Source organism: Athene cunicularia, assembly GCF_003259725.1.
Source record: "Athene cunicularia isolate RWA chromosome 3 unlocalized genomic scaffold, athCun1 chr3_part1, whole genome shotgun sequence".
In the NCBI taxonomy this organism is placed as follows: domain Eukaryota; kingdom Metazoa; phylum Chordata; class Aves; order Strigiformes; family Strigidae; genus Athene; species Athene cunicularia.
The window spans coordinates 39163153-39235026 of record NW_020799097.1 but is presented as its reverse complement, the minus strand read 5'-3'; the positions used below and the strand labels follow the sequence as shown (position 1 = coordinate 39235026).

Genomic DNA, 71874 nt, shown 5'->3' with positions numbered 1-71874 from the left:
TCTACACATCAATTCTCATGTCTCAAATAAACCTGTCATTAAGAGGAGGCATATCCTATGGCTCTTCAGATACTCTGGTTGTATGTTTTGGGATGCTGGGCCAGTCTAGAGATGGTAAGAGAAAAAGGAATCTTCGTGATCTAAGCTCCCCTGTCTGTGAGTTATTTGCCTATCAGTGGTTTGAAATAGCTTTAAAAAAAGAAACAAGTTATGTGATGTCCCACTATTGGTTTGAAGATGCTGTAAGATGAAAATCAAGCTAGTAGCAACAGGAATACAAGAGGTTAGGACAATGGACAGCAAGGAGAAAAGGTTAGAATAGTGATGAGAGTGTTGCTTAGACTGGATGTAGCTGATCATTGGAAGGAGGACTGTTAACTCTACCAGGGAGAATGTTGTATTAACGAGAAACAGCTGTGTTGCTTGTATGTCATTGGAGCTCAGACAACAAAACTAGATCCTTTAGGGATAATAGAAGATATGACTATAGAAATTAGGACAGGAACACATGAATATTAAAACACTCATGCTGTTTGGGAGGCAAAGGGGATTGATGGAGGATTAGAATTTGCAGTGTGATATTAAAAAAAAGAAACAGCGAAAAAAAGTAGAACTTGTTTGAGTCAGTATTGGGGAAATGTGGCAAAGAGCTTATGTAAGAGAGTATGAAGATGTGCTAGAGATGTTTGGGTTCAAGTCTGGAGATAAACAGTTTTTGTAAGATTATTAGGAAGAATACCACTTGGAGCAAAAGTAGGTTGATAACTAGGGTTCTTAATTTCAAAAGTCAAGCTTCGAGAAATAAGGGAATTAGTGATGACGGCTGTGTCTAGGTGGCCGAGGACTTGCATGTGGAGAAGGCTTGGCATCTGTCAAGTCTCTCTGCAAAACGTATCTGAAATTCATATCTCAAACAAGAGGGACAGTCAGTCCCAGCTGGATAAATAGCCACTTCAGAAGGGTTATTGGGAACAATCAAAAGCTTGAAAGGAATGGAACAAAATGATTGCTTGAAAAATATTAAGAATGGTAAGAATAAAGTGAGAATTGTCAGAAGCCCAGCTGAGTTTCCTTACAAAGGAAATTAAAGCAGGGGCTAATGAGAAAGAAGATATGAAAATGAATGTTTCCACATTTGAGATGAAAGCAAAAAAACCTATCGCGTACCCATCTGAAACATCAGAAGATCTTTATTCAGCCAGAAATTTCCATTAATGATGTAGGTAAAAAAATATGAGCTGTAATAATGAAATGTGCTGATGACACAAAATAGTGAGACACTTTCAATATGAGTGGGATCAAGACTGGATGACCTTGAGAATCTAAATAATAGAATGGATTAATTTTAATAACACGATGAGCACGGAGAATGATATCTGTACTTTCTTCTTAGGGGGGGAGCCTCATTAGTTGGAAGTGCCAGTAGGAAGAAAGTGCTCGTATTAGTTGATGATGACCAAACCAAGATATGGTCCAGCTGCAAAAAAGTTACTAAAATCACACGACAGGACAGGTCAGGTATTTCCATTAGATACCGCAGATAAAAACATTGGTCTCATCTCATCTGAAACAATTTGTGCACTTCTGGTCACTATTATTCAGAAAAAAATAGATTGCACTGCAGGAGGTACAGAGAAGGACTCAAAGCATGATCAGTAAAATGGAGAATCTATTTTATGAGAGGAGAATAAAAATAGTTTGTTTAGCTTAGTGAAACAAAAGGTGAAAAGAAGTATGATTTCAGTCTAGAAACACTAAGCATCAGTTAGGACAAAAGCTTTTCAAGTTAAAAGGCGGTACTGTGTGAAGAAAAATATGTGTTAACTGATTGCTGATTATGTCGAAACAGATATAGCTATTATGTTAGAAAATAAATAGTGCTACTTTTAAGGCATTACGTGTTCCTCCACAACATTACAAAAGAAACTTTATGGAAACAGTAAAATGGTAGATTTGTGCAAGGTAATCTGATCATGAAAATTGATTGCAAATGAAACATGGACTCCAAAAGGGGGAAGAAAATTAATCCCATGTAGTCACATCTTTCTTAATGATACTGCTGGCTTTTGTCAAGGCTGGGGCCATTTTCAGCAATATTCAAAATCACTGATGTAGGTCTGTATATTGCTCTGTCCTGGTTTGAGTGAGTGGTGGGTGTGTTTTGGTAGCAGGGGAGGGATCAACAATGGTGGCCTCCTGTGAGAAGCTTCTTGAAGCTCCCCAGGCTCCAAGTCGGACCCGCCTTTGCACCAAGGCCAAGCCAATTAGCCGTGCCTCTGCGATAATTTATTTAAGAAGGGGAAGCTGGGAGGAGCAGTGGGAGTTGTTAAGAGAAGTTGTGAGGAGAACATCTATGTGAACACTGAGGTCAGTGGAAGGAAGGAGGAGAAGGGGAGTGAGGTGCACCAGAGCAGAGACTCCTCTGTCCCGTGGTGAGACGGCAGGGCCGCCCCCCTGCCACCCATGGGGGTCTGTGGTGGAGCAGAGATCCACCTGCGGCCTGTGGGGTGCCCTACGCCCACCCAGGTGTCTGTGCCTGAAGAAGGCCGTGACCCCATGGGAAGAAGGCCTCGCTGTTGTAGTTTGGCACTGGGAGGACCCAGGGGGGGTGACCCACACACCTGTGGGGGTGGCTGATGTCAGAGCTGATTTGTGGAGGACTGTCTGCTGTGAGAGGGGGACCGCGCTGGATCAGGGGAGGAATGCTGGAGGTTCCCCTGCTCTGAGGTGGAAGAAGGGGCAGGACTGACTCCACCTCCCATTCCCTGCCCCCTGTGCTGCTGGGGGAAAGGAAATAGAGATACTAGGAGCAAAGCCGAGCCTGGGAAGAAGGGAGGGATGGGGGGAGGTGTTTTCAAGATATGGTATTGCTTCTCACAGTCCTACTCTGTCTGTTAGGTAGTGGTGGTGTTAGTGTCTGTATTAAATTTTATGAGTTTTCTTTCTTTCTTTCCCTAATGAGTCTGTTTTTTCCCTGTGCCTTAAAAGATAACTCCATCCTTCTGTGTCCTTATCTCAATTTGCTGGGTCTTTTGCTTTCCTCCTTTCCAGCGCTGGGGGGGAAGAGGGGAGTGAGCAGCTGTGTGGTGCTCAGTTGCCTTCTGAGCTTAAACCATGACATGCTCAATAATTGAAATAGTCTAAATTTCACTTAGCAAGGAAAAAAACCCAAATGTGCAGAGTGTGGTCTGTAGGCTGTCTTCTGCATGAGCTGCGAGGAGGAAAAGAGAAAGTTTTTGCAACATCCACTTTCAGATTGTGTGAAGAATCTTTCTATTCCAGAGGGAGCAAATTAATGATGAGGAAGGGCGGCACATTTGAAAATACAGACTGGGTCATGACTGGAGCTGTTTTCTCAAAAGGAAATCTTACAAAATAGTTTCAGAGCTATCTTAAAAGCAAGAAGTGATTGTGTTCTCATTTTACATAATCTAATACAAACCACAATACTATTACCTGTAATTAACGGTGCCTTTCTACATTTCCAATTGTCTTTTCTGATTATAATTTTCCTTTGTTCACTTCCCAGTGCACACTGCCTTAATCCTCAATAGTTTTATTCTTGTTGAGATGGATGTGGAGATGGATATGTTTTCCCATCATTGCACCCTTTTCTTCATTCTCTTCCCCATTTGACAAGATAGGTATTTAAATTAGTAGGATTCCACAGAAACAATTTTGGGTTTTAATTTTGTTTCATGAGCACAATAAAAAAGGATTGGGCATCAGGATAGGACAGTTGTTGTGAACAACTTGGGAAGGGTGGGGAGAGAGTTTATTTAAACTAACAGTTGAGAATATCTTTCTAAGAGGTAAAGGAAGAATTTGCTTATAGGTATGACGTCAATTAAAAGAAGATTTCATTTCATGTTGATCTGCATTCTGTATTCCTGACTGTGATTTCGCTATTTTATAATCAGTTTATTACCTAGTAGAGACACACAGCTCTTTGCTGTGATAAAGCATGAAAATGCTTCTTGAGAGTATGTTTTACAGCAACCTATTTATTTTTAAAAAGAGTATTTCATTGAATTTTTAATCAAATTAATACTGAAGACCTTTGGTGTAATACAGATCCCAGTGTCAACAGAAGGAAAAAAAAAGGTACAGCCTGCAAAGGGCAGGAGAAGGAGGTAGAAGGATGGATTTTAAGCATGGATAGTATAAATGCTCTTAATCCCTTACCATTCTCTGACTGATGATGAACTACATGTACTGCCTGTTACAGCAATATTGATTGCAATCAGATGATAAAATCATTGCACAGAGAAAGAAACCACTGCACTGAAAATGAAAAGATGGAAATGTAATGAATTCTTGATTCAAAAATGATTTCTTGGAATAAAATGAAAAACTCATAGCTGAGAGTTAGTCATGGGAATAACAAAATGATGAAAAAATATAACCATTTAAAATAAAATTCATTTCAAATTATGTATTTATCTTCAACAGCCATCCCACACTTTTCATCAACATTCCTTATGCTGCAAATTTTCCTCACTCATAGCTTTAGCTTTACTTACAATTAATCCACTGGTATTATAGTGATGGAGATTCTTGCTGGAATGCATTAACTTCCTCCGTTAAATCCCCCCTGAGGCAAACCACTTGAAAAATATTTCCTTTGTCTAGGACACACAGTTTAGTAGCTCTCTTCTTAGACTGAGATAGCAGTTCTTTTTGCATGATTTATATATACTATTCAAATACAAAAACTGCATTAGATTATGTTAAAAGATCTGAGACGCACATTCCATTACTTAGGCACCATTGTGTAAGGAAAAATATAGGTCTGATCCTGTTGCCTTTCAAACCCATGTTTACAGAAACATTGAATCGTTGCAATGCGGAGTTGCAATGATATTAGGAATTGAGTAAGTTTTGGTTTACAGAGACAAAACAGACCTTTCAAACTCACTGATGACCATGTACACCTTTAGTATTTTTATTATTCATACAAGCAAATTTGCTATGTTCTATTTCAAAAGAAGTAGGGTCAAGACTACTGGAGGGAAGATTTCACAGCCTCTAAAATAGCCGGTTTCTGTGCTTCACAATCCTAACTGTCTGAACGGATTCGTAATACCCAACTTAAATCTCTGCTGCAAATTCGTCTGATCTTTGTCCTTCCTCTAGTTGTCATGGTGGAACAATGGCCACCAAATCTTTTATGTTAGCCTTCTATATTTTGGAGTGCTGCTATAATGCTCCACCTTGATCTCTTCATTTCTCAATTTACTGCTCTATTTTTAAGCCAGATAAACTCCATTCCTTTAGCTTTCCTAAACTATCCTTGGTGTCATACTTCCCCTGCAGTGGATTGCCATTATCTTGGGAGTACAGTGACCAATGCCTAACCCAGTACTACACTTGCTGGGATTTTGCCAGGGCTGAGTTAAGAGGAATAATTATTCTTTGTGTCATCTATTAGATTGTTGACTCTTTAGTTTGTGTTCTCCCACATTGTTTTCTGCCTACAGAGTTGTTTTCTATTCTATATTTAACTTTCTTCTTTCATTAGCTTTCTCTTTCCAGAGTGTTATCTGGTTTGTATTTTGGCTGGTTGATTTTAGGCTGCTTCTTGAATTTTTGAGGCCTGTTTTTAGTGTTATTTCTATCCTTCAGAGAACTTTGCCGCTTTCCCCAACCTGATGTCACTGCCGAACTGTGGCAGTGTGCCCATGTGCAATCGTCCAGGCTGTTAATAAAGTGGGGAATAAAAGTGGCTTTAGGACAAAGTCCTGTGGCTTTCCTCCAAAGAAACCTTCCCAGATCATCATCAAACCATCAATTACTGCACTTTGAGAACAGTTTTTAAAATGTTGTGCACCTACCGGCTTGCTAATTACCTCTGGAACACACTGTCATGGCTTACTTAGAAGAATGCTGTGTGGGACAGTGTCAAAAGCTTGTCATTGTCAAGATGCATCATATCTGCCACTTGCACTTATTTGCTAGAGCAATTATCCTGTCAGAGAAGGAGATTAGCATCAATTGATACAATTCTTTTCATGACAAACCCATTTTGTCTGTTTTTTAATAATTATTATAATCTTCTAGGTATTTACAAATTATCCATTTAATAATTTGTTCCATTTCAAGGGATAAAAGTTAGGTTGACAGGTATAAAATGCTAAGTCCTCTATCCTCTCTTTAAAAAATAAGTATTGCATTTATACTTTTCTAGGCTTTGAACCTTCCTTGCTTGTTGTTATTTCTTGATCATCAATGATTTAAACATTACTTCAGCTAATTCTATGAATTCATGGTGAAGTTTGTCACAGCTCACTAACTTAAATACCTCTGACTTTTTTCTTTTTTCCTAAGTATCATGGGAACATGGGATGGGCTCTCTAAACTTGTAATCGACAATCCCAATACCATTCTGCAGTGTGTGTGCTTAGTATCAAAAAAATTGTTGTAATCAGCAAAGCATGTGTGCTTATGTACACCCCTGCTCAGCCAACATGTAAGTACATGATTAAATGCTGCTGAAATCACTGGGACTTGCTACATTACCAAAGTTAATGAGACTTCACACCAGTGGCTGCTCTGCAAACAACTGCAGACTGCTCAGTTGGGAACCTGGTGTGATCCTCTGCCCTAAATCATATTTGAATGTCTACTCGCTGTTGGAAATTATCTCTCTGCATACTGGGATAGAAGGAGAGTGTGTTGGTGGGAAAAGAGAGCAGAGGTGAGCGTAGTCACCGCTGGATGTGAGTGGGTTGCTGTGCCAAGGTGTTAAACTAGGGTGTGTGCCAGCCTACCTTCAAGCACTGAGCCTTGTCTTTGGCCTCAGACAGATTGATCAGGTGAGCTCCACACCAAGCAGGGAAGCTTATGCAGAGGTGTCTAAGCTGTGCTGGTCCCTGGTACAGGAGCAATACCCTTGCATTAGGATATCTCTGTGACCCTGGTGACAAGCCTTGCTTCTCCGCTGAACTTAGTAACTCAGATGTGGCAGCATGCTTCTCTGTCTCTGCTTCTTTTAGGACTGACCTGGTGTGTTCATATGGGGCCATACCGTGCAGGTGGAGGTCGTGGTGCCATTCAGTGCCTGCACAATTGCTCTGGATCCTGCATTGATACCCTTCTTGGCCTTGGCCTTGTTTAACCTGCTTTCAGAACCTCAGTATCTGTAGTGATGCTCTGAGAAAAGCTGTAGTGGTTGAAACAGGGAATACATATGGTAAATTTAGGCAGCCTGCTAAAAGGAGGGGTTTTTGTCTTTTAATGCTTGCTGTGAGCTCTATCTAGCCAAATGTAAGAATCTGAGGTGCAGCTGTAGATGCCTACATCCGAGATAGTTGTCTAGGTTCCCCTTAAAACCAAGAAGAGTGGTCAGTTTATCCTGTCCTGAGGTAGTTGTCAAAAAAAGGTCTAAAAATGCCTTTTTCTCTTTTGATTCTGAGGGAATCTAGTCAGTCAGCTCAAGTGTCTGTATGGCATTGCAGTTGCCTGCATTTGATCAGACGAATCTCAGGCTTATTCAAGTAAATCTTGCAGAATATGTGTAGCCATAACCTCAAAGACACATACCAAATACGGTAAATAATGAAAGTATCAGTTCATATCCATGCCTGCTTTTTTTCTCATTTCTCTTACCCACTCTTTCATCTGCATTCAATTTTATTTTGTTATACTTTAATTTGCTAGACTGATGAATCACTTTCTCCGTGGTTAGTGCTTGCTCATTCCTCATTTGTAGCTGGTACTGATTGCAACTTTATATGTAGGATTTGGCTGAGTGGGAGGGGAAGCATGTGCATAGGATTTAAACTTTTTCTTGCAAACATTTGCTAGACCACCACCAAGGTATCTTGTGACCCAGCAGTAGTTCTCAGACAGCAGGATGTGTAACTCTTAACGTAAATTGAAGGTAGGCACAGAGGACCCTTTCATACACCCCAAGAGAGCCCATCAATCACTATATTCTGTGTCCTGTCTGTTTGCACAGAGCAATTCTGTAAGTTGTGCTCTGAGGACTGCTGATCATATGTCTGTGAGTCCTAATTCATGATTTTCTTAATACAACTTTTTAAAGTACACTACTATGGGTATATCATATCACTGAAGAAGTTCCCAAGGACATTGCTTCCTCTGTTTCACTGCACATTAAAGCAGCATTGGTGGAGGAGCTAAAGTGGAGAGCCAGAAAACTGTTAAAACACAAAGACATTGGCACTGAGCTTTACTTTTCCCTGTCAGAGTGAGCTGATTTCACACATGCAACCCTTTAAACCAATAAATCAATGGCAAACTCATGACCTTATTTGCTGTAATGAATCAGTTGTATTGCCATGTTCTGCAGCATATGATACAGCAGCAAATCTGGTTTCACTGGCCAGTGCTCTCTGCCTGCTTCAGTGCTGCTGTGAAGCTCTGTTTAAAATTAAAAAATGCATGTTTCAGCTGGATAAGGCATATCAAATATTAACATTTTTTACCTAGTCATACTTCACTTGGTAGTATTTGGTACTAGCCAATAGAAGTAGCAAAGTTGTGCTATCTCTGAATTTCCCTTCTAACATTTAGATATGGCATTTAAAACGTTTAAAAAATACCAGAACAACTCTAAAGGATATGTCCAGGAAAAAATATAGTCAGTTAATGAATGGTGGCATTGAAATGTTTTTATTATCTTGCTAGCCAAAGGCTCTGACTTCCCTCTTAGAATAGTGTGTAGTGCACTTCTGAAAAAGACATCAACATCCCAAAGCTGGAGCTGAGGGTTTGCTTGCAGGTTCTTGTGTGGCACTTACTGGCATAGTTTTTCACCAGTCTGTGAGTACCTGCCTGCACCAAAGACTAGAAGCTGAAGGACCTCAATACATATTTTTGTGAAATCAAACCAAGTACTGTTAAATGCATTTTATGCTAGTCTGTGGGCTTTTCTATGCCTATCAGGCTCTAGGTCTCTGTGAGGTTATCCCTACCTGGGAATAGCGCTGGGAAGGTGATTATTTTTCTGAAAGTCCACTTACTGTCCTCACAGGAGCTGCACTTGCAGCACCATCCTTGAAAAGGATGCGGTGCATTTTCTTCTTAGTATCAAGCAAGCAAAGTGTTGATCAGTAATAGTTACACTGTCTAGGAGCCCTGGTCATGCATAAAAAAAGTTTGAATAAAAGGATAGCCTTTGCTTCAGAGAATTTTCAAGCTAAATACCAAATAAGACAAGAGATGACAAATGACCACAAAGGGAAAGAATCTAGGGGGCAATTAACAGATAAGATCAATTCTCCCCTTCTTCCCCTTCCTAACCTCCTGAATGGGCTGTAGGAAGTTACAGAGAACTTGGGAAGCAGTGTGAACCTCAAAAAAAAAAAAAAAAAAAAAAAGACAGCATGATTGTGTCTATTCGTGGCACATTAACCATAAAATGAAAGATGCTTTGGGCTGGATTCATCTCGTCAAATGCAGGTATCTTAAAAAATGGATGAGACTATCTAAGCCAGTTTTCTTGACCTATCTATAATCAGTGGAGAGAAACAAGCAGTTGTAGGTCATCACCCACTGCATTATAAGGCGAGTGCTAAAATAGATTAGATGAACTGTACTCTGAAAATGCCTGTGCCTTCCCATTGACTGTAGAGGTAGCCAGAGCAACCAGCTTGGACATTGGCTATCTGAACCACAGATGTCTAAAGCTAGGGGGAATTGAATCCCAGTGTGGTATCTTTTCTCCTTCTGTGCACTTGTACAAGGGAAAATATCAATAACCTGTACTTCTTGACAGCTTGTTATTGAAATGCACACAGAAGTTTGCATGAACAAAATAATTCCTGAGTGTTGAAGCAAGGAATAATTCCCTTAAGCATTTCCCACTGTTTCTCATGTCTGGGAAGAGGACACATGCACCATCTAGACCATTTGAACTAGGAGATTTTATTTAGTCTTTTCTCAGCTCTTTCATTTTATAATTGAAGCTTAGTTTAAGAAATAGCCTGGACCACAAACTAATATAAAATAGCATCTTTTGAATTTTCACTGGTTTTCATTTCACCTTTCCTGCCCTCTCCCTCACCCCAAATTTACAGCTTAGACCTTTATAGTCTACTTAGATAGACATTTAACTTGAATTTGAGACATAACTATGATTCATTGCTGTCCCTCTGAGGACAGCTGTGTAATGTTGCTGGCAGCAAATGGCTACCGTTCTGCCTCTTGAGAGTGGCTAAATTTCAACAACGTGGGAAATCAGCTCTCAATATCCAGCTTTCAAAGCACTGGAAGATCTATACTGAAGTGTTATTATGTATTTGTAAGCCCTTTTATATCTGGAAGGCAACTGTATGGAGGTGGGCAACGTTGGCCTGCTTTACTTTCCAATATGGCATTAATTATAGCGCACTAGCCCATTTTCCATGCACTGAGTCACACCGATAACCAAATACCATGTATAATTCCCTTCATTCATTGCTCTGAAAGTCTCTGGCAAATATGAAACATATGCTACACACAGTTCCTCTGGAGGGGCAGGTGACTGCGTGATGGGGTTGCTTAGATGTTTGATCAGAAGAGACCACTTTGAGTGTGGGAACGGACCTCCTGCACTATGTAGACCTAGAACCTCATCTGGCAATTTTGGTGAAGCCCAGAACATCAGTTTGAGATCTGATGTCTTCAGAAAAACGCCCAGGTGGGTGGAACAGGAGTTTGGGGGAATGACTTTACTCCTCCAAATGCAGTACGAGATGGTGAGTACTCCAGGGTAGGGGACAATCTTGGTGTGGGTTTCTTAGGTGCTGCTGTAATATGGATGGTAAGTACTGTGAATTTTTTATTCAGCTGAATGACCTGACAGCCAGGTTACTCTGTGCAATGACAGCAGAGAGGGTAACAGCAACCTGGTAACGAGCCTCTTGGTAATGTGATAGAAATAAGCTGTTTTCTTCAGAATCACTTTTTCAACTACATTTCTATGCCAGTGCATTTTTTTATTTTCACCAATGTAGGCTACTTCTTGCTTGACACAATTTGATTGGAATTTGATGAACTTAAGCATTTTTTCTGCTTTCATTTGTAAAAAGCAAGAAATAGAGTTTTATGAAATGTGAAAGCAATTCCTAACAGAAATCTCTACAAATAGGTGATACAGCGAGCATATGAAAGTGTTCAGATTTGTAGCTAGAGAAAGATAATAGCTAATTGTCTGAACAATTATTTCTGTATTAGATAATGAGAGTTGCTGAAATTGCTGGTTGTATAAGACATCTTGCATTATTGATCAGGCTTCTTTGTTTTAGCTTCACTGGAAGTATACATTTCACTTTTACATGGCTATTTATCAGTTCTAAACCTGACATGCAATTCATATGGTAATTTTTTTTTTTCCATGAAAAAAGCTAAATACTGAAATATGTTTAAACTAAGTCTGCATTATCTCTCTCTCCTGGGCTACCCGTTTGGTGCAGGAACATGTTAACACAATCAGTTTGATCGGTAGTCTGTCATCTAGTCCAGTGTTTTACCTCTGTCTGATAATAAGCACTTAATGTTTTAGGAGTCTAACAAACCTGGTTACTTCAGATGAGCAATGTTATATGTAACTTCTGGCCTTGTGAGCTGGTTCAGTCATTATATGAGGTGTAGTTACTTTTATTAATTAAAAGTAGAGAAAAAGAATATTGAAATACACTCTCTAAAGCCCTTGAGGTCAAACCTACACACTAATGACATTTTGTTTGCTGTTCCACAATGCTGTGGCAGTTGTAATATTATCCATTCCTTACTTTTCTCAAAGGAATTGGATCTCAAATAAACCTATTCCAAAAAGAAGCATCCAAAAAGAACTTATTCCAAACAGAAGCCATCGTCCTGTTAGTAACATAAGTTGCCTAACAACATGCTGTGATTAAACATTTTGACCTTAACAAGTTAGAATAAAAAAGGGGAAAATAATATATGTATTCCTTATAATCTTACATTTTTTCTTGAGAGGCACAATTTTTATTTAGCTTTGGTGAAATAATGACTATTGCACATATTTCTGAAGTGCCATCATCTGTAATATTAATTTCTTTAAAAACAAAAAGAAATGTATTAGTGAACCCTCTTTACACTATGGTTTTAGAATAGGAGAGGCTTTACAGTCAATTATTTATGTGCAATGAGTACTGAAAGCCTTATTATCTCAGAATAATCAATGTTTGGCTGAAGCTTGAGAACACTAAGAGCTAATCTTAAAAGTCCTGATCCAGTGTCATTTGAAATGGCAGAACTCCCATTGATTTTAAGCGCAGGAGGATGAGGCCAAAAAGTATTGCTTTGAGAGATAATTTTAGATAATCAGTTGAAAACATCTGTAAAAGAACAGAAAACTCAGCTTTCACTATCTGCATAATATGGTATGAAGTATTTTGGCAGACAGGATCTCTTGACTTCAGAATGGTATGTATCTGTATTTTATGTTTCCTTGGGGAGCCTTGTTTAAATGTGTATCTACTGAGCCGGTGTTACTGCCTCTGGGAATAGACAGGTGGCAACTGGAAAAGTTATGAGCAAACTGGGAAGGAGTAGGGAGACTTAGTGAAATACTGAAATAATTGCATATCTTCTTGTTTAACACTCAAGTTACTTCTTTTTTCCTTAAATCCCCAGAAAATTTTCCTGTCCAGGTTATGCTTTCACTCATTCTGGTGAGGCCATTCACTGTTATCTCTCTTCAGCAACTCTGATAATTTGCCTGAGTCAGTGCAGAGAGGCCTGTGGTATGTGGGAGCCTCTCTCCTCCTGGAATGCCTGGAAGATAACAAGAAAAATGAAGGAAGTGACACCCAAAATGCAAAGATAGTACCAGCGCTTCAGGATGCCTTCTGGTTCAGGCTTGGACTTGTGGGTCTGTGTCAGCTTGTAGGGCAGGGCTGGACAAAGAAGCCAAGGAACTATTCAAAGATAGCAAGGGAGTAGGAAAGAGGAGTTTCTGGCATTTGGTGAGCCATTCCATTCTCAGACAGGGGTCTGCTGTTTTCTGAGTTTGCATGAATGACAAAGGGTGAATTTTGGCTAATTTGGAGGAAGTTCTGAAATGTGATTTAATTATTATTAAAAAAAAAAAAATCCTCCAGAACTCAACCTGGTTGTCCATCGAAGCCAAAAATACTACCAGAACTTAATTTTAAAGGTTCTTTCTTCTCATTTGCTTATTTACAAAGGAAGGAAAACCAAGAAAGAAAGCAGGAATGGAAAAAAAAAAAAAAAAAAAAAAAGTAGGTGTGGTCTGTACTGTCTTTTCTGCTGGGGTAAGGTATAGGAAACCTTGTATTGCACTTATTAAAAGTAGGTAGATTCTGTTTAATAGTGGTAATCTGTGACTACACTTAGGGAGTTTGTGTCTGTGTATTGATTGAAGGAGTTATTTTTTGAATAAAAGAGTTTATTTTCTGAAGCAAGGAAGATCTTTCCGATCCTTTTACTGAGTGCTGGGAGATGCCCAGCACTGTCAGTGCTGAGCGGCAAAGTCGAAAAGCTTTCCTCTAGCGAGGAAGAGACAGCATCAGGAAGCAGCCTGTAGATAAGCAGATATTGCTAAGTAGGGAAGTAGGACAGATACCCTGAGACAGCATCTGGCAGAGCAAGGGAAGAGACATGAACTCTCCTTTTCAGAGAAAGCCAGAGAAAGAGCTACAGGGACCCAGCTCCTAGAAAAGAGCCAAAAGTTCTGAAATTCCATAATATTTAGGTGCTGAGCTCACACTGATTTCAGTCTTAAAAAGTGCTATATTTAGTTTCATTTATGTTCCGTAATAGAGTCCCAGTCCAATTTAAGAACATAGTAACCTCAAAAAAACTTGGAAATTTTAGCAGTTTGTTGCCCTTTTCCACCTCAGGATGGCTTTTTCTGCTCCTACAAATAGGAAATAAAATACTGATCTTGGCAAAGTATATTCAATGGTCCAGTTTGACATATATATTTACCCATCATTTCATCCATATATTTGTATAGACCATAAAATCGTATCAGTGAAGCAAAAAAGTGATTTAAGAATACCCTGTTTAATAAACTAGAAGGATTTTTTCTGCCTGCTAAAACAGTGAGCCACATTCTCTCATTTCTCATTCAGTCACACATTAGGACAGATTTGACCAAGTATTTTTAGTTGGAGATTTGGAGCGGCTAAAGTAAGAAATCCTCTTAATAAAAATAGGAGCTTTTTTTAAACTATCTTTTATACCAGTGTAATTCCATTGACTTCATAAGATTTATTCCTAATACATTCTGATAGGAAAAAAGTAGCAGGTTGTGGGCACTTTTATTTTTCATTTACGCGGTGGGGGTAATGTTGCCACTGTGCTTGTGCCCTTCTAATGAAGGAACTATCTTGTATAGCATTTCCTTTTTACCAGTTATGACATGCTACAATACATAGATAAATGCGTGCTAGATATGAACACACAACACAATCATTACTTATTTTCCTTGTGATTAAGACAGTTTTCTAGTTTTTCTGAAGCATCACAAGTCATCCTGAGTTTCCTGTAGGAAGCAAACTGGGGTGAGTATGAAATGAGCAGGACAAAGCTGAGTCAGAAGCACTCTATAAACTTCCACAATTTTAATCAATTTTGTTTTGAATGACAAGAAATATTAAGCTTCTGTCTTCCAGGGGAATATTTCTCAGTAACGTTTACCAATAGCTTTCGAATTTCAACCTTATGCTTTTGTTATTAAATGAAGCAAGAATGTAGGGAGAGAGACTTTTTTTTTTCTTTTTAATCTATCTATCTATCTATCTATCTATCTATCTATCTATCTATCTATCTATCTATCTTTTATTAGGCCAGTTTATATTGTTGAATAAAACCCAGACAAGCTTCCAGGTGTAGAAATCCATCTTCAGTTTTGAAAAAGAAGCCAATTTCAAGCCAAGTGTAGGCTGGGGGACAATTGTTTTGAGTTTAACTTTGTTATGGTGATCAGTTGAACAAATAGAAAAGAAAAAGGTGTCCGACACCTTGGAGCAGATGAGGATGTTAGTGAAGGCAGAGGTGATAAGGTTGTGGTAAATGTGTCTGAAATAGCTAACAGAGTCTGTGGGTGCTGCTGTTATTAAAAAGACAGTTGAGGCAAGGGACAGCAAAACCGAACGTCAGAAATCTGGTCAGGTGTGATTCACCAAATCCAGCTATACAATAAAGATTTTGCAAGAGATTGAGTGAATCATGAATCAAAGCCTCACTTTCATAGGAACATAAGGAATGACAGGGATCTCTTTCAATATTGCATCTACAACAGTGACTGACAAAAAGGAGGTAGGTGCTTGAAAATAAATTTAAGACTTTGAATGTTTGGGAGTTTCTTAAAGTTGTAAAATATTTGTAAATCTCTAAGGGTAGGACAGTGAGCAGTCTGAGTTAGTTACCCTGGGCTCTCAATCGTGAAAAATAGGCACACAGAAAAAGCAACTTAATCTTGTATGTAAATAGATGTTTAGGGCTATTTCTCTTCATTGACTATAAATGCAACCTAGAATGTGTAACTCAGGTTTAGGCAGTTAACTTCTGAAGTGAACTTCTGACATCTGAAGTGTCTCTTCCTGTGAAAACACAGTAGAGTTGCAAGAATGGCCTTGAGTACCGACCCAGAACTGTCTGCATTGCCAGGGGCTGTTCCCAGTAGGTGTTTGGATGTGTGCTTTCTGTTTGGGAAGGGAAAGGGAAGAGTTGGATGCATACAAACCCTGCTGTGCTGCTTGGCCTCGGGAAATGTCTCATTTAGCCGGCATCAGCACAGACTCTCACTTGAAATGAGGACTTACAAGCCCCTAAGCCTTAAAAACCTACACCCTGGTGCAGTTTTCGGAAGTGGCTCCATTGCATTAGCTTTACTCTAAAACCAAGACGAGATCTTGCCAGAAACCTTATCTTTATAAAGGCAATCCTTTTATAGTTATCCATGCATTCATTCTCTGGGCATTAAATTCAAATGGAGATTATTCTTTTAAGTGTTTGTATAGATCTCTGCTGCTCTTTATTTTGTTACTCTTTGCTGAAACAATGCCATTGCTATAGAAGTGGTTTATGGTTTTGGGGTTTTTTGTTGTTGTTTTTTGTTTTGTTTTGTTTGTTTGTTTGTTTTTTTTAAATATTGTTCTCCCGTTTAATAAGAAGTGTTAGGAAACCTTAGTAACTCTTTCTTTTTAAAAATGAGATTCTGTTCACTGAAAACTGCAGCAGGATGCTTGATATTCCAGTTCCCCGGGAAATTCATACAGCACTGAGTTTGTGCTCTCAAGCTGACCTTTCTTTCATTATATAAGAAAAAAAATAATCTCTATGAAAGTCAAGTTGAAGATAAGATCAGCATGGTGGGCTGGTAATTACATAAAGTAATGTTCAGTCATTAGGTAAAATGTACAGTTGATCCTATGGATTAGATGTGGGCGAGGAATATGATCTAGCTTTACTGGTATAAAAGAAAGATGCAACTTTTTCGTACATCAGTTTCGGGAACGTACATCCAAGCTTCAAGGACAGCTCACCTTCAAACACCATCCTGCAGTTTTTCAGCTGTCTGATTTATTCCTGTTGAACAAGGGAGGTAATGTATTTTTAATTTTTTGTTACTGTTAAAGATGAACAATTACATATCTCTGGCATTCTTTTTCCCTTCTCTCCAAAAGTTTTCATCTCCTTCCATTTTATCAAAGGTTTTACGTTGAAAATTAACCTAAAGGTTGCTTTGGGACTAAAACATCAGTGCCTGGGGTTAAACTAACTTTGTAAGTAAGAGAAAAAGAGGTTCTAGAATTGTATGGCAGCTAAATGTTGATATTTTGTGATTTTTGATTGGGAATTTTAACTCTTTAACAGTAACTTTGTGGTTTTTTCCTGGTCAATGGTGTTGCTGTCAAATGTCCAACATTATGCAACCGGTGGTACTAACACATCTTCTAGAGTCTTTAAATTCTCAGTCACGATTAAATATGTTAAAGAAAGGAAAAAAAAATAGTGAAGATTTCTCAGTCTTCAGCAGTTTGCTAGCAAGTTACTGTGTACAAGACACTGGTCTGCAAGTGAAGCACTGGCAGTTGTAGTTCATTGTTGCTGTGCTGCAGCAGTACTTACTGGCCAAGCATCCCAAAAAGAAATGAACATAATGTGCAAAGTGTTCAACTGCTGTTGGGTATGATAGCTCCACCATCACCCTATGGAAGAGTATAGAGAGATGTCCCAAGTTTATGCTGAAAACATAAGGTTATTTTGTACGACCAGTACAAAGGATGCCCGTTGAACAGAGCTTGCTGGCATGTCTGTGCCAGGACATGGACCACAGAGTTAGACAAGAGATCCAGTGAATGTGAAGGCATCCCCAGTCCCATGCGTACCTGAACAGAAGACCCATTGGCAAATACAGATGATTGATTGCCTGTCTTTGTGAGGGTAACTGTTAACATGATAACTTATTTACAGGAAAAGACAAGATATTGTAAATAATGGGGTGAGACTTTAACTGCTGGGGAAGACTTAAAATTAACATCTTTCCAAAGAGCTGGTGAAACTCATGCATTATATAACACTCCAAATTTTAAGAAAGTTAATATTTAATAGAGCAAAGTAAAAGCTTCCTTTGATTTGATGATGAGATGAATGAGTGGTGTAGGCACTAACTGGGTTAGGAGCATGGGCACAGTCAGAAAACCAAGATCATCAGGCAAAATGGCTGTTTCATTGGAAAAACAGAGAAGATCACATGTGGGTTTTATTGACAGGTATCTTTGGTGATTTCGGTATGAGCCTGGCACTCTGTCTCAATAGAGGAAGTGCAAAACTGCAATTTCAATTCCCCTTTTGGTTAATGTAATTTAAACAACTTCCCTCTGGGATTGCCTCAAACCCTTACAACATACCAAATCGTAGCATTCTCTATTCTTAAAAAAATTAGGATGGAGAATGCCACTGTGCCTTCAGCAAAGAGCATGAAATCACAGAATAATCAGTCAAGGGTTGTGGTGTTATTTCTGTGGCTGGCATCTTATTGGAGCCATTGGAGCATCCAGGCTACCAAAGGATTTACGATGATGTGGAAAACAGGTTGTTTGGAAAAGGCTGTCTGTCTTCTCCTGTTGGTGCATTAGCCCCTCCAGCTGACTCCTCACAGTCTGGGGAGTGTCCCCTTTGGCAGAACATGGCTTAACATTAAACTGTGAAATTGTGTTCCAGTGCAGGCAAGTCTGCCAGCAGTCATATCCCCTCTATGAGTCTGGAAAGAATATATACAGTACATAACCTTAAAAAAAGTGCCTTATTTGCTGGAGGGAGGGATCCAGCCAATTTATTTAGCACGACTCCACAGATGTGTCTGAGCTCAGTTCAGCTCCCAAAATGTTTGGCAGGACCATAGGAGGCTGTGGATCTAAATGGTGTGAGGGACCACCTTTCTTCAGTGGACACAGGTTACTCTTATTGAGGAACAGGGTGCAGAGAGCTGTCAGCTGCTTATTAGAAACCTGAGAGCCATGTTCAATGCTCTGTGGGGCTACCATGTGACAGGCACCGGTTACAACCACTGCACTGGAGTTGGACCCAGGTTGATGTTTATCAGTGGCAGTTTATTAAATAGGCCAAAGCCCATACACAATCTTATTGTAACTATTTTGTGAAATACAATCGCATAGATAATAGCTAATGCATGCATAGGGAAGGCGATATGACCTGTCAACGTTTCTTTTCTGCGGGTTCATGTCATGACCCATTGGAGAAGATGTCCAGTTTAGTGGGAGGGTAGGGAGGGTTGGCATCAACTGGTCTCAAGCCAATAAGCATGACTTAAAAAAAAGGGAAGCAAGACTGTCTTTGTCCCTCCACAGATTTTTCACCTGTACATAGTGGGGCCCTTTCTGGTACCTTGTTTGTATATCTTACCCACTGGTGTTGGTTTTACTTCATTCTCTGGTTGTTTTAACTTTCCCTTTATGGGTACTTCCAGTGGCTGCTCAGGCTCTTGACATGAGTGCTAGGCTGTGAGTGCTTTCTGGTGGATAAAGCGAGTGGAGTGACAGAGGCATTTCTTCTGCACTGCTGGGGCCTTATCACTATCAACCATAGACTGACCATCGGGCCTCTGCCCGGCTCTGTCCTACAGTGTAGGGAAAAAATATTTGCCCATCTTCAGTGGCTGTGGTCTGGGGTTGTCTCCCACACCGTGTTAATGGCACCCCCCATTCCCTTTGCCACCTGTTGGCTAACATCAGAAGAGTATTTCTTGTACTCAGATGGGGTTTTGGTAGCCCAAGCAGAGATGAGTAACTGCAGGTCACATTCAGCCTGCATCCATACGTACATACATACATTGAACTGGATTTTTCATACCTCTTCCAAATGCTTCTTTCCGATGTTTCCGAAATTGCTGCCAATGGTTTTTCTTCCTGTTCATTATCAGCTGCTTTTAATTCATTTATTTTCTGCCAGCATGAACTGACTCACTGGGCAGGTGGGAGGGAGGAGGCAAAGTTACTTGTACCCAGCACCCAACACTTGCCATCCATTAATTGTAACCTCATTGGCCTCTTAGCCATTCAGTTTAGCTGGGCTTCAGATCAGTCTCTTACCTCTAGTTTTTGCTGTTTAATTAGAAAGAGGCATGCTTCCACTTTTGTGTCTTCATTCATTGCATGGGACAGTATTGCACATTCATCTTGCTCATAAACTGTTTCTTTCCACTTTGCTAACCCCAGCCAGGCAAGGGCCATGTTCTTGTCATCCTGCCTTTGGTCTCAGCCTCCTCTGCCTGGGCATGATCTTTTTCTGATTGCTGCAAGGATGGAGCTCTCTTTGATTTTGTTTCCCGGTTTCAAAGCTACCTTGCAGGACCTGTGCTCTGCTGTGTTGTATGTCTGTTTAATCAATGAACCAAGACCTGCTGACACGTGCATAGCAGCCTCACATCCCCATATATCTCTGCGAATTTGTGCAGTGATGGAACATCCCTCTGCTGATCAATACTCTTTTTGCACACATCCCAGTGCTCCAGGTTCACTCTCAGATAATGATACCAGGCAAGTGGCTTCACTCCTTGGACCATCTCAGATTTGCCTCTCCTTCCAGCTGTGAGCAGGCATTATTTGAACGTTTGCATCACTGTGGCAGTCCTTGCAGGGATTCTGCTGGGTAGGTGCAAATCTGCAAAAAAGTACATTTCCATTATGTGAAAGCTGTCTTTCTTTAAGTATACTTAATTTTCTACCATCTTTCCTCGTTAGGGCTGACAGTGCCTTCTCTTATCAGTATAGAATGCTTAACTAACCTCTACATCAAATCTCAAGGTCAATTTATTTCTTGCTTGACATTATTGTCCTTCTCATTCCCATATTTTTAGAGATATTTGGGACCACAATTTGATCTGTGCCTGGAGAATATTTATCATGGACTAACAGCCCTGATTGGTTTATTTGGAAGAAGAGAAGCTCTTAAGTAGTTAAGGAATTTTTTTTCTTTTCTTGATATGCACAGTAGCTTTCAGTATCTAAAATGCATATATCAGTGTTGTCAGCTTGCGGCCTTATCCTGCACATCAGTCATTAGTACATCATGCTCTTGTGTGACAGTTTCAGTCTTTTAAAGTCAAAGGGTCAGGTGGTCTATGCAGGCACGGAAGAAACTGTTCAAAAGATCCAGTTGCAAACAGTTGCAAGAATCTGGAGATGCAGTCAGCAGATCAAACACAGCCCGAACAAGCTGTCTGTTAGCTCCAGGCATGGCTTGGGGGGGTGACTGCAGAGGTGGAGAGATCTGCATGATCAGATAATGTTTCTGAGAAGGCAGGTAAATGTAAAGTTTGGTGATTAGGTGCTGCAGCCTTGGGATGCTGCCAGGGGTGCTTGGCCAGTCAGGAATAACCTGGGCCAATGAACCAGGTGCTGCTGCACATCCAGAGCCAAACACCCTCTCTTCAGGGTGAAGGTAGCAGTGCTCAGCCCAGAATCCCTCACAGCATAATCTGCAAGGTCAGGGAAAGTCCCCCTGTTAAAATGCACACTGTGTGTCTGTGTTAAAAGGCCTTGAGACTCAGTCCTTCAAGACAAGGCTGTCCCTGGCCAGCCTAGTTGGGTGAAGGAGTGCTGCTGTCTCTGCCACCTGCACAGGCTGACCTGGATGGGGAATTTAATCCTTCAGCATCCTTTATACATTCTTTTCTCCACGGACCCAGTTACTTCACCAGGGGATATAAGTCATCCCTGTTCATGTCTAAAGGAAGGGCTCAGGCCTATGCTTTAGAAGAAAATAACTTTAAGGGGGAAATTCTATTTTCTGAGTGAGAGACTGGGCCAAAACTGTCAGTGATTGGGCACAATGCAATTGTCAGTACAGTATGGAGGCTTAGTGCTTGAGAAGGAAGTTACAAACATCATGCCTAAAATACTATATTTTAACACTGAAAAGAGCAGAAGGGAGATGCAGTATTTTGTTTTATGTGTGCATAGCTCAGCTGAATCCCAAGATTTTTAAAAGTAGCATTAGTTGACCAGATGTTTAATACATGAATATCTGAAAACATGTGTAGCATCTTTAGCCTAACTCAGATCCTGTCTGACTTCCCAGTGAGGGAGGTCCTCCTGGGATATGCCACAGGCATATAGCAGTTATCTGGCTCAAAAGAAACATCAGTTTCTTATGACCAGTTTATGAGCAATTTTCATCTCTGACCAGGCAGGTACATAATGCTCCAGAAGAATTTTAAAGGTCCTGTGGTAGTTACCAAACAGCATCCTGCCCATCTGCATATAGCCCTTATTTAGCACATCTGATGTTTGGATATGGAGAGAGCTGAGGTTTCATTCCCCCCCTACCCTGTGAAATATTATTGTGACTAATAATGAAAAAAAGTAAATACATCTTTAAAAATTGATCAGAGAATTTGAGATTATATTCTTAGAGTTACAACTTACATATTCTGCATCTTTAATATTGTAGTCCCCCCAGTTATTCATATCAGAGATATGCATTACCCTGTGGTATAGATTTGATCTGGATCAAATATAGCCACACAACTGCATTTCTGTTGAATTACCCAGAGAACAAGTGATACGCTATTTATGGCCACTTCATCTCATGTGCTAGCTGTGGAAGGACAGATGTGTGGTGCTGCATGTAGCCTTCTTGCACAAAATTAATATATTGAAAAGATTTTTGAAAGTTTGAGCTGACCAGGGTGTGTTTATGCTGAACCTGCTTTCTATTACTCAGATCCCAAAAGCCAAGTTGCTGCATCAGTAAAATGAAGCCTAAAGAAATCTCAGTCCAGAAGGTTGCAGCGATGCTGAACTCCCTGGGACTCTCTAGACCCTGGGTGATGCAGGTGGCCCTGGGGCTGTTCAAGCCCTCCTTAGCACCACATCTCCTTGGGTGCTCTGGCTCACAGCATGTAGTGCCTCTCTAATTACATAGATTGCAGGAGCTTTCTCCCACCAAACAACAGGACTGTGAAAATCTTTTTGACACTAAAGTAATCATAGAATCAAAGAACTACGGAATCATTTACGTTGGAAAAGAACTAAGATCATTGAGTCCAACCATAAACCTAACACTACCAAGTCCACCACTAAACCATGTACCTAAGTGCCACATGTACACATCTTTTAAATACCTCCAGGGATGGTGATTCCACCGCTTCCCTGGGAAGCCTCTTTCAATGCTTGACAACCCTTTTGGTGAAGAAATTTTTCCTAATATCCAATCTAAACCTCCCCTGGCGCAACTTGAGGCCGTTTCACTGTATGAATGAATAATCTGACTCTTGGTTCAGGAAATTATGTCCTGATGTGAAATTATTTTCCCTGAAATTAGTCTTTCTGTGTCCCAGATTCTGCAGATTCTTTTGTCTTCTACATAAGCTTTTGCTAGCTTTATCCATTCTACCATAAATATTAGAGAGTTACAACATTTGAAGTTTATGTGCTGTGGCTTATGTTAATATTCAGAAAAAAAAATTGTTAAGGCACAAAAGAAAGGCACATTTTTGTTATTGTGATGTAGACAATTTTCTGAGCCTATAAAATGCACATCAGTACACTGCATTTTCAGTTTCCGATCCCATTTCTAAATTGTCTCTGTTACTTGCACTGAATGCTGTATCAGTGTGTAGCCTAGATACCGGTACTGTACCCAGTGCAAAACAGTCCTTTAAAAATGTGTGTATTTGTATTTCCAGACACATCATGGATTGCTACGGGAAGTATGCAGCTGTCACTTTGACCATTTTGTCTGTATTTCTGCATCTTCTTTATGCCTTCCCAGATGGAGACTTTCTTATGCAGGGTAAGCTGCCTTCAGCACTCAGAAATAGGGTGATTATTTGTAAAGAGTATTAATTAAACTTCCACATGTTTTATAAATGTGCTCACAAATCTTATTGTTCAGTTGCATTTATTGACACTGAGATATGAAGGTATAATAAATCAAGATAAGTCTGCTATGGGTATGCTTCCTATTTATTCTCTAAACTTGATTTGTGCAGGTCAGGAGTCTCCCAAATGACCATGTCCTCATGTTGACATGGGCAATCTTAATTCTTGAAACGTTATCAAATAGAAATGTTCTGGTTCCTTGTACTCCTGAGATCTAAATGACAAAATAACATCAGGAACATCAGAACCATAGCTTCTCCTCATAATATGCAAAAGATTTTCCCTCTGGAGATCTCAGAATATGGGATGTTGGTAGTGTAGCATTCTATGGAAGAGGCATATTAGGAAGATTTTAGGTGTGTTTTGGAAGTTGTGGATTTTATTATTCAGTCTCGAGCCAAATATAGAAAAATGCGAGCTACAAAAATCTTGGGATCACTAGGCACTTTTAAAATTCTTCATAGCAGAGACTTGCCTGAAAACAGGCAATGTCTAAGGAGCACTACAAATCCTGCAGGTGCTATTTAACTATCTATAGCTAGTAGGAAGTTTTCTAGGGACACCTAGTGCAGTAGGCAGACAAAAACCCTTCCACAACTGTCAAGAAAATTGTAAAGAAAACCCGAAAAGATACAACAATGCTTGTGCTCCACTTAGAAAGCCACAGTCTAGTTTTACAGCTGGTGCATGTTGCAGAGTTGAAGGACCCTAAAGAGGGGAGCTTTGGTGTCTGTGCTCTTCTGTTCTGCAGATGTCAAGCAGCAGAATGTGGCTGGTGCTTCCTGTTAGCGCCCGCACTTTCCCTTTCTTTTTGAAAATGAAAATACAACTGGAGACCAAGTAAAACTCTCTTCTTTATATTTTTATGGCAGGTTGTCCAGAGTGCAAGCTAGGGGAGAACAGATTCTTTTCCAAGCCAGGAGCACCCATTTACCAGTGCACTGGGTGCTGTTTCTCCCGGGCCTATCCCACTCCAATGAGGTCCAAGAAGACCATGCTTGTTCCAAAGAACATTACATCAGAAGCAACGTGCTGTGTAGCAAAGGCTTTTACCAAGGTGAGGGCGTGAATGGGTCGTGTTTAAGCTTCTTTTAGGATGCAATGTTTAGCTGGAGCAGTGAATAGAAAAGAATATATTTTTGCTGGAGGACATTAGAGAACTGTTTGAGGGAAGTATCCCTGGCATTTATGTCCTTTGCGCTTGGGTTCTTTCTTTTTTCTAAAGAGGAAATTAAAGTGTCAACCAGTCCCGAATCTAATATTCAGATGGGATGTGGAAATTGCTGCCGTGCCACTTATTTCAGTGAAACTGCTTTGGTTCATGATGCCTGCATTCCCGGTGGTGGACTTCTTGTCCTCTCATTTTCAACTCTTCTGGATGTGAACCCTCCCCTTAAATGCTCTACAGTGTGTATTTGATTTTAATAAGTAATTTTCCTTGCTTTTTTCCTGCATGAGCAGGAGTTCTCTGGGAAGGTGGCTGGTCAATACTATCAATTACATATATGGAAATGAGGGACCAGAACCATCTGTACTCATTAGATTAATCGAGATTGTGCTTTACTTTTAATAGTATAACCAAGAGGGAACTGTAAATGTGTGCAACTACTTTGAGCATTGAACATTCTCATCTGGAAAGTTCTTTTAAAGAGAGATTCTGCTAAAGCTGATTATTTTGGGAGTAACTCAGCTCCAGGTGAAGAAACCTTAAATTTGATGTAATAAATGGTGAATTAGTTGAAACAAGCTAAGGTGTCTATCGTATGGTGATCTGAATTATGCTAGGAGCTCGGTTCAGTTACCCACTCAGATTTTGTGCCATTCGAGATACCTGTTAGTACTGAAGACATCTGTGTATGACTGGCAGACACAGGACCCATAAAAGACCCTCTAGAGTGGCAGCTGGAGGCTTGGTGATAGCCCCTCTGACATCTCAAATGGCAATTGACAGCTCTGTGTGCGCAGCTGAACAGAGTGCTGGATCTCCACTGGCTGTGATGAAAGCCCAGATACCTGACCTACCTATAGACACCTACAGCTGAACCCATCCTGGCTCTTCATCCGAGTATAGATCTTTTCCTAGACTGCCAAAATTATACTTGCCCTAAGGCAGCAACTAGAATTTGGTTGAGATTAAAAATAAAGATGACTCATCGTGTTTGTGGTCTCCATTTTTATAATCCCCATATGAAATATTTTAAGGACACTTCCTGTTTTTTCATAGATTGGTTACTTGACACTTCTTGAAAATGAGACACTTATGCCAAATTAAGGACACCAAACTATGTCACTATGCATGTCACTATTGAAAACCTTCTCTTTACAGCTCCGAAAGCCACCGATGATGCAACTTCACAGATTGGTGTCCTGAGGCTGTTATAGTAAATGTACCCCAAAAGCCTCTGTACTTTGTGGTTAAGAAAAAGACTTCAGGCATATTTTACTTAAGAATGCTGTTTTCACTTGTAGCTAATCCTAATTATTTGTTACATGTGTGTGTTTTCTTTTTTAAGATTACCCTTAAGGACAATGTGAAGATAGAGAACCATACAGATTGTCACTGCAGTACCTGCTACTATCATAAATCCTAAAGCCCGTTTCTTTGTTAATGTTCAAGGACAACGGTGAATGGAATATTTGTTTTTCAGCATTTATAGCACCACTGTGTAAAATCTTATGTTTTCTGGTCAAGACATTGGGTAGACCTTTGAATAAGATGGATGGCTATTTTATTTCCTCTTTGCTTCTTCATGCATTTAAGTAAGTTTAATTATTTCCATTAGGGATAAAATACAGCACTTGCATGACAACTGAACGCTTGATCTATTTTTAAAATAAACTGTCAGTTAAATCATCAACGTTTCTTGAGGAAAAATGATGATTTAATAGCTTAAAACAGAAAAAGATTCTGCTGCAGTTAATTTCTAGGTTTGTTGTTTGGGTTTTTTTTTGTTTTTTATTTTATGGGAGAGGGAGGGAAGGAGGAAGGGAGGGATGGGAAAGTGGACAGAAAAAGAAGTCATAATTTCCCCTTATTCATTTACTGATTAGATTTTTTGAAGATTCAACGTTTTGTTTCTCCTGTTTCCCATATTTTCTTTACCTTGTGGGCAGAAATTCTAACAGTATATTATCTATGCACGGTGCTCTGTCTTTCTGTGCTATCGCTTGTTTTTCTTTGAACTTAATCTCCTCCCATATAGACAGGTAAATGGACACAGAATCAGATATAAAAAATTGTACAGTTTCACGTAGCAGTGGTGGAATAGAGGAGTTGCACAACAATATTAATTGTTTAAAGTATGCCAGAGCAGCATGGTATAGGGCTTTAGTAATTCCCAAATGCAATGTGCTGGATCCAGACATACAAAACGGAAAGGTAGGGGTTACATTAGGTGAGAAGAGGGCCACAGAATATGTACTCAGAATACATGACCTTAATATCATAAACTGGGATTTGAGAGATAGTATTTGTTTCGTTGTAATAGTTTGGATGGGCTTCTCTGGAAGAACTACTTGCAGGTCTGGAGCCTACCCCTGCGAACTGAAGTGAATGAATTCCCCTGCTCTTCACTCTAATTTTGGGGGTGAGAACACCAGCCTTGCTATGGTCGCTGGCTGGAAGGGTTTAAATGTGCTGACTCAAAAAGCCTCAGATACATTTGGGGAGGATTTCCATGCAGCAGATGCTCTGAGGGTAGCAGTAAGAGCTTCTAATGGTGAGAGGGAAGGTTGCCTGGGGTGAGGCTGTGAGGGTGGCTGGTCTGTCCTCGGGCCTGGCCGTGGCTGATATCTGCACCAGGGCCAAATGACTGAAGTAGTTTAGACAGGCCTGTAGGGCTAAACTGTGATGGGGCACTTGAGCAGCCCAAAACTGGCAGGATTTAATGATGGTTTAAATCCACTGTTCGTCCAATCAGCTGCACTGTGCCATTCCTGGGAGATGTTTTGTCTGACCTGCTCTTGAAAAACAGCTCCAGTGGTTATTCCAGAATATGCCAAGGAGAGTGATATTGTTGCTTCACTATTTTTACTATGCTGGAAAATGTCAATCTTCTGAACAGATTTTCCTTAATATTTTATCTATGTCTCATTTACTTCAACATTACTTTTGGTCAAAGGGAATGTAGCTGAGTAGGGTGGTCTTTAGAATTAATTTAATAACATCAGCAGCACAGGTTTTCACAATGAGAAGTCTTAATTTCTCATGCTGTACCATCACCAAAGACATTACAGGAATACATGTCAAGCAGCTGCTATAGCTGACTCACAATTCCAAGTTGTTCTACAATTTTTTTAAACATGATTGTTGTGGGTGCTTTTGCAGGAGAGCCAGGTCCTGCCTGGGATTTCTGGGCAACGAGAAAGGAGTTTGAAGCTGCAAGATGATTACCTTTGGGAGTGCTGTTGCATTTTCTCATAACTTTGACAGGAGTGAAAGGAAGATCAGGGAAACACATTCACTGAAGTTCACTTACAGTGGAGGTGGGCCTTTTTCTCTCGCCAGGCTTCTTGGATGACCTCTTAGTCAAGTGAGCATCTCTGGCAGTATCACGTACTTTCTTGTCTATCTATGCCTGTGCTGCCCACAATAACAGGTTGGTGACATGATAAACTTATGTTTGCACCTTCTGAATCAACTTCTATATTTTGCATTGTAAAACCATAGAAATGTTGAAAACCAGTAGCCAATTAGAGGGAAACACATGCTTTAAAGAAGACATGAGATGATGTAGTCTTGTGTCATTCTAGGATGCCTTGTCTCTTTCAGCAGCTTCTCCCTCTTGCTTGTACAAAGCCATTTAGTCATGAACTTCTCAACTCATGGGCTCCTCTCCCCCCTAAGGCGACCTCAAGCATCAAGAGTGTGTGTTGTGAAGGTATGTGGAATGCGGGGCATCTGCTTCATTAAGCTATCTGGCTCCAACTCTTCAGTTTAGAAGAAATAACACATTAACAAAGAACGTGATAAAATAAACACGCAGATACACAAACCTAGCAGCAGGCGATAATGGAGACAATAAGAAAGCCCAGAGCTCTTCAGCCACTGATTGATGGGCCATTAGCAGTGGCCCCCGGGCACGGCTGGGGCAGCCTGAGCTCTCTAACCCGTGTGAGGGGGAGCAGGGCTGCCCTCGGGGCGGGGGGGTCACGGGGGACCGTCAAAACTCCTTGTGGGATATCAGGAGGGGCTGGCGGGGCTGTGCAAAACTTGCTACGGGTTGTTTAGAGGAAGGGCCAAAGGTGAAGAGTGGTGGGGATCAGGGTGGACCGGGGAGGAGCAAGTGTGGGAAAACAGAGGAGAGAGGTGTTAAAGGGGCCGGTCTTGTGTGCAAGCTGGCAGTCAGTATGCTTATCTGACTGAGCCTCTGCTTGATCACTGCAGTCTGTCCTGTCTTCTCATTAAATCACTTAACTATTTGTTGTTTGGTTTTGTTTGTTGGGTTTTTTTTTCTCTCCTGTGTAATCTCACCTTGTATCCCATGTGTGAGTGCTGCAAGGCCAAAGTGCTCGAGGGACTGGAGAAGGGACCCAAGGATCTTGGTGCCAGCAACTAAGAGAGACCAATATGCAAGAGGGCGGTGTGGTCCCATCTGGAGGGACCGTGGGCCATAAGGCTTGTAGGTCTAGATGTCAGCAACTGAAGAGCCCAGGATATATGTTGATGTGGGAGAGCAGCACCTGTAAATACTGAAGTGTGTTTATTTTTCCCTCAGTTAATTTAATCCTATGTGCACATATATGTGTAATTATACAGCAGATTTTAAACTGGACTAGTTGGTGAGCAGGAGGAAGCCTGCATCTGGAAGTACTCGAGTCTGAGCCCATGCTGAGCAAGGGGACTCAGGGTCTGGGCATGGATGGACTGAGAAGCTGGTCTGCTATTCAAGGAATCCATGATTGTGGGGACGCTTGTGAGACAAGTGTACAGCACCTGCATCTGCTTGCTAGTGAACTTCAAGCTGGACTGGCTAGAGAGTAGGAGCAGACCTGCTTGCTGGATAAGAGAGCCCAGGCGTGGGTATTAGAGGTCTTTACAGGCTGGGCTGATATTCAAAGATCTGTGAATGTGACTGTGCTTATGAATCTAGAAAGTGAGGGCACATATGTTTTCATAGTGGACTTCAGTCCTGATCAGCCAGAGAGGAGGAACAGGACTGGACTTACTTACATTTAAGTGAGAGTTGTTGGTTGTTATGTGAGTTTGGCTAAAGGCAGTGGTCTGTCGGGTAGTCTGTATGTCTGTGTAAGAGTGTGTGTGTGTGTGTGCGCGCGCGCACGCATGTGCCTGTCTGGGGCAGACACTCAACTTTGCTGCTGGCCAAACCTGCACACAAAAACAGGAGCTGTGTCCATCAGACTGGGATGGAGAGACCTCCTGAGTCCCTGCGTGCCCCTGGCTGAGCAGCAGCAGTCAGCAAGGAGGGATCCCTGGGTCCTGGAGTCCATGGGATTCAGCAAACAACCTTTACATCCTTAACATATATCATCCAAATATATTTTTTGACACTGGAGCTGTTAGAATCAGGTCAGAATTTAATTGTTTATGTTTGAAAGTGAGCATAAAAGCCCAGGCCATAGTCAGAAGAGTGGTGGTGGTAGGTAAGTGAACCCATGCAGAGTCGGGGCTAGTAAAAACAATGCTACATGTCACCAGGAAGCTAATACAGTTGACCGTAGGATATGAATGGGAAGATATGCTGGAAGACAATCAGGATTTGTATCTCTAAGGGTTAAACACCAGATTTCCATTAGGAATGAAAAACAGAAAAAAAGTGAGATATAGTTTCCTTTAGAAAATGGCTTAGATAGAGGCTAGATCAGTCATACATATTCGAGAGACAATGTCACAGAATCAGAAGAGAGACTGAACTCATGTTTACACAGATAGCCAACATACAGCTTCTATATTTTAGGAACAGGGTATTTGTGCATGGAGATAAAATGAAGTCATTGTCATTGTGGTTTATAAGTAGTAATAAATCAGTCAGGCTGATACTGCGGATTAAAAATGCTGAAGATCAAGCAGGCTGAAGATAAAAATGATATATTTTTCAGTAAAAGTGACCTATATAAACCTATATCACCATATTCCTAATAACAAATTCATTCTGTGAGCAGAGGGACTAGTGAAGCTTGATTTCCTGACAATCTGTGCCCTGCCTCACTGAAGATACATTTTGCCACATCCTTAGCAAACCCCTTTCCCTCTCCCTGGGCAGCCCCATCGGGTGCCCTCCCAACCTACTGCATAGCCATCAGCCAGAGCCAGGGTCACACCACTGTTTGGCCATCCAGCATGTTTTCTTAGGGCTGTTACTGACTTCTTTTCAATCAGACCCCAATTTTTATATTTCGCCATTAGCTGGTGTTAATTTTCACAAAACTGGTGTCCTGGTTTCATTTGGGATAGAGCTAATTTTTCTTCTTAGTAGCTGGAACAGTGCTGTCTTTTGGATTCAGTATGGGATATGCTATGAAAAGAATGTTGATAATATACTGATGGTTTTAGCTGTTGCTAAGAAATCAAGGACCTTTCAACTTCCCATGTCCTGCTAGTGTGTAGGTACACAAGAAGCTGGGAGGGAGCACAGCCAGAGCAATGGACCCAAACTGGCCAGTGGAATATTCTGTATCATACAATGTCATATTCAGTATATAGATGAGGGTTGGCTGGGAAGTTGGTGGGCTCTCTTCTGCGATTGTGGTTTTGGGATCTTCTCTCCTCTGGGATCGCTAGCTGGGAATGGGTTGGGCATTGGTCAGTGGGTAGTGAGCAATCGCATTGTGCATTACTCATTTGTATATTCTATTATTATTACTACTGTTGTTATTATTTTAATTTTATTTTATTTCAATTATTAATTTGGGTTTTTATCTCAACCTACTATCCTCCTTACCTTTACCCTTTCAAATCTCCTCCCCATCCCCTGGGGCAGTGGACAATGAGTGAGCGGCTGTGTGATGTTTGTCTGCTGGCTGGATTTAAACCACAACAACTGGTAGAACCTTCCAAGGGCTGAGGTCATTACCCACCACCTGAAAATTCTCAAAATCGACCAAAGGGTTAAACAGTTGCTGAAGAGTGGCTGTCAGACAGCTGTGTCGACAGAGAGCTGAGTGCCTCACTGTTTTGAGGTGCCAGGCTAAAAATCCTTCTGATGATTCATAGGTATTGTGATTTCCAGTCCACAGCTGGTGAGTGCAGGAAGGGTGTCTTCTTGGCAGAAAGATAAAGCTCTTGAGCTATAGGGATTTGAATGAACTGAAATTTCAGACCATACTTCTTACTCCTAGCAAGCCTGAGAAACTCCAAGTGAGCAGTAGACTGCCTTTTCTCTCCCTCTCACCCTGCCTGAACAATGATTTTAAATAGTGGTGAGGGAGAAAGAGAAGGTTATCCCAGTGCTTGTGCTGGATAAGTATGGGCTATATGTCTCCCCTTTACAGCTGGGTTAAAGCTCCTTACTAACTTGCCAGTCACCTAAATATATGAATATATAGAAGGAGCCTCTTGCAGCGGAGGGCAAGGCATTTGGTTGTGTCACAGAAGATTGCCATGAAAAAAGATAGGTTTGAAGATGATGTCGGGAAACATGTAAACACATTTGGTGGTGGAATAAAATTAGCAGTTAATCACTTCATTAGTGTCTGGAGGATTTCCTCATTTAAAGGGTTTCCCTGTTGCTTCGCAGTTTCCCATGTTTCTGACATATGTTAACCCAGCACTTGGCCTGTGGTCATGTTGGAATAAGATGCCATCTCATTATACACACACATGTAAGCAGTAAATCTAACAGTTTGCCAAACCATTCTGGGTGTTGAGGTATGAGAGAAACCAATATTCTTTTGGTTGAAGGAAACAAAAAAGATAGGAAATTGGCTTTGGCAGAGGATTTCAGCTCAGTGTAAGTTCTTCTAAGTTAATTTGTTTTTTATTCATTTGATAATTTGTTTTTAAAATAATCTGTCTCCATGATTTGAATGGTCTGAAAACATAAGAAATGCCTTTTTAGTCAAAGCAATCATTCTTTTAGCAATATCAGATGCTGTTTATGGGAGCACATGAGTCTGGCCACTTCTTGCAGTTTGTTCCCTTTGTGCATTTGTTTACTGGGGGATATTTAGAGGGTACTTCTCTGCCTTGTTCTTTTTGTATGTACCCATGCACTTCTTTTCTTTGAATTTATCTAGTCTGGTTTGAATCTGCTGATATTATCTGCCTCCATAATCTCCTGTCACAGTTAAGTTAGAAGTATAAAAAATACTTACTTTAATCTGTTTTAATTTCCTAGATATTGGCTTAATTATTTTATAATACTCAACTGTTCTTCTTCCTAGCATTTTTGTCTTCATCACAAGGAGCCCAGCATTTTTAGGTTTTCCCTTGTCAGGCGGCCACTTGATCATTTTGTGTTTTTTTCTCTGTACCTACTTTAACTCTACTGCATCCTTCCTGAGATGCAGCGGGCAGACCATGGACTGTACTCCAGTGTGGTTACACCAAAGTTATATGTAGCAGCAAAATGATGCCCTCTGTCTTGTTCTTGGTACCCTTTTCCACAATACTGCTTTGGCTTTTATTGATGACCCGAGACTTGTCAAAGATGACTAATATATATATATTTTTTTTTTTTTTTTTTTTCTGACACGTTGCTGTCAGTTTGTATTCAGCATCATGTAGATGCTGAACTTACATTTTTATACTCTGAAACTTACCTGACACCTGTCTGTCTATTTTATTTTGTGTGGTCTTTCTGGTGGTATTCACCATCAGCATAAGAGTTGACTGACTGAAAAAGAGTTCAGTACAATGTGTGATTTTGAAAATTTCACTGTGGATTTCCTTCACTAGGTCTCTGGTGAATATGCTGAATAAAACTGATTTCAGCCTTTTTCCTTGAAAGTAAAAAGCTCCATTAAGCCTTACTCTTTGTTTCCTATAGTTTAGCCAGCTTTTACTTTGTAAGATAAACCTTTCCTCCATTGCTGTGTCAACTTAAGTGTCTTTAAAAACATTGTTTCGGCATTAGTTTGTCATGTCTCCATTTTCTGCAGTGTTATAATTGTAAACACCCAAAATCTGTGTATGCAGCTCAAGCAGTCTCAAGGTACAGCTTGATAAAGATTGAACAACTGCCTGGTGGCTATTAAGACTACCTTTACCCTGCCACTGGGTTTGGAGTCAGGTCTTCTTACAGCTGAGTCAGTTTTCCTTTCTTCAAAATTTCATAAAGATATTATCTTTTGGAGCAAGCCTAGTTATAGTAAGACTCAGAGACAGCAAGGCTTCGGCTTCCTGGCTACATCACCATTTCCTACCTTTCCACATGAAGAGAGCCTGGAGCAGAACTAGTCCAGAAATAAAACAACCACCTCGACCACAGCTCCTGTCCCTGTTTCTCCTCCCTCCAGAAATGAGTAGTAAGTCAGTGCTAGCCTATATCCACACAATAACTTCTACCACAAGGTCACAGCTAAGCTAACCAGTGTTTAAAGATGAAGAGACAACGTGATTTTTTTCTCTCTATTTTTTTTCTTTCCATTTTATTCCCCCACATCAGTCTCTGCCCATCTTCTCCATAGTGATTCTCGAATGAGTGTAGAGGCCCATCAGCTCTCATCCCCAGCAGACAGGGATAGAGGATGTTCTTTCTTATTCTCACTCCTTGTACACTCATTAATTTGCCAAGTAAGGTGAGGCCAGATGAGGGCATGAAGGGAGCATTTTTTTCCCCGTCAAGTTTTTGAGTTAGCTTGATTTGGATTAGCTATGTTTTAACATGTGTTTGTCATTTCACTTGTTTTATATCTTTATACTAAGCGGTTCATAATGTTCCTTTCATGCAAATATAGTCCCAGAGGAGGATACAACAACAAAGCAATTCTGAAAAGTCACCAAATTAAAGTGCAAAACATTGAGCCATGTATTCTTGAAAAGACATAAGGATGCACAGTTGCCTGGGAGCTCGAGGGGAAGGGCAGGACTGGAGGTGAGAGTCTGAAAGGGCTGTAATTTAAGAGATGGGTAATTGCATGGCCATTAGTAAGTTTGCAGCTATGACTGCAAAGATAATGGCAAGCATAAACAAATCCAGTGCTTCAAGAAGTAAGTTAGCCCTGTAGGCATTAGGAGCAATGTTTTTCTTCATTGTGTTTTGGTCAGATGAAATACTTGTTCTTGACAGGTTTTCTTTATTTTTATTTTCTTATCTTTCCTTGGGTGTGAGGCATTAACCAATGCTGGGGAGATGATACAGAGGTTCCTAGTAAGTATCTTTTCTAGTTCATTATTATTACTGAATATTTTCTGTCCCAAGCAGAAGAGAAGGCATAATCTTGCTCTGGATGTGCTGTCAGGCAGTGGGAAGACTGAAAAACAGCAGAGTGCTGGCAATAATAAAGCAACTCATGGAGCCAGTGTAAAGTTTCTGTGCTCTGCAGTTTTCCCATCCTTGGGCAGCCTCAGCCCACTGGCTTTTTGTTGGTGCCATGGGGGCAACAGATTTCTGTGAAGTGCTTGGGAAGAAAGGGTGATGATGTTATGCATCAATCTGGTGGTTATGCTCTGGATCAGTCTGGTGGTTGCATCGTGGATCAGCTTGGGAAGGAGTTGAGTTCGTGGCTCTTGAACTGGATGCTATCTACAGGCATAAGCTGATGACCATGGTACAACATACCTCATTAGACGATGTGATTCTGGGTGTGCCTGTGACCATAAGCCTTGTGCAGATAATGACAAAGGTTTTTTTTTTTTTTTTTGAACTGTTTGGTTAGAGAGTGGCTAAGGGGTGAAGATAATGCTTGGGAGTCTTAAATGAGGAATGTGTTAGATCATGCCTTTGTTGTATACATAATTCTGTTGAGAAATGATTATATATTTGAACTTTGCTTTGTGGTTTCTAATACCCAATTTACAGTCACTGTTTTGATATTTATAGTTAAAACTCTGCCCCTGATGTTTCCTATTTCTTCTGTTTTATATTACACTGTAGTGTTAAGTGTCAAGTAAAATTGTTACTGTTTTCTCCCAGGAAAAATAAAGTGTGTTTTTCTGCTTTTGTTATTTTAAAACCTCATTTCAATGGGCTGGGCAGAAAATCTTGTGCATGGTAGATAGTAGTTAAAGACTGAAAACCACTGCATCCACTTCCACCTCTTCGGGTAACATAAAATGGGCCTTACAGGGATGAAGGTTTGGACATGGTTTGTATCTGACAAGGACTCTTCTGAGCATATGGTGTAAAAGAAGACCAGAAGATTACTTCCTGAGAGCCTCTCCCCATCCTCAAGCCCTGATGTGAAGAATAGTGCACAGCCTGGGAGAACAAGGTTGTACGTGCAGGACTGTTGTAACTCCATCATCTTTCTAAGCCTCATAATCTATATCAGAGAGATAATTACAAGTTATCATGTATCAATGACCCAGAGACCAACATAAGCCTCTCCAGAAAACCAGCAACCAAACACCCCTAAAAGCCATGTGTAAGTGGGTTTTAAGATACCACCAGCATGTTGTGAGGGGAACACCCACGTGCTGCTGGGGATCTTCTCTGAACAAAGGACACATCTTCAGTGACATCAATATCTGTCTCTTATACACATAGCTTTAACCAACTGCAAGGGCTGACTTTTTCATTTTCATCACGATTTTTTAAGGCAGAATTTTCTCTTGGGATTTGCTAGATTAGGAAAGCTAAAATGTGAGCTCATGTAAAGGGAGACTGCTTTGTTGTTAACCATTGCCATGGCAGGACTTTGTAAGAACTAGGTCCTTCAGAAACTTGACATGCAGAGACTGCAAAATATGCCTTGTTGAGGGTACATTGTTACTTAAGTAAAATTGTTTCTGACTTTCCTATGATGTGGATTCAGTAAGGATTTGATTCTATGTAATTACAAAAGCACAGACTGCAGGTAACAAAAAAATGTCAGTTCAGCCTGTCCAGTAAACAGCAGGTTGGTTTGGAAGTTCAAAATATACACTGTTTTTTCAGAAGTTTGTTTTTTATTTCTGCTTCTGCTTTTTCCCATCCCTGCCACTTATTGATGGCAATATAGAAAGAGCAAAGAGGTAAATGGCCAGAAAACAGAAAGAAACAATTAACTCCAACCTGCCAAAACAACAACAAAAAAGAACAATTCCTTATTTTCTTATTTCTTCTTATAAAGAAGAGCATCTTCTTTTTTATACCTCTGAAAAATTTGATTTTCAGTCTTTTAAAACTCATGTCATTTGGGGAAAATCTTCCTATTTAAAATATTTTCTGCCCAGTCTCCTCTGCTTTTCAGTGAGATTCATATCAAACTATGATTTCTTGCCCTCCAGCAAGATTCCCCACTTGTACCCTGAGCTGGGACTACTCATGCTTCCTGGTACTAGGTCACCAATTTGACAATGAGGGTCAGCCCTTGTCCCAAAGCCTCAGGCTCCTGTGTGGACCCTTAAGGATTTGGAGGGCAGGAATGAATTCATGCTATTTCCATGTAACAGTTCCCCTCTCCCTGGCTAGTCTCAGACAGTGCCAGGGGACATCCCCAGCTACTTGGTTATTCATACTGGTGACCTGTTAGCACAGGCCATGACACTGTGTTGGTTTATGCCATCTAGAATAAATCTCAGACCTGGTTTAAGAGAAAGCACCGGTGACTGTTCCACAGTTTTGGCCACAGTTTTGGAGGACAAGTTTGGAGAAGGCTGGATAACTCCTGAGCTGGCCTCAGGAGCTGAAAGCAAGGACTCATACTGTTAGTCAGCTATCTGTACCTTCAGTCATCTATCTGGACCTTACAAGTCCTGGGTATCTAGAATATAGCATAAAAATATTTCCTGAATCCCAGACACTGTTTATAGTCATGTTTGCCATTGGCATTAATGGTTACTCAGTCCTTAGCTGTTGTGGCAAGGCACAAAATGGTACCTACTCCTGTTTTCATTTCATCCTGAGTGTTGTCGTGGTTTAAGCCCAGAGGGCGACTGAGCACCACGTGGCCACTTGCTCACTCCTCCTTCCCAGTGGAATGGGGGGGAAAAAAGATAATGAAAAGGATTGGGGAGCAAGACAAGGACAGGAAAGGTTGACTCACCAATTACGGTCATGGGCAAAAGACAGATTCGATTTAGGAAAAAAGAAAAAACTATCAGTTTAATTTCAACACCATCACCACTAATTTACCAATCAAATCACAGTAGAATAGTGAGAAATACAACCACATCTTAAAACCACCTTCCCCCACCCTTCCCTTCTTTCCAGGCTCTTCCCTTTGCTCCTGACTTCTCTACCTCCTGACTCCAAGTAACACTGAGAGGCAGTCAGTTCATCCCGTTTTGTCTGCCACCCCTTCCTCCTCAGGGGGAGAACTACTCACGCTCTTACCCTGCTCCAGTATGGGGTCCCTCTCACATGAGACAGTCCTCTGTGAAATTCTCCCGTGTGAGTCCTTCCCATGGCCAGCAGCTCTTCACAAACTGCTCCAGCATGGGTCCCTGCCATGGGCTGCAGTACTCCCAGCAACAGACTGCTCTAGGGTGGGCTCCCCTCAGAGTCCCAGCCTTCTCTGGGCGCGTCCATCTGCTCTGGCGTGGGGTCCTGCATGGGCTGCAGGTGGGCATCTGCCCCACCGGTGACCTCCATGGGCTTCAGGGGCACAGCCTGCCCTCTCACCATGGGCTGCAGGGGAATCTCTGCTCTGGCGTACCTCTCCCACTTCTCCTCCTTTCTGTCACTGACCTTGGTGTTTGCAGAGGTATTTCCCCCACAACCTCTCCTCCTTTCAGGTTCTCCTTCTTAAATATGTTATCACAGAGTCACAGCCACTGTTGGTAATTGGCTTGGCCTTGGCCAGAGGCAGGTCCAGCTTGGAGCCAGGGGACCTTCTAGAAGCTTCTTACAGGAGCTACCTCTGTAGCCTCTTCCCCACTACCAAAACCCTGTCACACACAAACCCAATACAATGTTTAAACAATTTGCATGTTCAGGTGGACTGCTATAGGATGGGGACTTTGGGAGCAGAAATGCCACTGACTTTCCGAGGTATCATTTTCAGGGAAGTAATTGCAACAGCAGTGGCACACATTTTGGGATTAGCACTCCAAATCTGCCTGTCTCTGAACACTAATCCCAGGAAAGAGTTATCACTTGGTTCTGTTGGTGTTTTTTCTTTACCCTTTGCTTTGACAGACATATTCCCAATTCCTTTTTCATGAAGATCCTGCATACACTTGTCTTGATGAGGTAAATCACATCTCTCTTTTATCTGCCACATCTCTCAAGGAACAAAGTGTTCCTAGAAACCAGCAGTTCTCCAAGGGCTGAAAAATAAGCACAAATCAAGCCTCAAAAATTAAGAGCCTAGCATAAAAGCAATGAAATTATTAGCAGCAATAGACTAAATTTATTTGCCTGATAGTTTTACAGCCTTTAGTGGTATCATATTTTCAAGTTTCACTACCTTCCTTGTACCCCCATATGTTGGAGGAAGGCATTCAAATGGAAAGAGGCAGGCAGAGGCATGCAGGCCTGCCCGTGGTCTAGGGTGCCTGGTCCTTCCAGCCTCTGCCTCTGCTCCCCACTTCTGACTGTCTTCTTCAGGCTGCCCAAGGAATTCATCATCTCCCTCCATTTTTGGGGTTGGCCACTAATTCTTGCTAGAGAGGTAGAGGGATCTGATTCAAGAAGCAGAGAGAGACTGTAACTTCTACACTGAGTTAATCTTGACAGCAGAGAGGCACAGGTACCGTTCACGTGGGTGTTTGTGCCTGCCTGCACAGTACCCTGCAGTCATTGCCACGTGTCCTCCTGTTGCTCAGGACGGTGGCAATACTAGCAGACAGCACAGATCTCTGGTCCCGGCAAAGCCAGCCCCAGTTCATGCCATACACCCACTTTTCTGGCAGTCCTGCACAATCAGAGGCTGTAGCTCTTATGTCTGAAGAAGCTAACGGATACATTGTGCAGCCACATTGAGACCTGTGCTATCCTGATGCTGCATAAGTGTGTTTTTCTGCCTTGTGACAGGGCTTCTGCCTGGACCCTCTCCTAGTATTCCTGAGTCTGGGTAGCACTGTGCTGTTTCACCTGTTCCTCTCTATTTGCATGTGGTGTAGTTAAAGTCTTGTTTCCAGCAGCACAGGAACAAGCTTGGATGCTGGGCAGAGATAATTTCCTCATAAAACATCCCTATTCTTACAGGACCTATCTTTACAGTTCTGTCTCACTTTGTTTTCTGTCATGGGGGTACAAATACTCCTGCTGTGTCTGTCTGCTGGCTCCTCTACTTTACAGCAGCATATCCCATGTTTGCCAGCAGATGCCATCAAAACTAATCAAACGCCAGAAGCTACAGGTTCATCAGGGCAGGACAGCCCTGCTTCTTTTCTACCTTCTCCTCTCTTTTTCACAACAGGGCCACAAAGGGGAATGAGCGATTAAAGAATAGACTAAAAATAATTCAAAGAACAGTTTAAAGAACATGCAAGTTTGATGTCTTCAGGCTGACCACATCTGGTTAAACAAATATGCAAAGAACTAGTCAAAGCCACCTCTGTTTAATTAACAACTATCACAGAGAATTAAAGGAGTGTGGAGCGGTTTAATGTGCCTGCATTTAGAGAAGTGCAAATAAGGATTGAATAATATAAATCTTAAAAAACAAAAAAACTTCTACAGGCCCAGCCAGACTAACTCTGACACCTGAGAAGATGTAGGACACACTTTTAAGCAATCAGTCTGCATACACCTCCTCAAGTAAAAAGAAATAGTCAGCATAGATTTGTTGAAAATAAATTGTGTCAAAGAAAACTGGTTTCATTCTTTGACAGGATAATGGCTGACTCTATGAGGTGAAGTGAGAAAAGTAATTTACCTTACATTTAAGTCAAACTTCTGGTACAGCTGTTGGATATATTTTCAAATCATGTCTGGGTCTAGAGAAAATTTTCATTCCTAGATGAGTGTACAACCAGCTGAAAAACTGTACTTATAAATAATTTTCAAGGATTCACTGTCAAAGGAGGAGGACTTTGCAAATGCAGTCCTGTGGGACAAGACCTGCAGGCAGCTCTAATCATAATTTTTATTGATGACTTAGATGATAAACTTGATGGGATATTTGCAAAATTTGCAGATTACATTAAATAGTCAGTGGTTTTATGTAACTTGGAAGAGAAGAATTCACACTGATTTTGATAAATGGGGCAAATGTTCTAAAATCAAGGAAATGAAATAAAACCAAAAGCAAGTGAAAGCACACCACTTAGGAAGTCTAATGCAAAGCACATATTTAAAAGTAATTATATAAAAACATTGTAGCAGCAGAATAGAAGCCTCTTGTCACAAGCTGCATGGAGTAAAACTGGCATTGCTAACTCAAAAAAAGAAAAGCCAAATGACACCTTGTACTGGATTAGATGGACAGGAGTCTGTAAAAGGAAAAGGTATTTGCTTTGCTCTATTCAGCTCTGGGGGAGAATGTGTGTGGGCAGACCATGTCTCATCAGGGGTACAGGATGTGTGAACTGTGAAGGAAAGCTGGAGGATGGGGACTTGTTTAGCCCAGGAAAGAGAGGACTAAAGGATACTTAATAGTCTCCTAGCAGACAGAAAATTGGTACACAGACATCAGTAGAAAGGGTGGTGGGGTAGGATGAAAAATAAATCAGCTTAACATACAACCAGGAAGATTTAGGTAAAAAAAGGGGAAAAATTTAGTGGGTACAAAATCAGCTGGAGCAGGCTGCTTCGGTCGTCATTGAGAGGAAGAGACTGAGCATACCCCTGCTAGTGGCCAAGGGGTACTTGAGACAGCAGCTGTGTGGCATAGAGGAGATTCTCTCTCACTTGGGGGAGCTGCACAGCCCCATCCCACCTAGCAATCCCAGAAGCAATTACCGAATTAATTGAGTTGCCTTCAGTTGCACTTGAGTTTTATTTATGTCCCATTCATGTGAACTCAACCTGAATTCAGTTGAAGAGGTTTTGTTGCTCTTTTGTGGACTCACCTTTTCCATCATTACGACAATGAAACTCAGCTTTTACCCCGAAGACTTGTGGTGAATTATCTGAGTACAGGATTGGGGTGGATGAATAGCAGATAAAAACCTCAAACTGCACAGTAACTTCAATCTAGCAGGACAGAGAAGTGAGACTCTGGTCAGTGCAGAGCTGAGGCTCTGCCCTGGTGGTTTGGGAATGCTCTTGGGAAACAGGAGCTTTAAATATTGTAGGCTAAAGAGAGTCAGCATTGGAGACCCCAAGAACTAGGGGGATCTGAACTTAAACAACCCCACAGAACAATAAGCTGATTCAGATTTGCATTCTGGAAGGGTCTTTCTCCCTGTAGAGGATGACCATACTATTTTTCACTTAGTCTCTTCGTCAGGAGAAACCCAGGGCTGAAACATCTTCCCTGTAGAAAGTGAGTTTGACAGAGTTCAGTCCATCAAAGATGGATGGAAGAACTTATATGAGAAGTTACTGTTTTTTGGCTGCCTGTTAAAAATTTAACTAGGAAAGTTTCCTGCTGCCTTACTGGAAAGTGCATCAATACTCTTGTCTAGAAATCATCTGCAGAGCTTCTCCAACAAATGCTTCCTGTCAATGCTCTACTGCAATACAAATTAATGGAAGTTTTAGATGTCACTTTATGATGTCATTTGTTTTCTTGTTGCTTCTACAGCCACAAAGCCTGGACTTTAATTTTCTAGGGATTCTGCCAGTTTGAAAACACATTTTCACAGTGTTTCTACCACTTTCTTCATGGAAACTCTTTTCAAGGAATTAAGATCTGGCAAATAAACATCAGTGATTTAACACTGAGGTTAATTGGGAAGATTGCTGTTTCAGGATGCTCAAAGCATGAGTGGCTGACAGATATACTGCTGGTTTGTACTGAAAATCTCCTGAAATAGATTTCTTTAATATTTCACCAAGGGAGAAATTAAATATTTGAAAATGGACTTTAGGAAACAGGGTCATTCTAGTCTGTCTTTGATGTTCTTTTAAATTCCCAATGGTTGCAGTTGCCACTGCACTGTGCAGACATGTAGGAGGAAGAGGAGAATGTATATAGTTGCATTCACGCTATGCCACATACATTATTAAATCACTGAACTGTAAACTGCTCATGAGAAGATATTTGTCCTCTTAAGCCATCCCTGCATCAGGAACTGTAACTTGGGGAAGAGAGGTGTGGAACACATGTAGGAACTACAGCTGTGTCAGCTGAACTCACCACCCAAAACCAGTCAGTGAACTTTGGTAAGAAGTTTAGAAGATGAGGGGGCTGGTTTCTCCAGGCTGAGATTTTGATTATCACACTGGTATTTTATGTCAGAAGTTCAAATTCTATATCCAAATTGTAAGTTCCAAGTGAGAAGGGTGGACATGCCCCATATTTATGTGTTTCAACTGAAATACTGTAGTTTTTATCATAGAGTTCAGCTAAAATACACACTGAAGTATGCACAGGATGTTTTCATTAAACAGCATGTTTAGGACAACTTGTTTTACCGTGCCTTACTAATTTTATGCCATTGCTAGATGTTAGGGTTGAATCTGCTACCAGTAATAACCAAATGCAGTGGGTGCTTTATTAAAGAACAATAAAAGGTATTCCCTGCCTCACAATCTGGAAAGAAAACTAGACCTTTTCTCTTCATGTGATTCATAGCCAAAAGAAAAAGAGAATTACTTTTTCAGAATTGTCTGAAGCCCTGAATGTAGTTGATGTCTATATTCAGAAAGTTCAATACACTGGGGATTGAGAGTGAATTTACTGCTGGTCTCTGGATCGGGAAGTGGGGTGGGTGCAGAAGCAAGGAGAAATGGGACATTACTCTTTACACAGAAATCATAGTCAGTCGGTGTAGAAGCCTGTGCTAATTTAAGTATTGATCACTACAAGACAAAGCTTATGTCAGGCATGCGGGGGAATAAATTCTTGCTCTTCCTCACAGAGAGGGAACCTGAAGATTGTGACTCTTTGCTGCCTTTTGTGCTGGTGATTTCATTTATCCCTTTGCAGAAAAACTTGAAAAACTGGAACTTTCCTCTGAACTGCTAGTAAATAAACCAGAGTTTTCTCCCTATGTCAGTTTTGTGGCTCAGGGGTGGGGAGAGACAAACTTAGGTCTTCTCCATTGTCACATACATACATAAAAAAATCTTACCGTCCCTTGGGACAGAGGTAGAAGAGAGGTCTTTGGAGTATGTCAGCACAGTGCAATGGAAATCATGGTGCACTGACATCATTCAGAAGTTCTTGCAGTTGCCTGGGTTTGTACCTGGGCTGGAAGGAAGAAGTGGCTGCCCAGTGTAATGGTAAGGGTATGATGCTTTGGAATAATGGGTGTCTTCATGTGCTTGACTACCAACTTCTGGGTGCTGATTTGAGGGAACTGTCCCAAATTTCTTGGGAGAAAAAGGATGTGTCACAGACAGCTCAGTCCCTCAGCTTTCCCATCTGCATTAGATAAAGATATGCCCTCTGCAGCAGTGATAATCCCAGCTGTGTTTAAGCAAGCACTGCTGTACTCAGGGCCCCTGGAAGAACTAGAAATTGAGTAGTAAACTGTCACATTTGTCCATTCAGTGACTTTTTGGTAGATTGGAAATTCATAATGTAAAGGTAAGCCCAAATCCATAATGCCACCAGATGGCTGCAGAGGAGCGGCCACGTTCCAGTGCGTGGGTTAAAGCGCACCCACTAGCTCACACTGTCAAATCAGTGGGATTTTGGAAGAAACTCCTCTTCTGAGGTGGGCAAAGGACTAGGATAAACTAGACTAAGGTGATATGTGGTCTGTTTGTAAAAAAGATGATGTGACACAGCATTTGGGGGGCAACATCAGGGCAGAGACATGCATATCCCATCCAGTCCCAGGTGTGTGGATATGCTCTCTCTTACCTCAGACTGGCTCTGCTACCCAGTGTATATGGAGAGAGAAGGGAGACAGACTCGAGTAAGAAGGGCAGTCACTACTGTAAAAGTTGGTCCTAGACCAGCTAGATGCCTGGTTTACCATCCCATCTGCTAGCTGAGCAGGGAGTCACTTGTGCTCTCCTTCCCTAGTCAGTGCCTGTCAGGGATATTTGAGAATGCCACTTGACAATAAATCGTTATTTTATAGAGAGGGCTTATGTACTTCACTGAAAAGCAACTTTTTCATGCATATATGTGAAGCATATGAAAAGTGATTGTCTGTAAAGCCTGCAGCTCAGAGATACACATAAGAGATTTCTCTTGCTGCTAAAGGTCATTTATTTTTTTGGTAAATACATGCTTGTTTAAGTGGTGTGCTTCCTAGAATACTTCTCTCCTGAGATAAGAGTTGCTGAAGAGTATTCTGATAGTTAAATGTACGCTGTATGGGGCATTTCATACTTGTAAGTATTTCTTGTAGTAGGCACTCAACTAAAGAGGAATAAAAAAATGTGTGTCATTCTGAACCACTTACTGAATATAGGCTGGTTTCTTGTCTCCTACTCCTCTTGAACTGAGGGGAAGTTGGTGGTCTTCTTTTTCACTTACAACTTGTATGTCTCAGGCTCCTTGTGCCCTGAGATCTGCAGAAAAAGAAGCATATTTAGAAAAGGTAATTGTCGGTTCAGTGAGGCTTTGATACTGATATTGACCTCTTAATTGTTAGGTGTGAGACAGTCATGTTTTGTTCAAACGCTGCTCCTTGTTCAAGTTTTGTTGGAAACCATGTGAAATTCAATGGCTTTGACATTGATGATGGAAACTATTTCTCTTCACTAGGAGTAGAATTTGTTAAATTACCCAGGTACTAGGGCTACCTGTATAACCAGTGGAGACAGACGTGTCCCTGAACAGGGGCCATTTGTGTCCTTGTGTAGTGAAGAAGACTACATGAGTAGCTCAGGTGTCTCATTTCTGGGTGGCCAAAACTAGGTAAAACAAATCCCAACTGAGTACTTCCTACAGCACCAGTAGCTAACTGGTGAGATGAACCTCAAAGCACTGCCACCATTATACATCATGATGTTAGACCAGCATCCATCTGATTGAGCTGTGCTCAGCTTTCTAGTTTGGGCTCTGCAGTGGCACTGCTTGAGGCCTGAGGCAAAGAGGAGGACACTGAGGAAGAAGACATGATTGGTGGTGCGGCTTCTAGCATTGAGAAGCCTAGGAGGCAGACCCTGGGAGAGGGTGCAGGTAGGAGGTGATGGTGAAGACTGGTGTTAAATACCTTCTTTTGCAGTGTGTGATTTCCTGCACTGAATACCGAATGTCTGTCTACAGCCAAACTTTTTGGCTTGCTTCCCAAATATTTTTGTGCAGCTAAAGTTTACTCAGCAAATATTAATATTAAGCAAATCTGAAATTTGCTGTCAGCAAACACTCTCAGCAGAAGCTGGAGTGTAAGTATTAGCGCCTTCTTCCATGGCTGAACTGAGCAGAAGAGGTCTCAGAGGGTCTGTAAAACAATGGCAGCAAAGCAGCAGTATTCAGGTTGGAAACCTTAAAAATACACGACATTTTGAGGGAAACTTTTCACACCATAATGTCCAAATAGCTGCAATCTCTTTAGGGACAAGACATAAACAGAATAAGAGGGAAGATTTGTCACGTGATAAGTGTTCAGAGGCTGCTGCAAAGAATAGTGCATTTTTTTTTCTCTTTGTCTGTGGTAGACAAGATGAAAAGCAACTTGCTCCTATTGCAGCAAGGGAGATTCAGGTTAGATAGTGAATAAAGCTTTCTGTTGCTAAAGGAAATGAAGCAGGGAAATAGGCTGTCTGAGGAAGATGAGGCATCTCCATCACTGGAGGACTTTAAGAACAGATTGAACTAACATTTGTCAGAAGTGACATGGATGTAGGTGACCCTGCCTTGAGGCTAGGAAATGGATGAGGACCTTCCAGCCTTATGATCTACTGGCTGTCTGAGATGGATTATCTCCTATGGACAAGTGTGTTGGTGTCAACACCACAAGAATGTGTTTGTTAGACTGTTAGATCACCGTGAGTACAAACAGTAAGCCTATCAGCCACGGCTTTTAATGCTACATGTTTAATTTGGGTTAATTTCCTAATATGAAGTGAGGGATTGGGGAATTTGTTTAGGAAGCCTACCTTAAAAGGTCTGAGTGCAACACTTGCTGCTTCTAATATTGCAGACTCGGTCATACAGCACTATACCTTCTAAAGAACTGGCAGGGGTTGTTGGTTATTTTTGAAGTGTAAGTTATTCTTGATTCAGGTAAGACTTGAGTGGTTTAAGAGAGACCTGTGTGAATTACAGCATCTTCCTGATGCTGGCCTGTGCCTGGTTCCCCTTCCCCGCATGCTTCCTATGCTTCCCTTCCTGACTCTCCTTCTCTCACTGGGCTTTTGAACAAAGCTTCAGGTGACATGAAATTTGTCCCTTACAGGAGCCATGTGGACCAAAGCTGCATCCAAGGCGATCAGCTGTCTGGGTAAGGGCCCTTCACAGTGTCCAGTCTGCTTCCACTGCTTAACATCTGCTTCCCACCATCTCCCCATGATGTGTGAAATGCACAGTTTGGTCACAGTGATCTAGGCAGCCTCCTTGGCTCTGGCTGGTTTTGTAGCTAGTACCAGCTGGCCTTCTGCCACCAAAATCTATGCATGACAGCATCAAGTGGGAAATAACAACAAGGTCAGTCTCCCAGTGACCACTGTGATTGCTGGGATGGCAGAATGGTGGTAAAAATGGTGGTAAAATCAGCAAGTGTCATTATCAATACACCCTAGGTGTCAGTATAGGTACATCTCTTAGAGAAAAACCAGGGCTCCAGAGAATGCCAGCATCGTATTTGTGAATGATGTTGATGTGTGTGAGTTGTGGCAGTGACTGGTGGGGCCTCAGTTTATGAAGCAACTGCTCCTCCAGTGACTACAATAACCTTTGCTTTGAGGGATAATGGGTGGGATATAGGTGTCCAGTCAACAGCTATAGTTGTATACTGCTTGCATGGGAGGGGTTGGTGAGGCCTTGGTTGAGACAAGGCAGGAATGAGCTGGAGAGGCAGCAGATGACAGTATCACTTGTAGGCTTCCAGAGTAAGGATGGCCACTATCAATTTGCTGATGGTTAGCTCCTAATATGGATCAGGAGGGATAGGAAATGGATGTGACCAGCTTTCAGAAGAGATCAATTACCTGTATCTGTATGGGGATTGAGGGCTGGACGTTGGTGAGCTGCCACTACAAAGATGGTGGCAACTCTGGGCCCAGGACTCTGAAGATCCACATCCTCAAATTAGGGGCTTAACACTTTCCCAAATCAGAAGTATAGGATAGTTCCAACAGGGTGCTTGTGAGGTGTCCATAACAGTCAAGACATAGTAGGTCTACAACTCATGGCAACATCTCCTGTCAATGGGCCATACTTTTGGTGTGTGAAAGACGGGCTGTTGCTGGTGTCAGTACTGGGGCTCCAGCTCCTATGATACCCCTGGGATATCTGCAGTACAGGTGATAGGGAGCATTGTGGCATGACCCCATGTTTCTGGAGTGTACAAGGATCTCTTGCTGCTTTTCTGTCCCTTCTTGAGTGGGTGGGGGAGGCTGACACAGCAAGATCGGGAGCCTGTGGGTGGGCAGGAGCCTCTGACTAGAGATGAGATGAGGATGGGAACCTATCTGGAGTGTTAAAACCACCTGTGGAGTAGCTGCTGTGACTGATATTACTGTAACTGTCCAGCAGTGTCATTGTGGTCATTAGAACTTGACAAAGCAGTGAAGTCATGGTCCTGGAGACTAATCCCTTAAACCGTGCCACTCCTCAAAGTGCTGATGCTTCTCCCTTGTGCAGCTGTGCAAATCAAGCTGTCCTGGAGAGCAGCTGCATGAGGATGCAACTCACACATGAATTCATGGCTATTGGCAAGTGTAAGTGTTAGTCAGAAGATCAGCATTGTCTCACATGGACAGTAAGGTACCTGACACTGGCTTGTTTGGAACACAGTTGCCGATCCCAAGAGCAGAATTGGAATGCAAAGCCTCCTGAATACAGAATGTGTGGTATAAAGAGTGCTGTGCTATTCTTCATACCCAAGCTGTGTGGTACAGAGTGCTGTGCAATTGTTTGGTACATGAACCTAACCGGAGCCATTAGAGATGACCACATAGCTACTGTCAAAAAAGATGGATCGCAACTGTTGCCATGACATTGATGAAGAAATCATGAACTTTAGATGAACTTTGCTTCATTATAATACCAAAACACCATCTCCTGGTTGAAGACTACCGGCCTCTGAGATCGACCATGCTTTGGACACTCCTCCCCGTGCATGCGTGGTAGCCTCGCTCAAGAAGGGCAGAGATCCCTGAGGCAGAGGAGGAGCAAAGCATAGCATATGTCACTAAGCATAAAAGATGACTTCTGAACAATGAAAATTTGAAGCTTTCCCACCAAGTATCACAACAATCGATGACAGAGCACTGGCTGGACCCAGGACTGTTAGGATGTCTTGAGATCAGCGGTGGTAGCTATAACCTCTCCTCCTCCTCTCTCTAAACTTAACTTTACTTTTCCCTTTTCTTTCACCCATCTCTAACTATCACATGCTGCTTCACTGAAAACACAACGAAGTTTCACTGTTTGATTGATGTAACCCCCTTTGGTGTTGGTTGCCTTAATTTTGCACTTTCAAGATCGTAGCAAACGAACCATCACAAGTCCACCGACTGGATCGTGACGCCAAGGCAAGGAGTTTCCATCACATTTGTGTTTCCTTTCTCTCCCTATAAACCAAAGGATGTTTTTATAGAGTCTGTTAGCAAATATTTCAACAACACACTATCAGTTTAAAAAAAAAATACCCTCAAGAAAAATTGTGTTAACATGGCCAGATGTAGCACATGAACTTATGAGCAGAGAAACTGTACTGGCTGTCTGCAAGAATAATTTTTAAGCCTTTTTTTAAAATTTATTTTTTGGTGCATAAACTTATTTTTATCTCCAGGTTTTCATGTCTTTTGCTTGGAATTAGACGACCCATAAGACTGGCTTTGTTTGCACCCCTTTTCCCCCATGTGCTTAGCTGTTCACTGCAAAAAGGTGTCTATTTCCTTCATCTGAACATACATTTTCACCTTTATTTCCCTTGGTAGCCTTGCTGTTTCCAGCACCCTGTTGATCTACACATGACTATCTTGAAGTAGAAAACACTTTTATGTGATTCAAAGAAAGATCAAAGCAAGTGCTTAGTAGGAAAAAGAAGAAAACTCTCACCCAAGAAGATGGGCTGTTCACAGTGTGTGTTATTTAAAGACTTTATTTTAAAAAGGTCAAACTAGAAAACTTATTCTTGGATGACCGTGTTTCAGTGTTCAAGTGTGTATGTGCAGCTGCCTACAGACAAGGCAGCAGTCTAAGCTCCCATTGGAGCCAGTGAGAATCTAGGGCTTAATCAGTTTTGCCCACAGGTAGGCAGCCAGTGAAACTTGAGGTGCCCTAAAGTGTCCTGCTGTTTAATTGCAAAGGTACAGATCTGTGAGGCCTGTGTCATGCCTGGGTACAGATGTCTTCCAAGATTAAATGAATCACAACTCCTGACTCCAAAGGCTGTGTTGGACAGATCTCTCTTGACTGTAATGGGAGCAGATAAACCCAGCACACATGTAGGTACTTCTCAATATACAACTAAATCTGGGTGTCTTCATATGCAGCCAGATCCCTGTGGGTGCGTATGCCGGGTCGTGGACCATCTGCGTCACTGACAATGTCTTGCCTCTCACTCTCATCCTGCAAAAATAAGGCCTCCTGCTACAGATCCCGTCCTGTCTGTCTCCATTCCAGACACTCCCTGATATCCCTTTTGTGCTCCTGATCTCAGCCTCCTTAGGCTGGGGATATGATGCAGCCTGGACCATTTGGGATTTCAATTAATTTTGTATCTGCTGCCAAAGAGCAACTGAGCATCATGCTCTCTCCTTTTTAAGCAGACAGTTACGTGAAACAATCAGAACTTTCCTTTTTGTCTTTAGAAAACAAAGTGTTCATGAATTGGGCACCAAAAAGCTTTAGATCATTGACATTTCTACACCCCAGAAAGCCAAGTACTACCTTTCCTGTTCTAGCAAGAAAATGAGCTTCATATAAGGCATAATGTAGCAATTACGTTGACAGAAATTAGAAAAATAAGTGGCAAAGCTGCTTTAGAGCCAATGAGAGGTCTTATAGCTATGGAAGCTTTTGATTTTTGCTCATTAATTAATGTGGCTTCTCAAGACACTTGTCAATCACCTTACATAAAATGGTAGGTGGGTTAAAAAGATCATGAAATTGGGGCTTACTAGGAAAAATGAAAAGACTAATGTGAAGAACTGTATGCCTAACACACCTGATGAACAGTGAAAAAAATGTGTGTACTAAGTTGGTTAAAAGCCAGAAAACTACCGTAAAGTAACTGGGAAGGTTAGAGCATGGAGACAGTTCATCAGCATAAGTGAAGGCCTATAGGAACAGATTCATCTCTGGAGTACCCCAGCTGTTTCCTTCTACTTAGCTCAAAATGCCCTTAAAAATACTGGTTTTCTGCTGCTTTCAATGAACATTTTAAATGGGATTTGCTTGATTTGTGCACGTTAATTTTTGATATTTTTGGCAAATTATAGGTCTAACAAATGATGTTCAAAGCCTGTTTGTGAAATAAACCCTTGTAAAAACCAGAACTTAACTATGAACTTAATAAACAGTAGCTTTCCTTTTTCAGCCCAAACTCCCCTCAGAGTACTCTAGCTCTGACACGGGCACTGGTTCACACTACAAAGCAACCTGGGTGTTTAGGAGTGTTTCCAAAGGTGTCTGTCTCATGGTCATCCTGAGAAATGGAAATTTTCAGCAGCTGGTGCCAGGTGTGCAGATGCTGCCTTCCCGTTGCCCATCCTGGTGCCAGGCAGTGACATCCATGACACCGACGTGCTCCTGGGGCTGGCAGCCCTGCTTCTGAACCCAGCACGGTGTGCCTGATGGGGACGGTCACTGGCTGCATCTTTGAATCAAACTCTTCAGTGATGTTATAAAAAATATGCGATGTCAGTTGCAAGGGGGAAAACAAACTCTGTACAGGTAGAAGTGTTGCTTATTAGCTTATAGCACATGAGAGAGCAGGATGCACAGTGCTGCATCCAGCTCCCTTGGGGTCCCCAGCCCCACGGCAAAGTCCGTTGCATCTGGATGAATGAGGAACAGGCTTTGGCTGGAGATTCACTTCCATACCTCTGTTTTCCCTGCAATATGTCATCTCCGCTCTGCAATCACACTCCTATGCAGAGGAAGACAACACTCGACAACTGTGAATTAAACCCAGACTTGAGCTGTGTCAGTGTTCAGGGTGAGCAGAGCGTACCTGACAAGTGCCGTGGGGGTGGCAGTGCAGGTGTGTCTGCTCTGTGACAGCCTAATGTCAGGGCTGTGGCTGGGCTGGGCAGCCCACCTCTGCCTCCTGTGCTAGGGATCTGTGTGGGGCATGAAATCACATCTGCCTCCAGCTGCTGGCTTGCCAAGAAGGGAAAACTTATTAGAAAAGTATGCCTTTTAGCTCAGGTAACAGCAGCCCGTGGTTTTCATGATGCTAATGGTAGTTCTGCCCCTAATGGTGCACACATATATGCAAAAGAATGATACATTTCACCTGTCACTTCTTCAGCTTGCTTACTCTTTTCCCTGTCATTCCAATGACAGAAGTGTTGATCTCAGAGTACCACAAAGGGCAGAGTGGTCTTGCAGAGATACAGAATTGCTGAGAAATACAGTGAGGACACATAGGGAGAAAATCAGGAGGGCAAATCAATCTTTATTCTGATTATGCTCTAGCTCTGCTGGTATTTCACATCCCGCTGCTCATGTTTGCTGTGGCTTTTGGTTAACTGGTTGGGGAATGCCCATGCTAACCTGTGTGCTCCTGCTGAAGTCAAACTGACCCACTGGATCCTAAGGTAATAGTTCACAGTAAAATATTAGTCCAACAGTATAAGGGGCGGGGAAAGTGTGGAAGAAGGAGGAAATAGATGGAATCAAGACAAGATCTCTCATCTAAAATCATCAGCATTCAGACATCATTATTGTAACTCTGAAAGGCAGATTATAAATCAAGTTTTCAAGCAACCTACAAAAGTAGCTGTGGTGGTTTGACCTTAGCTAAATGCCAGGTACCCACCAAGTTGCTCTACCACTTCCCCCCCCTTTCTCCTTGTTTTCTCAACAGGGCAAAGAGGGGAAAGAAAATAAGATAGACCAACCCTTGCGGGTAAAACAAAAGCAGTTTTAATATAAGCAAAGCGAAGCAAAGGTCCAGGCGTGGAAGCAAAAAGAAAAAGAAAACAGATTTAATCTCTACTTCTCATGAAGAGGCGCTGTCGGGCCTTCTCAGGAGCAGGGCTCCCATACACGTAGTGGTTGCCTCGGAGGACCAAGGGTGACCCCACCCCCTTCCTCCTTTCTCCCAGCTTTATCCTGAGTAGACGTCGTATGGTCTGGAATGTCCCTTTGGTCAGCTGGGGTCAGCTGTCCTGGCTGTGTCCCCTCCCAAGATCTTGCCCACCCCGTCCCACTGGGGGGGAAATGTTGGGAAGAGCCTTGGTGCTGTGTAAGCCCTGCTCAGCAGTAGCCACAGCACCAGGGTGCCATCAACACCCTGCCAGCTCCCAGCATAAAACACAGCTCCAGGAGGGCTGCTAGAGGGGAAAACCAATTCTATCTCAGCCAGACCCAGTACAGTAGCTCCAAATTTTACGCATCAAGAGACCTATTAAAAGGCAGTTGAAGACAGTACTAGGTCTACCACTGACTTGTTTGACTTTGGAACCAGTTCCCAAAATTTTATGGGTATGCAATATACAAAAAATGAACATGACAAACAGATCACCATACTCCAGAACTTCTCAAAACTTTGTTCTCCTTTAGAAGATACCTGACAAGCTATTTCTTCAATATAGAATCACAGAATCACAGAATCATCTAGGCTGGAAAAGACCTTGAAGATCATCCAGTCCAACCATTAACCTCACACTGACAGTTCCCAACTCCACCATATCCCTCAGCACTATGTCGACTTGACTCTTAAACACCTCCAGGGATGGGGACTCCACCACCTCCCTGGGCAGCCCATTCCAACACCTAACAACCCCTTCTGTAAAGAAATGCTTCCTAATATCCAGTCTAAACCTTCCCTGGTGCAACTTGAGGCCATTCCCTCTTGTCCTATCGCTTGTTACTTGGTTAAAGAGGCTCATCCCCAGCTCTCTGCAACCTCCTTTCAGGGAGCTGTAGAGGGCGATGAGGTCTCCCCTCAGCCTCCTCTTCTCCAGACTAAACACCCCCAGTTCCCTCAGCCGCTCCCCGTACGACCTGTGCTCCAGACCCTGCACCAGCTTCGTTGCCCTTCTCTGGACACGCTCGAGTCATTCAATGTCCTTTTTGGAGTGAGGGGCCCAAAACTGAACACAGGAATCGAGGGGCGGCCTCACCAGTGCCGAGGACAGGGGTCAGATCCCTTCCCTGTCCCTGCTGGCCACGCTATTGCTGACACAAGCCAGGATGCCATGGGCCTTCTTGGCCCCCTGGGCACACTGCTGCCTCCTGTTCAGCCGGCTGTCAATCAGCACCCCCAGGTCCCTCTCTGACTGGCAGCTCTCCAGCCACTCCTCCCCAAGCCTGTAGCGCTGCTGGGGGTTGTTGTGGCCCAAGGGCAGCCCCCAGCATTTGGCCTTATTGAAGCTAATGCAGTTGGCAATAACTGTATTAGAAATATTAGTAGTAGTAGTAGTAATAGTCCAAAATAACTGTAATCTCCAACGGGAGTGCAGTTGGCTCAGAGGACCTCCAGCCTTTGTGTGCTGTTAGTCATCACCATTGACTTGGGGTTCCTGTGCTGTGAAAATCAGTAATAATTGATTTTCCAAAGAGGGAGAGGAAAAGGAACAAGTAGGGATATGGAAAGAGGAGAAAATGTGTCATTTGGCCAGGAGAGCCAGCAGGAGCTGCTCAGTGCTCTCTGTGCCCCATGAGCTATTTCATACACCTTTACATGATTGACTGCTGCTGAGTGCCACAGTTGCTCTTGACGGTTGCCACATGGCACATTTAAGGGTGAGCTAAGCTATCAGCTGTGACTGAAACTCCTTTATCCCATACTTGTGCCCACATGGACAGTGAAGAGTAGCAAGGCTGTTGGTTTGGGACTGCAGTGGCATCAGCTTGCTGTTCCTCAGCCTGAGGCCAGAAAGGATGTTTGGTCTCTTCCATTGCATTTCCTCAGCTGTTCAAGCTGGGCACTGAGTTGAGCAGTTGCTGTTGCCACAACAGGCCCTTTAAAGACTGGTAAGGTCTCAGCAATGTTTTCTTTTGTGAACATTGGTGGCTGCTGTGTGAGGTGTTGGGAAGCCCAGCCATGGTGCTTGGGGGTTAATGGTGTCACTGTGTGTTGGGTGTCACCAGCCCCTCCTTTGATTTTGCCAACACAACCTTTTAATTGTCTTGGTGGTGGCGGGCTGTGCCTTGGCTTTCTCTGTGTGGGAGATAGGTTTGGTCTCAGTAATGAGTATGCACTGTCGGTACCTCTGTTAGCCTGAACAGTCTCTGGGCTGTCTGTAGGACAGAAAGAGCCTGTTTCCAGCCAGGACCAGTGGATGTGGAGAATGGCAATGCTTTGTTTTACAGTGGATTTGAATCTCCTGCTTGGTAGTGCTTTGCTCTGTGATAAGTGATCAAGGGTAATTTGCAGATCAAACGGGGTTTTTAATAAAAGGAATGATCTTGCTGCAACATATCTGAGAGCGTCCTGTCTGTCTGGCAAGGGAAAAAGGACTTAAGTGCGAGGTTGTAAGATGTGCTGTCTCAAGGCAACTGTTAAACTGCAATCTTATATTACTGACAACTGTTGAACTTTTGTCTTTTTTTAGTTTAGACCTTAGTGTAAAAGAGACTAGTTTTGTAATTTACAACTTCACAGCTCCTTGTTAATAAATATACAACCCCCATTGTTATGTGACTGAAAGCCTAACTATTTGCTCAAACCGACAAACTGACCTTGAACCTAGCGCCAGTCTTAAAGACGTTATAATAACAAAAAGAAGCTGAGAGGCGTGCAGAAGATGTCAAAACCGACCTCCGTGAGGAAAAGGCTGTGTTACTTGTTGGAATTTGCGAGCCTTGGGTAGAGCTGTGACTCCCTGGTGGCCCAGTGCACTGTTTTTGCTTTCCTAACTTAATAAATGTTTAGTGAGTTTATTTCAGACTCTAGTAATTTTAATTCAACTATAACAGCTCTGTGCAATATCAGGACTTGTTAGTCTGCTTTAGAAAATGGGAAGGTTTAGAAACTGTCCCTGGTGTGGCTGTTTTACACACTGAGTTGGTCTGTTATTGCCTTAGGGGTATATGCCTACTGCAGTAAGTAGAGTTTGGCAGCAGAAAAAGAAGGTCAGCTGAGCAAAGTGAAGCATCCCTGTAGCACTGGCTAATGTGTCCTTCCTACATTAACTGGGATACTGCGGGTCAAGATGCTGTGGCCCAAGCTTTTGCATGGGCTGACACTTAAGTACAACCCCACTGAGGAGCAATGCTCAGCCCTTGCTGTTCCCTGCTTTGCTGTAATGTGCCATACAGGTTGGATTAAAGTGACAGAGATATGGCAGAACATGCTTGGTCCCGGTAGGTCTGCTCTCCCAGGGGTTTCTGCTGAAGCTACTGGTGTGGAGCGGGTTTGGTGCGCTGGGCCATGCTGCAGGGAGAGGGACAGTGGCTGCTTTGGGGCTGTGCCTCACTGAGGGGTGCTGAGGGTATGATGCTGATGCAGGAAGCTTGTTTGCCATCTGTCCAGACTCCTATTCTGCTCTGTCACCTGCCTGCTGGTTCAATGGGCGACATAACTACAGCCAATTGCTTAGTGCACATCCCAGGGAACAGTGGTACTGTCCTTCACACCTATTACAGAGGCTCTCAAATAAACAAACAACAAAATTTAAAAATTGTCAACACAATTAATTAGCCCTCCACAACTATTAAATTACAAGTTCAAATGCCCATGAGAGGAGAACAGAACAACTTCCTAGGGTTTAATAACAATCCAAAATGCAGAACAAAGCACCACTTTCCAGGGTTTAATAACAACTCAGAATGATCTATCACTCACCTAACAAGTGAGGGCTCTCAACTATGAGGAACTTCCAAGGGTAGCATCCCAACCCAAGTAACCTCGAGGAGTTTCCTTGGGCTGCGTCCCAAACCAATGGGAGAGTTTTCAACTGCAGTGTATTGCTCCAGAGGACAAGCTGAAAATGTCTCCCCAGGGGACTCCATTTATACCCAGACAGAATCTGACCTGTAGTCAATAGTGGCTCCCATTGGCCAAAGGCCTCAATTACCCTGAAGCCCTGATAACAAGGGCAATCCATAGCTGCTACACTTCAGCAGCCAAAAAGCTCTATTTTCATTGGGTGGGTGCACCTGTCACAAGACTCCCCACTTTTATTTTGGTCTGAGGTGCCTCAAGTCCTCTGTGTGAAGGTGGAAGTGGCAGTTTAGCCAGGGGCAGACTGGGCTCCAAGGAAGGCAGGCAACAGTGGTGACACCATGTCCTTAGTGCCCAGGGGGAGACAAGACACAGCCTCTGTCAGACATGAAGCCCTGGGTCTCAATCCCCTTGTAACTGAAGGAATTCATGCCTGAAACATTCAAACCTCAAGGGCAAGTTGTGGCCTTTGTGATTGTCTAAGGAATGCTGCCCAAGGAAGTGCAGAGTGTATTGAAGGATGGACATCACCACTCCCTTGTGGCTTTATTGCCAAACTCCTTAGATAAGTCTCAAAGGGGGGAATTGTAACCCTGTTGCCCATACAAATGTTCCTCATCAAGCACAAGGAGTGCTAAACATTGGCTCTACCTGCCTCTCCTCATCTAGTATGCAAATAAGCTGACAAGACAAACTTAAAAGGTGATAGAAAACTTTGCTGTTTGTGCACCCACCACCCAAGATTACCAGAACTGCTGGAACCTGGGGTAAAGATCTGGATTGTTTGACTCTCTTTCTCTCCTTCCTTTTTCTTTCCTTTCTTTTTTGTTTGTATAGATTTATAAGAGATCACATTGCTTATTATCCTTTTCCAAGTTTAAGCTGTTTCTCCCCCAAGTAAAACATTTTAACTGGTTGCCTGGTGTTCACCTTAATTTAACCCAAGGGGATCACAGAGCCTTTATGACTCTCTGGGCTCCCAGTCTGGGTGGTAACACCCCTTCCTGCCCATAGGCTTTGCATGCATGATAGATAGGGGTACAGCCTCCTACTGATCTTAATTAAAACCACAGATAACCTGCTCTTTAGCAAGGAGCGAAACTACTGTAGTGAAAAATTAAAGGATTATGATCGGTGACTTGTGTGTGTATGCAAGCATTGGACCAAGAAAACCATGCTTAATTTTGCAATCCTAGATTAACTTCTGTGACCTAATTGGATTATTTTTTTCTTTCTGCCTGCTTCAGAATGACTGTCCAGTCATAACAAAACAATGTTCTTCTGAAACTGCAAAAATAAGAAATAGAGTATTTTTTGTTACTCTAAATGTAAAAAATAATTATTTTTATTTCTCATATGCAGACTTGTCAATAGAAGAATGAGGAATTCCACTGGAATATGTATGAATAAAAGTAAAACTCTAGCTGGCAAACTTGATTTTAGTAGTCAAATTCTCCTATTTAAAAACTCTCAAGCAGGGGGTGTTAGCCTGATTTCTTATTTATTTGAGAAATAAGCTTGTTGAGGCTTATCCCAGCACTCTAGCAGCTTGGCAGGCTGTTCCTCCTATAAAGGACTGAGATATTATTTCTAGTGACATCACAGAAGTGGAAGTCATTTGTGTAGAACTTTTTATTTCCCTGAAAAGGTCGTTGTAGAACGTTTTGGAGAGAAATATTTTTTTATTGTAAAGTCCGCTGGAAGGTCACTCTGCTTGTTGCAGGTAGTTCAGGCACACACATGTGATTTCATGTTTTGCTTCTTAGTGCTCATTTAAAATTAATAGCCAGAAGCTGAGTCACTTTAAATTGCATGCAAAACACCACTTTACAAAGGAATAGGAATTCTGCTTTTCCTCTTCCTAGAACTTACATTTTATTTCTTAAATGACAAAATATGTGTCTTTTTATAAAGCGTAGTTGCAGGGAGACAGTGCTTTATGCCTCACCTCATAGAAACATGTCCCATTTGCAGTCATGTGATGTATGAAATGAGTATGGGAGACATAGTGCTTTAGATTTGAGTACCCCAATGTCATGGGATCTTGCACCAGATATAAATGAGGGTCAGAATTTGTCATGCAGGAAATTAATCCACGAAAATGTCAGAGAGCTGATCTATATGCTAATGTATTTTAAGAATGCAGTGCAAGCAACTGGAAGAGTGCGAAATATCAGGGATGGTGGGAGAAGTGGAGTGGTGCAGGGGGACATTTCTAACACTGCTTATTGCATCTGGCAACCATATTAGCTGTGACTTTAGTTTCTACTGATAGAAGCCCCATGGGAAAGAAGAAGAGAGAGAATTATCTAAAAGAGATCTTAAAAAAATTGTGACACATGGGAAGACATCGTGGTGTATTATTACGCAGCATCTTTCATTTAGAAAGATCTTGATGCATGTTAGAAAATTGATTTGTAGTAAAACTGCAATAAAACAGTAGCAGAGGCTGTGCAGAGCAGTGCCATGGAACAAAGTCTGAAGCCTGATTTTCTAAAATCAAGAGCAGAGTGATGCTTAGGTGGTGTGTATCAACATAGCACAAAGTAGCCTTGCTTCATGCTAAGGTTACTAGATGCTACTGTGGTGCTGAGGAAGGCTGTAAAGGAAAGGAAAGAGAAAGAAGAAACGGAGGGAAAATTAATGAACAGGAGCCACAGACCAGTAAATAGTGAGATGAGGAGGAAATAAAAGTGATTCAAGAAGGAAAAAAAGTTGAAACAAATCATTCTTCCTTAGGTCTTTGAGCAGAGGTTCATCTAATTCGCTGATATACATTCTTTATCCCACAGCTTGCTCATGGTTACATCTTTTGCTTAAGTAACAACACTAGAAGTTTACCTTTAAGGGCTGATTCTGTGTTCATTGAAATTAGCAGATTTTTTTCCAGTAACACTTACTGAGCAGTGATTGGCAGTGGAGTTATTACATACTTGGGTGGGGACACATTAAACCATGAGAAATTCTGTAAATTGTTCTCCAGGACTGATAGACATGGCAGGAGATCATTTCCAGTTTGCATTATTTTAAATGTAACAAATGAAAAAAAAAATTAAAAAGGTTTAGACTGAGTGGTAAGGTGCCATTTCATTATATAATATCATCTATATGCAATCAGCTACATAGGATTAATGAAAAGCAAAAATCCCCTGGCAGTGGCGGGGGAGACGGGACCCATGTTGGCATTATTACATACATAGCATAAAATAGAGGACGTTGAAGAATAAATTTACAGCTGATGAACCCGGCATTTATCCAAACTCAGATAATTTTGAAAAATTTTATTCTTTTTGGCCTCAAGAGAAAAACAGATATCAATTACAAAGGTAGTATGTGTTGTATGGGACTCTTACGAAATACAACTTGTTATATATTGGCTAGACCAATAAAAGATATCACAATATTTACTGTGTCCACTTAAACAATAAAGTAATTTAAAATTGCTTTATTAAACAATAAAACAATTTAAAATCTTCATACAAATCACTTGAGTGTGTAAAGGATGAACATAAACCAGCCTGTCTGTTATCGGTATTTGCAATGGTTAAACGATACGCAGGCACAAGGACAATCTCTGCACTTGTATGGGAAACCTGTATTTCCCCTCCACACTGCAATGCTCTTCACTTTTTGATAACAGGTTGAAAACAGATCAGTGGAAATAGAGTCCTTAGAAAAGATTCCCTTATTCTTTTAACATCTTGTCTGAAATAATACCCCCCTCTTTTTTTTTTTTTTTTTTTTTTTTTTTCCCTCCTGGTATATGCAAAGGACAGAGTCTGTGCTGTCAATACAGAGAAATAAGAAGTGACAGCTATGGAAAACTAGACAGCTCAGGTACATGGCAGTGAAGTCTGAACGGTGACAGCATTTTATGTAAACTTGGTGAAACAGGGACTTTGTTTTAAAACCTTTTGGAAAGTTCAATCCCATCATCTATCTCCATTCACGAAGATCAGTGAAATTAATCTCACATGCTGTGAACAGCTCAGTATGTCATTGTGGTGGGGAACCTCCAGCTTCAAAGAGATGTGAATGAGTCAAATCCAAGTGGCTCTGGACATATGCAGCTCTTAATGTGTTTTTGCTGTGTCTAGGATATGCTATGCACTAGAGAGAGATCCCACCTTGAGAGATGATGTGGGAAAGATGGAGGAAAAAGAGATGATACACATGCAATAATTCCTCCACTGCTCATGGTGACTCTTTTTCTTACAGGAGTCATGTCAGAAGTGGGTTTGAGAAGGAAAAAAGAATCAGCTGCAGAGAACAGGAGAGATGTTGCCCTGAATGGAGGTGGTGAAGACAAAGCTTGCAGAGAGGAGAGCTGAGGTTGGCACAGGCAGAAAAGCAGGAGCTGAGTGTAACTGGAGTTACCCATGCAGGCACAGGTCCCCAAAAGTGAAGATACAGGTCCGTAAAATGATAATATAAGGGTCAATTTTAAAGTGGTAGAAAGGGCACAACAAAGATAGGGTACAGAAGGAGGGTAACAAGATAATAGCAGGTAAAATAGCATTTGAAAAGTATGTCTTTCGGGGAGACCCATTGGTTGATGGGTGCAGTCTTCAGGGCTAGGGATGTATGAACTCACTCCAAAGCACTGGCTGCTTACACAGAGTGAAAAACTTCTGGATATGGGCTGGACACATGTAAGACAGTGTAAAACCCGACAGACTTGAACACCCACAGTCATGGGAATCCTGATAACAGCACTGAGATGGGGGCAGAGAGCAGGGGCTTGCTCCAGTAGGACCACAATAAATATAGGTATTAGAGAGAGTCAGAAACCAAAAGGCAGGATGGTGACTTGTTGGTGTAAAGATAGAAGGAAAGAACACTCAGAGAACAGATGTAGAAGGGATGAGAAGGGCTGAATTGGCAGGTCTGTGTGAACTCTGCTGTAGAGAGGGGAGGAAAAACTTCCAAGAAATATAGGAATAAAGGTAGAAAGACAACTATTCAAGGGGAACATTAGGGAAAATAAGACTTTGAGGATGACAGATGTTTTAGGGAGAGTGAGGAAGATGAATATAGGCTGAAGGTCTTGGACACATCATTAAGAGCTTGTTAGGAAGAGCTTGCGTTGCAGAGTGGTGTGGCTGGGCCTGATCCAGGATAGGTATGAATGGGGAGTTGCCATGGACAAGAAACCAAAGTTCAGGAAATGTCTCCAAAGCATTTGTCAAATCAGCAAATATTTAACACAGAAAAATAATGAAGATGCCAAACAATGGTGTCAGACTAGCAAAAGTTTTTATTTCCATGAGACAACAGGTAATTTCTGATCAAGTTAAACTGTTTTAAGTAACCAATCCTTTTAATTGTTCCTGACTTTGAGCACAGGGAAAACATACAGGATGTCTTAATCAGTCTAGTGGCATTTGTTGGAAAACATAGCTCTGTGTTCAGCTAATGACTTAATTAGAAAAGCAGTAGTTAGCTGGCAGTGAATGGTGAGTCTTTATTTAACAGGGAAGCACAAAAATTAGCCATCCATCTGTTTTTTCCTGTTAATTACCTCTAAATATTAAAATTGATTACAGTTTTCAACCTGATTGGTGGTTTAAGTAGTAGTAGTGGAGATCAGATACTAAAAGAAAGACATTAGTAGAAACGAAGACGATGCAGCTCCTGTATTTTACAGCTTTCATACCTGTCTCTGAAACATTTCTACTTACCTACAACAGCTGCTGTGGAGGTCACGTTCACTATTTCTTGTCCTTCAGCCATACTTCTGGCTTTAAATGAACGTCAGTATAGGTGATAGTGTTAACTGAGCCGTTACTTTTGCATGGGTAATGTGACTGCAGGCCACATGCCAGCAGCAGCATCTAGCTGTGGAGTTGGTCCCACTTTCAGAGTTGTTGTTGTTGTTAGTGGGGGTTGGACTAGTTGGCCTCCAGAGATCCCTTCCAACCTAAATTACTCTGTGTGCCAATGTGCCCTTAGGAGCAGCAGTCAGAGCTGGCAGCCTCATTTTGTTGGTTTTTCCCTCTGAAACACCTTTCACCAGCATTTCCACTCCCACATCTTCCCTTTTCCTAGCAAAGACTCCTGTGCAGCCCACCCCATGGCTGAACCCAAGCCCTAGAGACAGCCCCAAAGAAGCTGTTGGGTGCAGCTGCTGCCTCATCTTAGCCAAGTGCCTCGGAGTGACTCAAACTGTCTGCTGGGACAGTCTTGTACATTTACATTTCCCTTCATGATCATTACTGTAGCTGGGCACCTTTGTAGCAGAGCATCAAACTCCTCAAGGAACACAAAAAGCTACCCTCTTCTAGCAACAACTGCCTGTGCATCCTGTCTTCCCTGCAGTAGTCACCTTACTCAGGGAAATTATGCACAACCCTTGTCCTTTATTAATAATTTCTACTGAACTTGCTGAAATAAAAATTATTCTGCAGTACTTCTTACAGATACTACTTTTAATTCCCAGATATTTTTTTTCCTAATAGCGCATGGACTCTGGGGAGCTGCTTTGGACTTTTTATAGATAGGCAGGATCAGACCACTCTTTCCCAGCTTTAACCAACAGTTTCCACCTCCAATGAGCTGCAAAAACTAAAAACTACAATGGATCTCTGGGCTTCCTCAGTAGAAGACATTTTTGGTGTTTGAGATTATATTTTCCCCTCTTTTTAGATATTAATGTTAGCTAGTAGGGAACCTAAAGGCTGTTGGAGGAGGCAGCTGTGACAATAGCTTCGGATGGGCAGCTGGAGATAAACCTCCTAAAGTCAGACATGGAAAACTTGAGAGTCCTTAAAGCAGAATCCCACTGCATGTGGGTAAGCGGTAGGTCACACTTTTGTCACCTTCAAACTTGATTTACACTGAACTTGTGGCACTGCATCTTTCCAGCTGAACGCTTTCTCTCAGAAATACGTTTGTCATTTCTCAGCTCCATCTGGAGTTTATTACTTGCATGTTACTTACACTTCCTTGACTCTTGATAAGAAAAATGATTGTCATCTTGTAAATTTTCAAAACATTTTTCAGAAATGGCTTCCAGTGCTGTTACAACACTTTTGCTACCTCTAATATTTGTTTTGATGGATTTGGAGCTGCCATGCTATAGTTTACTGTTATTGCATGTCAGGTTGATGTATATAGTATTCTCTATATGGTATATCAGTATAATCCAAAAAGAATTTGTCCACAAAAATGGACAGGGAAGAAAACTATGGTGCAAGATATGTAATCAGTATTTAAACAGTGCTTAGGAGTTGCTAATGGACAATACCAGATTCTAAGCTTTGATTTTGCACATTTTAACTTTCATAAGCACAGAAGACAAGATATGAAGGATGCTGCCTGTCTCTCAAGAGGAGGAAAGTAACTCTCTGAAAGACTCCTAGAATGAGAAATCCTGTTAGAGGACCCAACCATAGGTGAAGCTGACAAGAATGACATTGCCATTCTAAGATGATGATAAGGTAGACGTGCAGACTGATATTTAAAAAAATTATTTTCCCTAATTTTTTTTATGCTGTTCAAGTAGAAATAATTTGTGTTTAGATGATGTTTCTGAATTTCTGTATATTGCTGGCCTGCTGAGAAAGTATCCAGTTGTTTAAGTCTGTGGGGTAACATCAACTGATCCATGGGGTTGGGCACCGCAAGGTCAAGGTGAAGTGTGGCACAGGTGAGTAACGCCACCCCAGAACTGACCAAGGCACAAGGCCTGCCATGAAGAAATAAAGTGAATGGTATTAAAAACGTGACCAGTCAGATGTGCAGTTAGTCTTACAAATGTGATACTTCCTAGCTGCATCCTCTCAATTGCCAAACAAACTTCACAGGCGTCTGTCCAATACTTTGAACATAAATCCAGAATCTTACACAAAAAGAGCTACCTAAATAACTACTCGAAGTAAAATATGGGATCCATTTTTAGATGGAATGAATTGGAATGTTTTGGGAGAGTATTCCTGAAGAAGGGAATGGTTTATTCTGCCTTAGCCCAAGGTGGAAAAGGTGGTTATTTTCCTTCTAAATGGCTGTTACAGTTTTCTCAGAATGGCGCAGTAAAGATTTTCTGTTTAACTGTCATGACCATGAAGTGTTTATTAATTTTTTAATACGTATTTATGGGTTTCAGTTTATAAGCCTTTATATTATTACAGTGCACGATAATTTAGACATTTGATTCTTAAATGAAAAAAGTATAAAAGTGAATATTGTTATATGCTTCTGGAATTATTGATTACACAAAATGTCTTAAACATATCTAAGAGTTTCTTTTTCTTGTTGTTTAATTGCTAAAAAATCTGTTCCTTTGTAGAATAAATTTATTTCAAACTCTTTATGATGAATAACGCTAGAGGTAAAAAACGGCAGAATGAAGTACAGGCTAAAGATAAGTCAAGCAAATAGGCAAACACAAAAAACCCCTTTATCAAGGGAAATAGTGATAGAGTCAAATTATTTTGCTCATTCTTAAGGCCAGGAGTCATGTCATCATCATCATCTCCCAGTATTTTTAAGTATGTTCTCGACACCTGATGAGCTTTCTAAAGGCCAGCTTGAAATCTTCGTTAAAGCTAGTGTACAGCAAAGGGTTGATAAGGGAGTTGACATATCCAAGCCAGGTCAAGAAGTCTGCTACTTCTGGAGAGACAGTGCAAACATGGAGGCCCACAAGCAACTCCTTGATGAAAAAGGGCAACCAGGACAAAATGAAAGCACCTAAAATCAGCCCCAGAATGCGAGCAGCCTTTCGTTCCCGTGTTGTAGAGATCTGCTGCCGGTCACCAGCCAGGTCCAGGTCATTCTCAAAAGGAGGGATCCTCACAGACACATTGATTTTATCAAATTCTGTGGTTGGGTCGGATGTGGAGAAGTCTGAGACGCAGAACGTCTGTGTGAGCTTGCAGCTGGCAAAGGAGTTTTGGCTGTCAGTGCTCCTGTTGCTGAGGTGGCGGCTTGAACCCCGCTTTTGATAAAGGCTCTTTGCAGCGTGGTAAATTCGGTAGTACAGGATCAGGATTAAAGTCAAGGGGATGTAAAATGCACCAAATGTGGAATAAATAGTGTAGATGACATGATCGTGCTGAATGCGGCATTCACTGGGAATATTGACACTGTGGTGATTTCTCCAAAATAAAGGGGGCATTGATATGAAAATGGAGATAGTCCACACGGTGACTATCATCAGTCCAGCCCTTTTTGCTGTTCTTTTCCTGGCGTATTCGATAGCATCTGTGATTGCCCAGTACCTGTCCAGAGCAATGACACATAGATGAAGGATTGAACACGTGCAACAGGTCATGTCGACACTAAGCCAGATCTCACAGATGAAGTATCCCAAAGTCCATTTATCTATCATTATGTAAGTGATGCTCAAGGGCATGACAAGAACAGCAACAAGGAGATCTGTCACAGCTAGTGAACATATTAAATAATTTGCCGGCTGGTGGAGCTTCTTGGTTGTGGAGATTGCTGCAATTACAGCAGAATTCAGCAGCATAGTCAGGGTTGTGATTGTGGCCAAGGTCAGGGTAACGAGCATCTTTTCAGTTACTGTTTTTGGCTTTGCAGCCACATTGGCTTCAGTGGTGCAATTTGTGAAATTCATTTTCCCCTCCAGGACGCACAGTGAAAAAAAAAAGCTGCTGCTTCAAGTAACGAAGAGTTCCAGGTTCAGAAGTAACCCATTTGAAAATGGGACAGAGGTGCTTTGGGTGGATTTTTTTTTTTTTTTTTAATAATCCTATATTCAGCAGAGCAATGAAAAGCTTCCAGGTTTCCTCCTGTTCATTATCTTCCTAGAAGATAAAAACACATCTGTTAGTGAACTGAGAAAAAACCCACCTTTTGGAAAAAAGTCCATATTAACATCTCAAAGAAGAATTTTGGTCTGTTTTTCCTTCTCTCCTGCCTGTTCGCACCCTTTTTCTCTGCATTCATAGTTAATTTATTTTTCTTCTCCAAAGGGCACTTTGAGCCAGATTTCCTGCCAATATGGTTATTTCTCCTTTGGTTTTAGAGATCGCACTTAGAGTGGGAGGTTGGACTAAGGGACCTCCAGAGTCCCTTCCAACAACCATTTCTATCATCTCTGTGAATTATTGATACTAGGTGCTAGTCCTTTTCCTGCTTGTTAAATAGGCTCCAGCAGATGGAGAGCTGAGGAAATCTGCCTTTTCATTATAATTGCTATATGAGAGGGATCAATTACTTCTATAGATCACCTTTGGAAAAAAGAAACAGAGCAGCCATTCTCAGCGAAGGCATGCCAACAATTCATAGTTTTCTATTCTGCCTTTCCTTATCCATGCCTGTATTAATATCTTGGAAACAGTACTTAAAAATTACTCAGGTTACCTTTAACATGCAGCTTTCAAACAATGTTTAAAGCTTTATGGCAAACGCTTAGTTTTACACAGCACATCAGTGTTGCCAGGAGCTTATATAGTTTTGTCTAATTATTCCTGACATTTCACATATCCCACTGTGTGTGTCTTTAGAGAAGACAGACAAAAAGCTTTTGCCTTTGCTTTGAGATTTCTATCAAACTGTGCTCCCTGTCAGGCAGTCCAGTATGATGCAAGATACAAATGATAATTTTTTTTTTTTAAAAAAAAAGGTTTAATTCTGTTTCAGGAGTTCACATGTCTTTTCCATAAGTCCCAAATACTGACTGAAGCCAGAGTTAGCAGTCCGTGAGATGCAACTTGGGATACCCCCTGGGGCCTCGCTTACTCATTTGTAGTTTATCTTGGCATAAAGGATGTAGAAAACAGAAAGCCTAAATCCTTTTCCATTAAAATAAACAGAAAGATTCCTTCCCCATCTTGGTTTAGTTTAGGCTAGTTGTACAGGGTCCCTTGACAGGCAAGGGAATGAGATAGCGGCTGCCAGAAATACACTTGTCCCCTCTCAAGACAAGTCTTCAAGGCAGATGGTGTGAATCACATCCTGAAAATGCTGATCTTTCTCTATTTTGACTACAAGTGGCTCCTCCATAGTTGCATTTAGAATACATGACTGATTTATAGATGGCTAAATTTGAGAGGTAAAACCTATTCTCACTGACACCAGTGGGACTTAGATTAGGCTCTCAGAGAGAGTTTGCACACGCAAGCTAATGAGGAATTAAGAATTTGAATGAGGAATTATGAATTTAAAGCTAGTCAGCTGCTTAGCTCTGTGTATATTTGCTCTTATTCAGAACTTGGAGTGCCATCTTCTGAATGAGCTGAATGAGGAACAATCAAAAATAGAAACTTCAGAAAAAAACTTTTTCTTTCCAGTTCCTAGGAAAGCAGATCTGTATCATTGTATACTCCGGATTAGCAAAACATGAGTTTTAAATTCTACCCAAGGGACAACAGAAGCTCCTGCCCCAAAGTAAAGTCTGCTTTTCAGAAACTGCTTTAAAATCTGAATAGTCTTGGAGAAAATATCAGGTCTGCTTATTAAGAATAGTTTGGACAAGCCAGATGGAAATTCATCCATCAGTCTTCAGGTTGTTACTGCATTGGAAATGACAATTTGATCATTTAGGCCTAAGCCCAAAACTTCAGCTCAAACCTTTTTTACAAATTGTTCATGGGAGTCTTCTCTGTCAAGCCAGATCTTGATTTCATTGGTTTGCACCCTGACTATGTCTAATGCTTTGACCAGTGGATAAAGCAAAGAGGCTTTCTCGACCTCTCTGCACTCCTGGGGCATGGACAAGAAGCAATTGCAATTCATATGCTTTCCTCAGCATCATCACTTAGCAAATGCCCCCTGTCCCCAAGCACACTCAAAGGTGCTGGAAGATGCCATGGGATTCACATCTCCTCCACAACTGCCTAGTGATCTGGTCCATGAACAGGAGAGCTCTTGCTGCTTCTTGCTCTAAGTAGCATTTTTTCCTGCTTGTCCTTCACTTCTATAGGATCCCTGAAGTTTCATGGCCCCAGCATTTCTTCCTATCCTGTGTGGTCCTCATATTCTCTTCTGAGCACTGCTGACATGCATCTTTAATTCAGTACGAACTGAATTGCTGTGGTTCTCTCCCCAGTCAGCCTTTCATATGGACATAGCCCCAGGGAAATCCTTCCCGAGCTCTACCTTCTCTCTGCACCACAAGGATACGAAATTTAAATCCTTCCTTTCCATAATGAACTTGTCTTTAAACAAACCCCATCACACTTTATCAGACCAAAGCACCAGGTTTCCATTAGGACAAAGGATACTGCTGATCACACAGGGGAGTTTGTTTGTTTAAGTCTGCTTGCTTAAGTCTGGCTCAGCAAGGCCAACATTTTTTCCCTTGGAATATCACTGCAGTAATTGAAGATGGGGAAAAATATAAACAAAGCATCATCCCTGCAGAACGCCAGCCTGCAGGTACCTCAGACCAGGCAAGCCCATCCGTTCATGTCAAAACCCATCACTGGGGGAGTTAATTTGTTTTAATTCCCATGCTCCTGATATGAAATGAGCCCTTAGCAATTCAGACAATACAAATACCACATACGAGAACTGTATTAAACCAACATGGTTAAAGAAGTATATTTAAATGCTGAAAAATATGGAGATGTTGGACTGAAGGCTTTCTCTACGGCTTAAGTCTGTGCCTCCTACCCACAGTCATCCCTTACCCACATTATGAGGACACACACTGGCATTATAACATTAATTAGTAATACTGATGGTAGGCATTGTGTTTCCTTCCTCCTTGCTGCTTCCCTTTCCAAGCCATCCTTGTTTCTATATGATCTAATCCTGACTCCTGCCTCCTAGGGCAGACACGGTCCCTTAGCCCTCACTGTTCACCTCCCAGCTCATCTCCTGTGCTGGAGCAGCCTGAGGCTCCCCTGACCTGCTGCTGCCTTCTCAGCCACTACCTGCGCAGCTCAGCCAGGGCTCACGTCTGGCCTCCTGCAGCGCCTGTGCCTCAGCCTGTCCCTCACTATCCTCACTTATCCAGCTCTTCTCTCTCTGCTTTTGAATTAGAAGGCACCTGTATGGAATCTTTTGACCTAGAAAAGAGATGGGGTTTTAAAATGGGAATGATTTACTAGAAGATGTCAGTGATTGACCTTGCTTATTAATACAGGGCAGGATTTAAATGCTACTTATCATTAATCTTTAAAAATGCAGGTGTGGTTGTGGTCATATATTTTGTAGTTCTTGTATTTTAATTCTTTGTTTACTGACTGTCTTTGCTGGTACCTGGCAGTCCCTGAGCAGAGTCAGGGACCATCTAGCCCAAAACAGGGCTAGGGTTAATTTGGGGAACTGATGTGGCTTCATATTCTTCACACTCATTTTCTGGTCTGGCCAAGGCACCTCCATGGTGCTTCTCAGCTGAGGCTGCATGAACGGCAGGGCTGGCGTGACTGGGACAGGTACCAGTCCTGGGGCACTAGGGAAAGGGCACAGGGACTTTGAGATTTGGTCTCATGAAAATGCAGTATGGGAAAATTTATAGTCTGAGTGTTAGGTCATTTATGACAAACAGATGTAGAGAGATGAGCTACAAAGGATCCAGTGAAAGAGGTATGTATGTTAACAAGGAGACTTTTACTCTCTCTAGTCAATGATAGCTGGTTTTCAGTACCCATATTGCTTGCATACTATTGCTATATATAGTATTACTATCACTATAGTAATTGATTGTGGTTTTATAAGTGACTTCTTGGAAGGGACATTAATAACAATTATCTTACTTAAAGTACTCTCACAAAAAGCACTGCCATGTTTATGTTTTGCAGCTGTATCCCTTTAGGCTGTCAGTCATTCCATATAAAGTGAATTTTACACAGACAGACTAATTTTACTGACTTGGTGGGAGATACTCATCTGCGTTCCTCCAAATGGAATTCAATCATGTTTCATATTAGCTGATTATTGATAATGGCACTGAGTGCTGTCTGGGAGGAGGAAAGGAGGAAAAGGATGATTAATTGTTCCTTAAAAGCAGCTGGATAGCCTTAAGCTGTGAGATGGCAATGTCCATGTCTGCTCTTGCCAGAAAATATCTCCACCTTCTCAGCAGAGGACCACTGTGTAGCAGAATACTCTGAATTTCTGGTGGAAAGACTGACTCCCACTCCTTGGCCACTGAACTTTTCACCATTTCGTAAGAAATGCAATAACATCACTTGGAGAGAACAAGGGGAATTGGCATTGCACATGTGTAAGTGCAGGGCAGGTTAGCTCCTTTACATCCAGGGTTTTACATTTCCTCGAAGAAATTATGGCACCGTGCAAATGATACATCTTTTTACCCTTGACAGTAATAAATCAACCTGACTTTGTTAAACCCTGCCTGAATTGGTCTGAGTGCTTTTCACTTTCAATATTTCCATGTTCATAGCTGTGAAGGGGAAGAATATGTGGCATGCTTTGTGAAACAGTTGTTAGCTTATGGAAAGTATGACTTTGCATGTTTATGATAATGTTAATATTTCAAACTATGTAAAGATGTTAAAATTCCAATACTCTTCCCTGTTATCTCAAAGAGGTTGTCTCTTACAAGTTCGTATACAAAGCACTGAAATTCAAACATTTCACTTCAAATTTATTTTTCAGGACCTTGCAAATTTCTAAGATTATCCTGCTCTCGTAAAGTCAGCTGATCTTAGGCTTCATGGCTTCTTGGTACCCAACTGATAGAGCTGAGTTTAGCTGAAGATTATAGGTTTTCAAATACATTGTACTGTATTCTGGCATGCTGGTGTTGCTTTTGGCTTCTGAGGATCTCAGTGCTGCAGATGTCATGTTACGGGAGCAGTCTTAATTGCCATTTATATAGGCACTGGTGCTATTTGTAACAGGTCACATTGGGAAAAGCAGTATGCAGAAGCTAAGAAAGTGGAGATGGTCAGAATCACTCCAAACTGTGGCAGAATTCTCAGCAAAATAAAATCTTGCTGTCACCAGGTAGCTCATATTCACATTCACAGCATGAGATTTTGATGCCAGCTGTATTGTAGGCAAAATGAAGGCAAACTATCAGAAGATGGGTTGAGGTTGCCTTACAACAGCATAATCTGGGGTGAGACAATAAATGAAATGGCTATTTTTGTGCGAAATCTGAAATTTTGTACAAACCCATCTTTGAGAAATTCCTAGCTGCATTATGGGGCCTCAGATTTAGGGATGCAACTTTCTTCTACACAGACTGAATGAAGCCAAGAATGAAATTACTATGAAGTTTGTATGAACTGAGCTATGAATTTGACCTCAAGTTAGATCTTCCCTGTGCACACCAGCACATGAGCAGCATGATAGAAAGACAGGACGGAGGAACTCAGCACCAAGCAAGGTGTGTGGAGGCACAACTGTTTG

At 41.7% G+C, this 71874-nt stretch overlaps 2 protein-coding genes across 3 annotated transcripts; one reads left to right on the top strand and one right to left on the bottom strand.

Annotated features, from left to right (window-relative positions):
• The first annotated feature begins 12320 nt into the window (after positions 1-12320).
• Positions 12321-26272, top strand: CGA (glycoprotein hormones, alpha polypeptide). 2 transcript variants are annotated; one of them, XM_026845369.1, is made up of 4 exons: positions 12321-12396; positions 23156-23262; positions 24224-24408; positions 25865-26209. In XM_026845369.1, the coding sequence occupies exons 2-4, from the start codon at positions 23163-23165 to the stop codon at positions 25940-25942; spliced, it is 363 nt and encodes a 120-aa protein (XP_026701170.1). In that variant the 5' UTR covers positions 12321-12396; positions 23156-23162; the 3' UTR covers positions 25943-26209. The 2 variants fall into 2 exon arrangements, with proteins under 2 accessions (XP_026701170.1, XP_026701169.1); XM_026845368.1 differs by lacking the exon at positions 12321-12396 and adding an exon at positions 16448-16546 and having other exon boundaries at positions 25865-26272.
• Positions 26273-64819: 38547 nt separating this feature from the next.
• Positions 64820-66344, bottom strand: HTR1E (5-hydroxytryptamine receptor 1E). Its single transcript, XM_026845405.1, has one exon. The coding sequence runs from the start codon at positions 66158-66160 to the stop codon at positions 65066-65068; it is 1095 nt and encodes a 364-aa protein (XP_026701206.1). The 5' UTR covers positions 66161-66344; the 3' UTR covers positions 64820-65065.
• Between the last annotated feature and the right edge of the window lie 5530 nt (positions 66345-71874).

Bases quoted from the DNA above. Each gene is read 5' to 3' on its own strand.
- HTR1E (XM_026845405.1), bottom strand. From the start codon at position 66,160: ATGAATTTCACAAATTGCACCACTGAAGCCAATGTGGCTGCAAAGCCA.
- CGA (XM_026845368.1), top strand. From the start codon at position 23,163: ATGGATTGCTACGGGAAGTATGCAGCTGTCACTTTGACCATTTTGTCT. The intron at 23,263-24,223 runs GTAAGCTGCCTT...TTTTTATGGCAG, and splicing joins TGGAGACTTTCTTATGCAGG to GTTGTCCAGAGTGCAAGCTA. The intron at 24,409-25,864 runs GTGAGGGCGTGA...TTCTTTTTTAAG, and splicing joins TAGCAAAGGCTTTTACCAAG to ATTACCCTTAAGGACAATGT.